Source organism: Neolamprologus multifasciatus, chromosome 17, assembly GCF_963576455.1.
Source record: "Neolamprologus multifasciatus chromosome 17, fNeoMul1.2, whole genome shotgun sequence".
Classification (NCBI taxonomy): domain Eukaryota; kingdom Metazoa; phylum Chordata; class Actinopteri; order Cichliformes; family Cichlidae; genus Neolamprologus; species Neolamprologus multifasciatus.
In genome coordinates this window covers 38450667-38519614 of record NC_140455.1, presented here as the reverse complement: position 1 = coordinate 38519614, position 68948 = coordinate 38450667, and the positions used below count along the sequence as shown (strand labels likewise).

At 43.2% G+C, this 68948-nt stretch overlaps 3 protein-coding genes across 9 annotated transcripts in view; all 3 read right to left on the bottom strand.

Moving 5' to 3' along the window:
* Window positions 1-6590, bottom strand: part of rabgap1l (RAB GTPase activating protein 1-like) — a 101140-nt gene extending 94550 nt beyond the window's left edge. Inside the window, exons 1-3 of one of the 2 annotated variants that reach the window (XM_085138429.1) lie at window positions 6420-6590; window positions 1598-1823; window positions 1124-1283 (exon numbers count right to left, since the gene is read on the bottom strand). In XM_085138429.1, coding sequence (XP_084994555.1) covers window positions 1124-1283; window positions 1598-1735 — 298 coding nt within the window. In that variant the 5' untranslated portion in view covers window positions 1736-1823; window positions 6420-6590. The remainder of the gene's footprint in view (window positions 1-1123; window positions 1284-1597; window positions 1824-6419) is intronic. The other variant, XM_085138430.1, reaches the window with a different exon arrangement.
* A 1671-nt stretch (window positions 6591-8261) lies between these two features.
* On the bottom strand, window positions 8262-36511 carry fam163ab (family with sequence similarity 163 member Ab). Of its 2 annotated transcripts, none has more exons than XM_085138460.1 (5): window positions 34309-36511; window positions 12918-12999; window positions 11863-11902; window positions 11239-11353; window positions 8262-10902 (listed from the first exon to the last, which is right to left on the bottom strand). In XM_085138460.1, the coding sequence occupies exons 4-5, from the start codon at window positions 11329-11331 to the stop codon at window positions 10504-10506; spliced, it is 492 nt and encodes a 163-aa protein (XP_084994586.1). In that variant the 5' UTR covers window positions 11332-11353; window positions 11863-11902; window positions 12918-12999; window positions 34309-36511; the 3' UTR covers window positions 8262-10503. The 2 variants fall into 2 exon arrangements, with proteins under 2 accessions (XP_084994586.1, XP_084994585.1); XM_085138459.1 differs by having other exon boundaries at window positions 8263-10902; window positions 11881-11902; window positions 34309-36508.
* A 26651-nt stretch (window positions 36512-63162) lies between these two features.
* tdrd5 (tudor domain containing 5) overlaps window positions 63163-68948 on the bottom strand; it is an 11022-nt gene continuing 5236 nt past the window's right edge. For all 5 annotated transcript variants that reach the window (XM_085137068.1, XM_085137065.1, XM_085137067.1 and 2 more), the window contains 6 exons: window positions 68644-68844; window positions 68428-68562; window positions 65398-65463; window positions 65207-65314; window positions 64921-65098; window positions 63163-63379 (listed from right to left, as the gene is read on the bottom strand). In XM_085137068.1, the coding sequence (XP_084993194.1) occupies window positions 63312-63379; window positions 64921-65098; window positions 65207-65314; window positions 65398-65463; window positions 68428-68562; window positions 68644-68844 (756 nt within the window). In that variant the 3' untranslated portion in view covers window positions 63163-63311. The remainder of the gene's footprint in view (window positions 63380-64920; window positions 65099-65206; window positions 65315-65397; window positions 65464-68427; window positions 68563-68643; window positions 68845-68948) is intronic.

Below are 68948 nucleotides of genomic sequence, written 5' to 3'. Positions count from 1 at the left end.
AGCTGCAGGTTAAAAACCAGCCTGACGTTGTGTTCCAACAACGACCTGGAAGTGTAAACACTGCTTCAGAGCAGTGTTTGCTGAACCAAAGTATCATTGGTCAAAGTATCAGAAGTGGCAACATCAGAAAGTTAAAAATATATATTTAGAATAATAATTTTAGCTTTCTAAATATATAAAACGTCCCCTAAGTCGATATCTCTGCTTTGATTTACTTCTATACTCATTGACCTCTCCTTAGAGCATATTTATTTTATATATATATATATATATATATATATATATATATATATATATATATATATATATATATATATATATATATATATATATATATATATATATATATATATATATATATATATATATATATATATATATATATATATTTATTTAAGGTTAATAAATATTCAAGAAAAACTTTCTTTACTGACTTATTTAAGTCAGTAAAGAAAGTTTTTCTTTCCTCCATGTACAAAGCAAACTGTCCTTGCTGATGCACACATGGTTAAAGCAACATCAGGGTTCAGAGAGCAGCGTTGCTAATCTGATATCATTAAAACTGGATGTGTGTGTTTACACATCTTTGTGGGGACCAAAAACTGGAGGTTTACCGTGCTCGTGGGGCCGACCGCCCTTATGGGGACAAAATTCTGGTAACACAAGTCTGAAGATATTTTTCAGACTCAAAATGTGTTTTTGTGTCAGGGTCAGTTAGGTTAGGGTTAGGGATTCATGTTTGATGGTTAGGGTAGGCAGCTATGAATACACACCTCTGTGTGTGTGTGTGTGTGTGTGCGCGCGTGTGTGTGTGTGTGTGTGTGTGTGTGTGCAGCACACAAATTAATGTTTTCAATGCAAGAATGTGGAAACATTACTTCTTTTGTGCTGCAGCGTTTACAGCGAACAAACACTGAGTGTGTTCACATCACTGCAATAAATAATAATCACTGTCCTACGATGTTATCAAGATAAGCAGAACATGACGCCCATCCATCCAGTAACAATGACATTTTTACCTTTCAGGAGAATACTGGAAATGTCCAAGTATCAGTGCTACTACAGTATATTAAACACTAACTTGATATCACTGCTTTGCGACTGGGAGAATGAAGAAACAGACCTGAATGTGTACCTGCAGGCTGGGTCTGTAGGACTCGGCTCTCTGGCTCCTTCTGCTTCTCCATCTTTTCCACATTGCTCTTCTCCACCTTCACTTCATCATCATCATCCAACACCTCCTCCATAGCTTTTTCCAGCTGTTCACTCCCATTCCAAGACATCTTAGTGAGAAAGAAGCAACACAAAAGGTGAAAGTTTAAAGAGGAACAAGGAGAGATGAAAGCAGGGTGGAGCAAAGGTGACAAACCAAACAAAGAGGTCTGTCTTTAACTGATGCAATCAGCTGACATCCACAGATTTACATACAAATGCAGGTGTAAACAGTCCCGATGCGTGGGGATAAAACTAATAAAACTGGTGATACCCAGGCACAACATAAAGCAGAAGGACAATGATGCTCAAACGTGCTCAGCTTTCAGGCAGCCAAAAACAGAAATCGGTTAAATATGAAATTGCATCCATATGCGGTTCCGACCTTGAGTCTTGGTTTCCCCTCAGAGCCCTGCGGCGAGCCTGCAGAGCTGGACTGCACCAGAACAAACTCCTCACTAGTGACGGTGGCCACGGACTCAGTGGAGCTGCTGACTTTGCCCAGTGAGGAGTTGTCATCCATGGCTAGCCGCTTTCCTGAGGGCCGGCCAGGAGAACAGGGTGAAGCTCTCCCCTTCCCTGCTGTGTGCCCAGCTCCAAAGGAAGGTATCCTGCATGCACAACGAACAGAGCAACAGACCATTCAGCTGCTCTTCTTACAGTTTGGTAAACAGCATTTAGACTTGCGATGCATTTAAACACAAAGCAACACGAAACCACAGTTTTGCAACCCAAAACATGAAGTTACAAGAACCTAATCCAAGCTCATCATCTTTGACTTAATCCTCGCCTAGTAGTTTGGAAAATGTGTAAACTTAACCTCAGATCTGCAGTTGCTAAATTCCTAAGATTGTTTGCATGGCCTTGGGGTGTTATTAAAATCTCTTAAATCTCTCATGTGCCATTTCACTGAGCGTCGCTGACGGGCCGGGCTGGCAGCTGAACGGGCTCGTTGGGCTTACGACAAACATGCTGAACTCGGGCATCTTTATCATTCAGCGCCTTTCTTTCTTCCTGCTGCACTACTCCTCTGTCATAACCAAAGAAATATGGACAGTCATCTCTAAACGACTTCCCTCACACCCTTTTATGGAGCAAACTTTAGAAGCTCTTTCATTTGGCTGTGATTCAGCAGAGTTGAGCTTTTCCTGCTAACTAAACAACAGATTACTCTGGCTGGTGATTACTTATTGTTAGGCTAGCATTCGTTTCTATCCAATGCCCTTTTTACTTTGTGGACACTTATGTTAACAACAAACACAGTCTGGACCTCTGTGCCAGCCCTGCATGTCACACCCTGCTCCTTCAATAGCTGAACTGGGAGTTGTTGAACAACACAAAGGAGCATGCTCCATGCAGAGCTCGTTGATATGCGGTTATATGCAAGCGCAGATAGTTTGTGCAACTGTTTACATAAAAGGTAACACCTTCATTAGCCGAGCTGAAAAGCAGCCGGTCACACTTGACTCCCAGAAAGGAAACTATTTTGGTAATCAGTGAATCATTTATCTGCAGATAAACAGCATAAAATTAATTACTTTAAATATGCAACTGAAACTTTTCTCTGTTTTGTGTAATTGTAATCTGCACGTGTTTGGATTTTAAACCCAACACCAATGCATCGTGTTAGATCTATTGTATCTAGCAGGGTTTTGCAGCATTTATGATGACACTGTGGGGCTCGGGGGCGAGGTGCAGGGCGGAGCCAAGCCTTCAAATTGGCAAATGCACATCGTCAAAGTAATGAAAGAGGTTATTCATTCACACAGAGCGAAACGATTACATGCACACAGGCACTCATTCACACTAACCCAGGCAAATTATATTCACACATGCATGTGCACACAGACACAAGCAAGCACTGGAAAAGCAACAGGGTCATGTGCTCCATTCAGACTTATTCAGTTACACAGACGACACTCCCATCGACCGGCTTACAGAAGAAGCTGCGATGAGACAAGTGAGACAGAGACAGCACTGAGAAAGTTTGTCATTTATAGCAAAAGCCTCCTTCGCTTGTGTTGCACTTACTCATGCTGAATCACTCTTAATCATCACTGTGCAAGTTCCACACAAACAGTCGGGTGTAGACAAAGCAGCACAGAATGTGTTTGTCAACAAAATCCCTTCTTTTAGAAATAAAACCAAACATTTAAGAAGCTTCTGACTGTTGACTAATTTATCAATCATGACCTAACTTTAGATCAGTAAGCCAGTTGGTCCTTTCAAACCTTACTTCCTGCACATTGTGCGTTTCTGCTCAGGCTGAACCGTCCCTTGCAGAAATCTGCACCCGGTCATTACCAGCCGGTTCAGCACTGTCCCAGATGATACCAACAACTGCCTGCATGGAAACTGTGAGCTGCCAGTGGGTTGGACAGACTGCGCCCACATGAGCTGGGCTCACCAGCCACAATGTGTCTGTAAGGGTGAGTGAGGGCGCTGCCCTGCTGCTCTGTGACCTGAGCCCACGTCCTGGAGGACGGTGGACACAAACACTCGTGACGCTTCATTTGAGCTTCGTCTAATCCCAGCTCTTCCATGTGTGGCATCTTTAGCTGCAGCTATCATTGCAACACGTCTCCATCGCATAACTTATTGTGTCTTAGACGACGTGGCCGACCCGCCGTCTGCTCCTTTGCCTCCTGTCATTGACAGAAAGATTAAGCGCGCTGAATAAACACTGCGCCACAGCAAACCTGTTAACCTGGTACTAAACATAATACATTAGGTTAGAGTTACTATTTTAAGAGCAGATAAGCAGTGCTTCCTTTACGTGCAGTCATTTGCCTGCATCTACATTTCAGCCAGTGCACCTGTAATCAAGCATATAAAACCTGCTAACTGGGTATGTGTTGGACAGGTGTCTCGTGTCTGACCAGGTAGCCTCTTTCTAGGATTTGGGTGTGGCGCTCACACTGACAAGTTCATTTCCCTGTATTCATGTTCCTGGTAAGGCCAGCAGGGCAAACTGATTGATTTCATTGATACAAGTAACCAGAGTCAGGTCTGACATCTGAACATGACTGAGACACGCAGACAAAGACAAAATTAGTTAAAGCAGCTCTGAAGTTTGCTGTGAATAAGCAGCGTTCTCACTCTTAGTGACACCTGACACCTGTCACTGAATCACTTCCCGTTAGCTCTGACACCACAGTTATTTTCATGCAACTTGTGACGTTTTTCTTTATAACACTTTCAAAATTATCTCAACCAGACGTTCAGGGTTTCACACTTCAGTGTATCTTTGAGACAACATGTGCTGAACACTGTACATCACAGCAGCACATCAAGTGTTCCAGTTATACAGGTTAGCTTTCAGCTCGCTGTGTTAAAACACTTTTTAAAGTAAGCCAAAGAAACACCCTTGGTTTGAAGCCAGGGACAAAGCCCAGCCTATCACCTGTTTATTCCAGTTTGCTGATACAGCCACAGCCTACGCCAGTGAAAGCAAACAGAAGCTTGTTGTTAAATACTACCTGTTTTTCTCCATGTCGATAAAGTTTTACAATCTTTTTATCACTGATTAATCTGACAGTTATCACGTTATACGTGTGTGCATCACAAAAGATTCTGTTACAGGTTGTCCTATTTAAGTCTTTTCCCCATAAAGACTCCTGATGACTCCACACATCCCACGTGGCAAATAAAACCCCCAAAATATTTTGTTAACTCCAACTGGGAATTACTCTGACTCTGAGGTCAATGTGCAGCTCCCCGGTACTCAGTAAAAGTGGCTTTATTGACGGGACGATAACTTTGTATTTGAGGAAACAACGCTTTTTACAGAAACACATGAAAAACGGACGTTTGTATCACAATAAAAATATGATGAAAGAGCCCGTCTCTTTCCTTAATCATCCATCCTCTTCTGCTGATCCAGTTCAGGGTTGTTGGGGAGGACGGAGCATATCCCAGCTGCCACAGGGAGAAAGACGGGGTCCACGCTGGACAGGTCACCAGTGTGTCGCAGGACTGAGAGGCAGACGACCACATTTAGACCTGTTCGCAATTTAGAATCACCGATCAACCGAACCCCACCGAGTCCCTGTCTTTGGACTGTGGGAGGAAGCCGGAGTACCTCGGCCCCGTGCAGACACAGGGAGATCATGCAAAGTGTACACAGAAAGGCAGCAGGTGGGTTAGAACCTGGTTCTGCTGTGAGGCTGACCCCCACGCTGCCTTTAATCAGGAAACACTGACACACCACTTCACTTGTTTTCCTCTCCAGCTGGCCACGAAACATGATATTCCTCTCATGTTGCCAACTAGAAAACAGCAGTATCATCGCTGTGTTCTCTCACACAGCAAACCATTATCATTTACATCTTTTAAAGCCCAGCTCCATCTCACACATGCAGCTGCGGTTTGTGGATAAAGTCCTGCACGTCTCCTGTACTGATGATGTCATCCTGTAGCTGATAGACAGGGGAACAGATGCTGTGACACTACGACAGCAGCTGGGACGAAGTGCAGACACGTTAGTTTGAACACTTAGCTAAAGCTTTCTAAACGACCTTTCTGAATAAGACACGTTCAGGTGTTGGCTCGGAGATCTTTGCACCGCCTTCACCTGACAGTGTTTGTGGTTTGACGCTCACAGAAATGTTTTCTCCCGTGTTAAGGGGAAATTTTGTCGTTAATTACTGCAGTAAACTGTTACTGCTCCTCTCACCGATGATGACTACAGGCCCGTATGGAGCACATCACCACCACCGCAGGCTAGCTCGGCATACTTGGCAGCTTTCTTCTTCAAACAGCAGTTTAACGACAGCTGAACGACATCGACATGGCATTACGCCAGAAACGCATCTCAGCTGCTGTCAAACACACATTAGTAAAGCGAACAGATTTCCTTCACTAGCTAACTGAGCGCAAACGACAGGCGGGCTAACTTATCCACAGAGCCACGAACACCACGCTGACACCAACACAAACTTGTCACCAGCACAACTCGACACAAGTAGCCAGTTGTCAAAAAGGTGAAGGCAGGGTTTACATCGCAGTACCTGTACGTGCCAGGCTACATATAACAGCTAAAGCTAAGTTTGGCTAACGCTAACCAGCTCGAAGTCCAACACACTCAGACCACTACTCGGAGGGAAAATGAGAGGGGGGGGAGAAGGAAAGCGCCGTTCGTGGAGTTTGTGAAGGTAAATGTGACAGTGCGATGATCACAAGTGTTGATAAGAGAGCTGTCAACTTACTTGTTTTGAGCCTCAGAGTTGCCTGCTGGAGTTGCAACGAAGATCGTGTGTGTTTGAGATGAATCACTCGGGAATCACTCGCTTTCCGGTTTGGAATTTTAGCGTTATCTCGCGCATGCGCCGTGCTCCTATAGTCTGGCTGTAGTAAACTGTGTATACGTCCTTCGTTCGTGTAAAATTGCCATATTACAAAAAATGAAAGCAAACTGTTTTTGTTAAACACGTGGTTACAATTGACTGAAACTGAGACTAAGTAAAGACTTTGTTCTGCAAACTGATGACTTTATCTTGTAATGGTTGTGTGCCTCATGACAATGATTACCCGGGGGTCAAACTTCATGTGGTCAGAGCGGCTCATGATTAAAAACGTTACTGAAAGCTTCATTTTCTTTTCTGCCCTTAAACCTTCAGCTGATTCTGTGCTGAGCATGCATGAATTAATATATGATTATTTGTTTTAAGCAGCGATTGACTAAAAACATGCAATAATACACAGAAATACAATAAGCTAAGGTAAAAACAAAGTTTCCACATAAAAGCGTTTCAATCACGGTGAGGTCTATAGGCTCTATGTTTTTGTATCCAGGTATGTTTTCACTGCATTCAGTGTGTTTGGGATCATAGTCATGCCCCAAAATGAAACTGCTGCCAATCAGATGCTTCTCAGAAAGTGTTGCATGGTAACGGTACTTTTCCGAGTCCATAATTCCATCATTTTTAAAAAAGATGTGAACACAACTGCCTGAAATGTAGAGCGTCCAGCATGTTTTACAGATGCTGTAGGCACTCACTGTTGTACCTCTCTCCTGACCTCCAGATATACTGACAACAAGTAGGATCGACTGAAGGGCCAGATGCATCTTTAAGGTCCTGTGTCAGGTCTTTTCAGGATTATTTCCTATTGACTTGACGTGACTTTTGGATACTGCTCATCTGCTGTAGCTTTCGTAGATTCAACTAAAGAAATGTGAACAAACTCTTTGCCAAGTCGTCTGTTCTGTGTAGATACAACCCTGGTTCTTCCCCTGAGTCCTGTGGTCAGCTACAATAACTACGTGAAAAAGCAGCCAGTGTCCAAAGAAAAATATTTTTTAAAAATTACAAGAAAGTCTGTCTCCTTTATCAGAGTCTCAGACTTAAATGAGCTGCTGGCACATCCTCACAGCCACAAATATTTCCCAAAATGTCGTGTTTGCTTCTTTTTTTTACTTTTCAAATATTGTATAACAAAACTGCAAACATGAATACAATATTTTTCCCTCACTCTTAACTGAAGCCTTTCATTGAACTACCAAATAAACACATCGGTCGTCTCTTTCACATGTGGCAGCACTTCTGCTGTGATTATGTTCGTATTTAATCAAATCAGTGCAGACATACGTGTGCACACGAGTCTGTGACTCTCACTGAGCTAACACAGCCGAGCCCTCGACATGTTTGTGCTCTCTGCTCATGTTGCCTTCATATTGAATCATTTTTGCCTTTTTAAAGAACTTATTTTAACATCACACTCAACAACCAACAAATCCTCCCTAACAAAAAAAGTCACTTGCATTCGATTTCTTCACGTCAACATACAGACCACAAGTACAGGTGACACCTGCCTTATATGAAAAGAAACTTTTGCATATATATTTAAGATTCAAGAGCTTTATTGTCAATACAGCAGCATGCACAGGATACAGAGAACTGAAAATCTGTTTCACCCTAAGCCCCCCATGGTGCATTTAAGTGTATAAAAATATCCCCAAGAGACATAAAACTAGAAAATACAAATAAATAATGTGCTACATTTTGGTAAAGTAAGGGATAAAAGCTACTAATGACTAACTATATAATACTATAATGATAACTATACAATATTAACTGTACGATAAACAAAGGCAGGACAGATGGTAAATGGTCTGTATTTATAAAGCGCTTTTCTAGTCCTTAAGGACCCCAAAGCGCTTTACACAACCTGTCACACACACATTCACACACACATCCACACACTGGTGATGGCAGCTACATTGTAGCCACAGCCACCCTGGGGCGCACTGACAGAGGCGAGGCTGCCAGACACAGGCGCCACCGGGCCCTCTGACCACCACCAGTAGGCAACGAGTGAAGTGTCTTGCACAAGGACACAACGACCGAGACTGTTGGAGCCGGGGCTCGAACCGGCAACCTTCCGATTACAAGGTGACCTCCCAACTCTTGAGCCACGATCGCCCCGAGGACAGAGACAATACAAAGTGTGCAGTAGTTTTGAAAACAAGGTTCAAATTATTGTCAGGATATTATAGACGAGACATGACAAAGACAAGCAAGATGTGCAAATGTAGCACAGTTTAGATGTGTGTTCAGTAACTAACTAATGTGTGTGTGTGGCAAGGTGTTTCTGCGCAGTGCACCAGGGGCATGTGGAAACGTTGTCGTACCATATGCACGAGGAGTGTGTGTGTGTGTTTGTGTGTAGTCTTGTGAATAACCACACAAAAAGTCCATTTAAGCAGTTACAAATCTTTTATTTGTCAAAAGTTAACACCATTAAATAACAGTTTTTGTATTCGTTTGTGTTTTAACCACATCTCTAAAAATCATTTTCTTTAATATTTGTCAAAGATTACTGGTTAAGTAAAGAGTAAAATAGATAGCAGGTAATACAATGTCTAAATAATTGAATAATGACAATAAAACGATCGTAGCGGCAGCAACATGTCCACGTCGTTCAGCTCACCCACTGAAACCTCTGCACACACGCTGTTAGTTCTTTATTTGCTCGTGTTAGTTCATCTGGAGAAAACCAATTCTTTCATGTGGTCTTCAGAAGGTTGGATATGCACAGCACAATAATGGCACTGCAGTTAAAACTGATTTAATTATGAAAAAGTAATTAAGAAGCTGGTAATAAAGTCTGATTATGCACGGCTGGAGGAGAGGTTCGAAAAGTGCATCTGATTTTGTTCCTAAATACTTGGATCTCTCCAACATTCCCACCCAACACAAATCCCAAAGCTTTCCTGCTTCTTCAGGCCTCCGACTCCTGCTGTACACACAGATATCAAAACAACAACAGCAAATATTATCGCAAGCAACAGCATCATGTAGAAAAGCAGCACTGTGAGATGACGTACGCACACCTTCTCACCACACAGGGAAAAACAACATGAATGTGGATATTTGCATCGTTATGAGCGCAGGAAGAGTGCGTAGACAAAATAGCACGAATCAGTAAATCCCTCTTTAAACACCCAGCGTGCATCCCCCCCCTCTGTCACCAACGTTTCCTGGTTACTATTTACATTTCAAACTTTTTGCATTTCTGTCAGTAAAGAGAATTTCATTCAGTTCATTTCAAGTCCCACTGCTGCATTCGGGGGCTCGGGCATCCTTTGTTCACGGGTTTCCACATCCGAGGGGAAGCTCGAGCTAAATGCTCACAGCGTGTCTATCTACACGTGCCTCACTGCTGGGCACAGCAATCCCAATATTACCCCCTTCACAATATCACCGATGACATGAAAATCGCCGAAAGGAGATGAAGAGCTGCGGTAGTTTGCATAGAGAGATCTCCAGTCGTCCAGCCTCAACGTTATCTGAACGCCTCCCAGGACTACACGGGGCATCGTTTCTTACGTTTCTTGCTACTTACCTCTTTATATTACTTCATGGCCGTCACTGGGAAGATATGTAGCATGAAAATAATCCCACAACTTATCCGTAATAGCCCTCGGTCGGTAAAGACACGGAAACAGTCGATAGTGAACGAGTGTAAGCGTTTAGCCACACCCTTAATTCAGGGTTTAGGGACTTTTATCTACTGTGAATCGCAGAATTATTACTTTCTGAGTGAGCATGAAAATGTACAATTTAAGAGTATAAAGGAAGAACTCTTTATAGTCAGTCTCATCTTCTCAGCGAATAAACGGGATAAAGGAATCTCCACAAACAGCCTTTGTTTTTGTTTCGTGGTTGTGTTAGTGGTGGTGCTGGTGTGTGTAAGGGAACACAGGGGAATCTGTGTGTGTAGAGGTCAAAGGTCAAGGAGGAATTTTCTTTTTTTTCTTTTTTTCGTTAGAGAGGAGGGGGGAGGGGGCGGTCACACTTCGGTGCTGATGGCGCGCGTGTTGGTGTAGAAGTCAGGAGGCCGACCTCGCTGCGTCTCCCTCAGCAGGGAGCCTCGGACCGCGGGCAACGGCATCGACAGCGCCTGGTTGTCATAGTGCGTGGGCATGTAGGTGATGCGCTCGCCACCGTTGCGCATTTCATCTGTAGTGCGGATGTAAAAGGGCGAGTCGTAGGGTGAGCAGGTGGGGCAGTAGCTGCGTCGCCCCCTGGTGGTTTTGGTGGGTTTGTAGGATTTGGGCGGCACCGGTGGCGACAGGGACAGCGGGGTGGCGATGGGTCCGTCCAGGCCTGAGACACTGCAGGCGTTGCAGGCGAAGTGTTGCTGAGAGATGGAGCCGCTGTCAGACCCATTCTTCTTGCAGCAGTAGTACTGCAGAGAGAGAAAAAGGCGTCGCTGTGGCTAAACTCAGGTTTCTGACAAATAAAAATACACTGAAGAAGCCACAGGGATGCTCCCAGTAATCATCTCCTTTCAGTACAACTTCAACTGTTTCCTGTGTGGATCTATTGTGTGGCTCGACAACACTGCGTCTGTTACAGAGTCCAAAAATCCTATTTTTCACAGACAAATGAATGCCTCATCTTCCTAGTCCTTTTTTGTGTCCTTTTATAAAGATATTGGCGCTAATTTCTATATTTCTGAAAGAAACCAACTCTGCTGAGAACCAGATAGGATGAACTGTACAGTAAAGTAGCATAAACATACCTGGAGTCTACAATAACACAGCACGGCTATGATACACAGAAGTATCACTGTGGCCAGTATTCCTCCGGTTATGACAACAGTTCCAGCTGTCATCCGACCAGCTCTCCATCAAACTCTGAGACAGGCACAGGAAATGCATTTAGAAAGAGCGTTCGCACTGCTGACCCGATATGAAGCGTGAAGTCATGTGTAAGGCTGTTCAACCTCTTTCAACAGTATAATAAACAGTGAGGTCTATCGTTTGTTGGGCAACGACACATTTGTGGATTCTCTACGTCTGTAATTCAAGTGTTCACCTTTAAATCAATTTATTTAATCAAAGTATGAACAAACAACTTTAAATTAGGATATTTACAACTACAAGTAAACGTAACGGACAATAACGTGCACAGACGTATAGAAATGAAGTCCTAAAATTAGTATATTCATCAACAAAGTCCAATGTTTTGAAGCTAAAATGTTTATTTTACTTTGTGCAACTTTGACATAACTTTGTGTAACTTTGTCCAGAAACTCAACGCCAAATGCACTGATCCAATTAGCTGAGACAGAGTGGGAGAATTTTATGTCAACAACATAAAATTATTTGCATTGTGGTAAACATGATATTACAATCACACGTACATGTGTTGATATACTCACGTTCAGCAAAGCTGCTTAACACCTGAAAGGAGACAAATAATAATATCAGACAGACGGTGAGACAGACAGACAGACAGATGGTGGGACAGACAGACAGATAGTGGGACAGACAGACAGACAGACGTGAGACAGACGTGAGACAGACAGACAGACGTGAGACAGACAGACAAACAGACAGACAGACAGACAGACAAACGGTGAGACAGACGGACAGACAGACCGACAGACGGTGAGACAGACGGACAGACAGACCGACAGACAGACGGTGAGACAGACAGACAGACAGACAGACGGTGAGACAGACGGTGAGACAGACAGACAGACGGACAGATGGTGGGACAGACAGACAGACAGACGGACAGACAGACAGACAGACGGTGAGACAGACGGACGGACAGACAGACAGACGGTGAGACAGACGGACAGACAGACGGACAGACGGTGAGACAGACGGACAGACAGACGGACAGACAGACCGACAGACAGACTGACAGACAGACGGTGAGACAGACAGACGGTGAGACAGACGGTGAGACAGACAGACAGACGGACAGACAGACAGATGGTGGGACAGACAGACGGACAGACAGACAGACAGACGGACAGACAGACAGACAGACAGACGGACAGATGGTGGGACAGACAGACAGACAGACGGACAGACAGACAGACAGACGGTGAGACAGACAGACAGACGGACAGACAGACAGATGGTGGGACAGACAGACAGACAGACAGACAGACAGACGGTGAGACAGACGGTGAGACAGACAGACAGACGGACAGACAGACAGATGGTGGGACAGACAGACGGACAGACAGACAGACGGACAGACAGACGGACAGATGGTGGGACAGACAGACAGACAGACGGACAGACAGACAGACAGACAGACAGTGAGACAGACAGACAGACAGACGGACAGACAGACAGACAGACGGTGAGACAGACGGACAGACAGACAGACAGACAGACAGACGGACAGACAGACGGACAGACAGACGGACAGACAGACGGACAGACAGGTCAAACTTACATCAGAAGAGTGTTTGAAATGGTTAAAATCAGGTCAAAGGTGAGGGCTCACTTTATCTCACAGGCCTGCTGTATGAACATCTCTGAGGAGACAGAGACAGAAATGTTAATTGTAGTAACTGTTTTCTTCCACAAGATGGTACCAAGAGCACAATAAAGCTCTCACAGGGGACAGTGGCCTGTTACAATTAACAGGCCCTAAGGAATGACTACAGTCACTGTGAGTGAAGAAGAAGAAGAAGAAATAATGTAAAGTGGCAAATACTCCTGCAAACAACAAAGATTATTTGTTTACTACTACACCAGATAAAAACGGTTCAATAAACTCAAATACATATGATCGCATTATAACTGTGTCCCCCTTTTTACCTTCTACTGATCAATAGTTCAGTTCTTCTCAGGCGAAATGTTCAGTTTCACTTTAAACAGCCGGGGAGACAAAATGAGAAGAGCACTGATGTTTGTACACATCAAAGTCTAAATCGTCACACACATCTTCTCTCTTATCCACACTGGAAAGCACACACGCGCACGCACACACACGGACAGCATTATGGGATAGCAGCAGTAAAAGTGATTTAGTAGCGAGGGCCTCGATTGGTCGGGGTTCGGGTCTGCAGCCTGAGGCAGGTCCAGGTGAAGTAAAATCTATGCCTGCTGATAAAAACATGTCCATCCTGCGAGACGGGTGGAGGCAGGAGATGTTGGTGAAGGGAGAGACAGGAATGCTTTAATGAATTTAAAAAGAATACAGATACTCGTGCTACGCTCGTGCATGACACCCAGAATGAATCCTGACAATTCTGCTGTTTGACACCCGAGCGGATTTATGTGTTTGTTTTTCCTGTAAATGTAATATGACAAATCATTCTTCTCAGCGCACTTTAACAGAGGTGCAGATAACAGTTAGCTCACTGGTGTCTCATTCATCACACTTGTTTTTGCATCACATGCTGCATATGCCAGAAGACTAATGCAGAGACTCAGATCTGAAAATCATTTAGGTCGTGTCTTCACCCTGGTCTCAGTGTTCCTAACAATAATAATAATAATAATAATAATAATAATAACAATAATAATAATAATAATAATAATAATAATAATAACAACAATGAGTATGTGTTAGTCCCTGTAGGGAAATTGCTCCTCTGCATTTAACCCATTCACCCAGTGAAGCAGTGGGCAGCCACCAGTGCAGCGCCCGGGGAGCAGTTTGTAGGGACGGTACCTTGCTCAGGGTACCTCAGGGTATCCGTTCAGTGGGTTCAAACCCCCCCGACCTTCCGATCATGGGGCAACCACTTTACCTACTGAGCTATCCCTGCCCCTGTTTCTCTGTACTGTCGTAATTAAGGTTAAAAAGCACAAAAAAGTGTAATCAGGTATGTTTAACCCTTTAAAGCCTGAATCATGAAATAATAACCAGAATACAGCGGTCACTCGCTATAATGCGGTTCATATTTCACAGCCTCGCTGTTTCGCTGATTTTTTTATATGTGCAATTTTGCATGCTTTTTTGCGTCCTGATTGGCTGTAGACCCCTGTCAATCAATCTCCTCCGTGCCGTGTCTCCTGTACAGCACAGAATGCGTTCAGCTTGTCAAATTTACATAAATCTTCCATCGCTAGCAGCGTGACTCTTTAGTGCTGCACTGTATGTTTGCAAGTTTTCTCCCCAACAAACACAACAATGCCGACGAAACGTTTTGCACCGTCAAAGGCTCCTGCAGTAGCACCGAGAAGGCAGAGGAAGATGTTAACCATCACACAAAAAGTTGGACTTCTGGACAGGCTAAAGGAAGGTAGAAGTTACCGTATTTTTTGGATTATAAGGCGCATTAAGCGAAATAAAACAGTCAGAGAAGTCAAACTTTACTCAATTCACTCTTCTTGCTTCCTCCACTTCTGTACCATTGATTCATTAATGATTCATTAATGATTCATTAATGTTGAATTCTCTGGCAGCTGCTCTGTTCCCGTGTTGTTGGCCTGAAAACAGGGTTTGAGCTTTGGCTTCATTCATAATCCTGGACTTATTTTTCTATGAAGGTTTGAACTTTGAGAGTTTAAACACGAGATAAAGTGTGAAAATGTTCGTGCCTGTCTGAGAAAAGTGTATAAAGTGTGTAGTGAGGAGTTTGACAGCCTTAAAACAAATATAATCATTGTAAAAAACAGAGCTGTCACCTATCACGGGTTATTTTTAGAACATAACTCCCGCGATACATGAAGGGCCGCTGTATTTTTTTGTGGCGTTAAAGACTGGCGTTTACCTCCGCCAGTCTTTAAATGGTTTAAATTCAATATTTATTTGCGTTTGCGAGTTTTAATTTGCTATATCTGACATTTTTCTTTTCCAATTTATATCTTTAAAATGTTTTGGGCAATTTATTTAAAAAAAAATTGCACTGATGATGTAGAAGTCTCACAAACTCAAAAAACATTGACAACAACAAAACTTCATGTAACGAATATGATGCAGGAGTGGTTGTGGCTGCTTTTGACAACAGGTGGGTGTTCTTGTATCTCAGCTCAGCAATTATTGTCCTCAATTAAAGAGGAAATTCAGGCTTTTCAGTCTACAGGACAACGGCTTTCTGAGCAGACCTTTGTAAACACTCTCCAGGTGAGTGCCCGGCAGAACCAGGCTCAGGGAGGGGCGGGGCCATCTGCTGCGACCGGTTGGGGTGAGAGAAGGAAGACAGGATAAAGACATGTGGAAGAGAGCCAGAGGGGAAATGTGCACTCTTGGTACATTTACATTAGATTTTTTAAATTTTTCTTAAAGAAGAGTAAAATTAAGGCTACCCCAAACGGAGTGATGTCCCTGGGTCTACAGCCATGCTTTATGCACAGCCACACAAGCCAGTAATTAGCTGATGATTAGTTGGCCAATTTAATCTTTAAAACAATTTAAGTAACTGGCCTATGATAATAAATTCCAAGAAAGAAATGAACATTTTTACAACTCGTCCACACATCCTCAGAATTTTAAATCATTTCCTCTCCCAGCTGTCATAGGACAAGAGGCAGGGAACATGGCGGACAGGTCACCAGTCTGTGACAGGCCAACGCTTACGGCAAAGACACATTTGTGGCCGCTGGATAAACTGCCTCAGATCTCGGTGCCATGTCTGGCAGTACTGTTGGACTGTTGTCTGACTGACAGCAAAAGCAATGTAACGGTCTTTTGCATTTGATGCTTTGTTGAGCTGTGTTGTCCAGATTTTGCTCTTTTGCACCATCTGGTGGTGAACTGTGTAGGGTACAGCTGGGTGCAATTTGGGTCTCCACCCAGCTACTTTTTTGCAAGCGCACATGGTGTCTGCATGCTGCAGCTCGCACTTAGCTCCACACATGGAGAAAGTAACGTTCAAAGTTAGATAAAGAGAAGAAATAAGTGAGAAAAAAGATGGAGAATAAGATAATAAGGCCATGACGGACTATTTAGCCCCTCTGGATGTCAGCTCACGAGGTTTGTGTACTTTAAATGTTTTATTTTCTGTGATTAAGGACTTTTGATTGATTGACACCAAGAGTACATTTTGATGTGATGTTTTTGTGTTATTGTTTTCATCCGTGAGCAGTTCTCAGACCATAAAAACCCTGTTTTATAACTCTACATTGTGCCTATGTCAATCCTTGAGGCTGCTTCAAGCAATCCTGTGTGGAGTTTTCAAAAAGTTTAAACGTTAGAACGTTTAGAAATACACAATTAAACAACTCAGGAATATTTAAATAGAAATCCTTTTTTCCTACGATCCCTGAATGATCACTTCTCCCAAGTAACAGACACAAAAAGGTCAAGTTTATTTCTATAGCACGTTACCAAAAGGCCATGCTGCACAAAGTGCTTAACAATGTAAAAAATGCCACTAAACTAAATAGAATGCACAACAATGATGCAGTAAAATAAATAAATAAATAAAACGAGTCAAAAAAAACAACAACAACGGCTGTTAAAAGCAAAATATCCAACCCTGACCCCGTGGCGTGAGGAGATAGTGGACCCAAATGGAGCGCGGAGGCGAGAACGGTGATAACAAAAGGCAAGTTTTAATGTAAGGCGAGAACAGAAAGCAGGAATTATAAATACAAACAGAAAATCATCATTCAAAGAGTTTAACTTAAACCAAAAAACACAAACAGTGCTGTGACAAAAAAAAAAAGGCCACACATACTAGAAAAAAGAAAAACACAATAGCTCCACAGGTGCGCTGCTCGAGTGATAATATACACGGGCTAGGGCTGGGTCATATCATACCGTTCATGGTAATACCGGTGTGATGTTGGGCAACGATAAGAAAATGAAATATGGCGATAGAATATGGGTAAAACGCGCATGCGCAGTGCCTTTGTTTACGTACGCACATGGCGGCGACGCAGAATGAGAAGAGCGAAAGTGGATCGTTGAATGAAACGATGAACCTGAACTGGTTTGTCAAAATGCTGCAGCTTCACTGGTGTGGAACTGGTTTAGCTTTCGTCCATCAGATACACAACAAAGCACTATTTTTGGTAGCGCATGCTAGCGGGCCGTCGTTATTACCGTGTTGTTTGGAAAATACGGCGCACTTAAAATCATCCTTTGATTTTCCTGAAAGTCGACAGAGCCCCTTATAATCCCGTGTGCCTTATGTATGAACTCTGGTTGTGTTTACTGACCTCGAGACGATTTTATGTGCACGGCGCTCGAAAATCTGTCAAATGTTTCAGTACGACTTTGCTAAGCTACGAAGCCGCACCACTTGATGGATTGTCGGAGCATTACGGCTATCGTAGGCGGAGCCTCGGAGTGATACGTACTGTGCTTCAACATAATATTACCATATTGTGTGTGTATAACCTCTTTTTAAGTTGTGTGGATATTATACATGGTTATGCTGAGGATATGTCGGCCAGTTTCCACTGGAAATGTCTTTTGGTTAAACTGTCAGCAACGAATTTGCATTTGCACTGTTACATTTTTATATTTATTTTAATGCACTTAAAACAGCTGCTTGTTTAAGAGAAAATACATTGATGTTTGTTTGTTTTTTCACTAATAAAGTTGAGGAGTTGTAAAGTATTTTGTCTCACATCAATTATATCATCAATTATATCGTTATCGCAAATTTTCAAATATATATTGTGGTAAATATTTTTGGCCGTATTGCCCTGCTCTGGCACCGGTGCTAAGAACGTTCATCCATTCCTTCATTAAACCACAAAGACTTGGAAATGGCGTCCGAGGCTGTGATCTGAACCGCTACACTGGACCCGAGCTCATAAACCATGTTTCTGTCAGAAAGTACCCCAGCCCTCAATTATGTGTGCGGACTAAACTGGATGGCAGCTGACAGATTCCTCTCAACATTCATCATAACTCTCTTCCCCGTGAGCAGCCTCAGGCTCGGCACACCAAACTATTTTTCATAATTAATGCCAGCACGGTGACTTGTGCTGCGAGGAGGAAATGGAAATGGAGTCACTGCTGTCACCACATCATCCTTTACTCAGACGCAGGCACGAAATAACAGACTTGTTTTTCTGTTTACGTGTTGCTCTGCAAGCACTTTAAGACAAACTTCACATTCATTTGAGGTTCGTTTATTTGACAAACTGTCTGCATCAGCGGCGCACACAACACGCCCACTTAGACACACAGATCCCGTACACGCTGCATGAACACGCGTGTACAAGCAGAAAGGAAGTTGGATCAGATTAGAGTGACCCTCAAAACCCCCACAATGGCTGAAGAGCCCTGCACGCCGATAACGCTCTCCTACACGGACGCAGTGACACAAACACACACATTCAAACAGCCAAACATGCTTGAGCATTAGTGAACACGACAGAACATCCTCATAAAACATTCATTAGAAGTGACAGCAGAGTTTTCATAGCACTTAGCAGCAGTCGGTGTACAAAGAGGAGCAGCGTTTCATTTATGAACAGCACTGAGCCTCAGGACTCGTAACAAGTATCCAGTTTGGCTCGACACTGCAGTTTAATCGCTACATCTAAGGCCGAGCAGCTGGGATGGTTTGCAGTAATGTGCGTGGATACATTATTATAGCAGCTGAGGTCTCAGATTTAAGCACAGTGTTTAGTTTCTACACATGGAGCTCCTGTCATGCACTTCACTCCCAGACGGGAAAAAGGAAAGTGAAGCAAAGCATCACCAGGGTGTTTTTTATATTACCATTATTCTTACTTACACATAAGGTCTGCCTTCACAGCGCTTTGACAGTATGATGGTCTGTGTGTACCCAATGACATCATTGAACTATTGCTAATGAACTTCATTAGTTCTTCCAGTTGTTTCTCATAATCATACTTAACTTTCCAGCCTTTTGTTGCTCCCATCTCAACTTTTTTGATTTTTATTGCTGCCATTCAGTTCAAAATGAATATTATCCATTAAATAAGGGAACACTTTGATGTTCTGTTGTGAATAAAATTCGGTTCTTTCAGATTTGGCCTGGTAGTTAGTAACAGGCCGCATTAAGCTACGTTCCACATAATTGATTTCATATTATGACATACGCTACATGCATATGAGGCGCTTTGTTCCACCTCGTGTTAGACGACACGTATAATATGCAAAGATGACAGTGCAGAGCGCCGTGGTACTCGCTGATGCTTAAGAGGTTTTACACCTGCGATCATTGGCATTTTATTTTTATTGCTTTTCTTTGTCCCTGTTCAGGAAGGCGTTTCCTTTATAGGACAAAGATCCTTCATATTGTAAAACTACAGGTTTCCCCAGTTAGTGGTTTTGGCAAATCAGAGTAATGCACACTCCTCCCAGGCCAGCTCTGTCTTTGATGGAGTGCTCACTTTGGATTCTTGGCCATCAGTCATCAGGAGCGTATGAAGGACCTTGACTGCCCCCAGAAGATTTTTGCAAGATTGATTTTTTGGATCTTAAATTGTTCAGACCACCAGTAACTCACTGTCACTCTATGCTCCTTCAAAGACACTACAAACCCGCACTGGACTTAAATGGCATAGCTTTGAGTCCTGCAACATTAAGGATTTTTTACAGTTTGTAATGACAAATATGTGTTTTTGTCGACATATATTTCTTTAAATTGACTTCTGAAGATATGATCAAATTACCATTGTCAGATGAAAGACAATAAATCGCCCCTTTATACATAAAACACATCAAATCCCCCAAAAACTCTGCAGACAACGAGCGCCCAAACATACACCTCACACCCTACATTCTTTTAAATTTGTGACTTCGCATACGAAGTTCTAGTTTCAGAATATTCTGTAGCTTTGTGGTGGAGAGAAAACAAGTCACCCATCCAAACAGGATTCACGGTCACAGTTGAAATGTAATTTGTCTAATCCTGTTATCTGGCATTCCGAAAGCTTTCCCATATCAGCTTCCCCTCCCCATCATCTGTGTTGTGGCCAGGCGTGGGTGTCTGTGTGTGTTTGCATGCGTGTGTAAATGTGCGTTTGTTTGCATGCGTGGGTCTGAAGTAAACACAAGTGTGTGGGTTGGTTTATAAAACGTGGAACGCCTTTTTCTTCAAGATTATTCCTCGTAAAAGCGGAATAACGGGCAAAGTGAATCTGCAAAAGCTCCAAATGAAATCTGAAGATCAGCGTTTGGATTATTGGATTTTTGTTAATGTTGTGAGTTCAAAAGAGCAGCTTGTGCATAGTTTGATGCTGTTCACTGTTTACAGTCCTGCTCTGAAGTAAAAGTGTTGATAAATGTCGGCAAACAGTCACTTTATAAAAATGAAACGAAGAATAAAAACACACCTGTGTGAATGAGCACTGTCCTTGGTGCTGAAGTTACTGGAAGCAAAACCTGGATTATTTGTTGTTTTAAACCAGGGGGGCCAGTGTCCCTGCAGATTTTAGATCTCACCCTGGGTCAACACACCTGAATCACATGATCAGTTCATTACCAGGCCTCTGGAGAACTTCAGGACATGTCGAGAAGGTAATTTATCCATTTAAATCAGCTGTGATGGATCAAGGACACATCTAAAACCTGCAGGGACACCGGCCCTCGTGGACTGGGATTGGGGATCCCTGTTTTAAACCATGAAGCCCGGTGGATTCAGAGTCCCGTTGAGTTGAAACTCAGACTTTGTTAACCTCGAAATTAGAAGGAAAACATCAGGATTTCTTTTCCTGCTGCTCCTGCACCAGTTTGGCTGTGACGCCCCTTTTATACAGTTGATACCAAAGCACTTACAGTACAGTGTTTACCTTTATAAAATGAAATCATCATTTAAAAAGTGTATTGGTACAAACAGTAAATACTTCATAGATGTGTGCTCTGTTACATTCAACATGAATGTGTTTATAATCCTCAGTGTAAGCACAGAGTTTAAAACTAGTGTTTGAATCGACAGAGTGTGTGTCTGTGTTCTGACAGCATTTGGAGTATGTGCACACACTGAGATACGATCGTTTAAAGCTGCTGAGCAACATTTTAAAACGTACAGTGTCTGTAAATTTAACGTTTGAACCTTGACATCTTTTTCACTGCAAATGAGCAAAATCAGCTCATGAAAACATTTGGTGAAAAAAAAATCAGTTTTACTGGGTTTTATTAATATTACAGGTCTGTAAGTAACTGTGTCTCGTTAGTTTGAACCAGATCTGTATTTTTATTTGCTCTGAGATGCTTTTGTTCACTGTCAGGTCAGTAATGACCAGTGTTGGTCAAGTTACTTGAAAAAAGTAATCAGTAACTAATTACTGATTACTTCCCCAAAAAAGTAATCCCGTTACTTTACTGATTACTTATTTTCAAAAGTAATTAATTACTTAGTTACTTAGTTACTTTTTAAAAACACGATTTACAACCTGAATAGGTGATAAAGTGATAGATCTTTCAGCCCAATTCTACTTTTTCTGCATAATCCATCATACAAAATGTAATCAAATGGAAAAGTCTCTTTTTAAAACTTGTTTTATTAGTTTTAATCTCTTAACTTTATGCATCAAGCAAACATTTAATTATCTGCAACATTCTCTGACTGGAAGAAATTTGTTTAACATTTAAACCTATTTTCTGCACATTCCAGCACATAAAATAAAATATTTTTGTGTGTTTACACTAAGTCTTTCAAATAGATGCAAGTAAAACACAGCAGAAAATAAATAAAGTCAAAGACTAGCGGTCCTGTTGCTCTATTTTCACCTGTAAAGCAGGAGTGGGGTAGGCGGAGGGTTACCCTGGTGCAGGTGTGCCGCGGTCAGTGGAAGAATCCGCGAGTTTCTCTGTGAGTTTCCCATTACGTCGTAGCTACTCGGTGCTTGTTTGGAAGTTTAGGGGTTTTTTTGCTGTAAAAAGAAGTTTTCTTCCCACGCACAACGGACACTAATGTTTTTGTCACTTTTTATGGAATCAAACTCAAAGTAAGGTCAGTACTTCCACGCTTTAAACGCTGCACGCTCATACTCTCTCTGCACTCGATATATGATCCATTGTTGATCTGCACACAACTGTTGTCACGAACGTCGCACTCGCTTACGTCACTGTCATGAGACATTCTCGCAAAAAATCACGGTTTTAGTAACGCAGTAACGCAGCGTTCCTACGGGAAAGTAACGTAATCTAATTACCGTTTTTGCAATAGTAATCCCTTACTTTACTCGTTACTTGAAAAAAGTAATCGGATTACAGCCCATCTCTGGTAATGACAAACAAATCAAATGTATGATTGGGCAGGTTTCCAGCTTTATCTGTTAAGGAAAATTCAGTCTAGGTTAAATCTAAGTAAGTGTGTGTGTGTGTGTGTGTGTGTGTGTGTGTGTTTACATTCGTGGTTCATGGTTCAGGTTTTTATCTGGTGTGAAACATGGCCCACATGTTTGTGTTTATTTGGTTTGAAAAAGAAAGATTTTAGTCGAGCGTATCATTTTGATCCGTCATAAAACACTAACTCAGGCAGCACGGTGGTACACTGGATATAAAAAGAGGTTTCTCGGTTCGAACCTCCTCCACACCCTTTGTGTATCGAGTTTGTTGATCCGGACGTTGAGTTTTCAGGGAAACCCGTGTTCAAAAGAAGTTTCCCCCTTTTTAACTTAATGTCACTAATACTAAACTCTGTGTATGTAAGTATTTTAGCAGTTTACAGCTACACGTTGCAGAGGTGACAGCCTTCCAGCTGATAATGACTTCATTTCCAGGTGACCTTGAAAGCGTTGTTCATACAGTGAGGAACCTACCGGAGTTCAACCAACCATTCCCGTCTTCTCTCTTAAGCTGCCGCAGCAGTTATGGACCAATAGGCAGAGATTGATGACAGTGGACATTTTAGTTCAATTACTTGATTTTGCTCGAGGTCATTTGGAGCAAAGAATGCAATGAATGTGAAGAACCACTCTCCAGAATGATCCCGTTGGCCCTATAAACCCACATGATCAATAAAGACAGTAAAACGACTTCGTTCCTGTGAAGATGGAGAGAGATAGGACAATAGAGAGTTGGAACAGTTTGAATTTTTTTCCCCCGTCCAATCTGGACCACGTTCTGATGCCCTATACGCTTCTGGCAGATTTATAACTAGTGTACATTATGCTGTTATGCAGCCCTCCGGGCTACTGTACTCGAGCCTGCCAGCTCCTGATTCAGCCTTTCTGCACACTTGGTGTGACTCAAGATGTGGTGAATACCTTTACTCACATTGCAAGTGAAAGATTTATTACGCGCAGACTATGTGTAATTTCTATACATACATCAAATTCAATTTCCTCCCTCTTCATAGAGAATACCAGCAGTGCTGTGCTGGTTATGGCACTACCAGCTGACCGACGATCTCTGCCCTTTAACTGCTATTACAACCACAGCTGCTGTGCTGATAGTAATATTCCTATGACTGATAGCTCCAATAGGGCTGCTAATATTACTGCTTGATGGCTAATACTGTCCATGAGAGACAAGAATTACCATTGTCTCTTATATGATCGTTGCTTGTGCGGTCACACTAAACACGAGGAACGCGATGGTTAAATGTTTTCCCAAAATCTATTTTTTCAAATCAAGTCAGGGGCCAAGCAGTCAGTGTCTGTGAGGGCTTTCTAGTGAGTCAATTAAAAACCGCAATGGGCACAAAGCCTGCCACAGAGAGCCCATAAACTACTGTAGAAGGTTTTGCTCAAACACACTGCATTTAATAAACAGTGATGATCACATCTCACGAGAAGCCGTCCAAAACAACTGGCAGATACTCTCATACTGATAATAAATGTTTGTGACATCTCTCTCAACTATACAAAAGCTTCTGGAGTGCCTGTGGGCAAGGCACTGGATATTTCAACTCTGGCAGTGGCAGGTTACCTTTACACCCAGGTTTAAAACATATAGCAGGAAGTTTAACCTCATGATAAACATTCCCAACATTTAAACACCACAGTGAGCTGAATGAAAACGAGCTGTTGTACCTTTAACGCACATATTGTTCCAATAAAAGATTTATGTAACTTATATCATTTTCCAGTATAACGTCACCAGATAACAGGACATCAGCTTATTTCTCTTTTAAACTTGTCTCCATATGTTTTCTTGTAACTGCTTCAACACTCCTCATACCAAGGCTCCCGGCCTGTGGCTAAGCTCTGGACAGCTTTAGCTTTAGCTGCTTTCTTTCTGTTAGCGTCTTTAAAAAAAATTCATGTTCACCTGGATGATAATGGCTTAACTGTCTGATTACACATGTTGTCATAAATGTTTTTGCGGCAATTCCTCCAAATTTTACTTTGCTGAACTTTCTATCTGCCTCACTGACGATAAGAATTGGCCACAGACACATGCTAGCAACCTGCAGCTAAGTGACATGCTAGCAACCTGCAGCTAGGTGACATGCTAGCAACCTGCAGCTAGGTGACATGCTAGCAACCTGCAGCTAGGTGACATGCTAGCAACCTGCAGCTAGGTGACATGCTAGCAACCTGCAGCTAAGTGACATGCTAGCAACCTGCAGCTAAGTGACATCCTAGCAACCTGCAGCTAAGTGACATGCTAGCAACCTGCAGCTAAGTGACATGTTAGCAACCTGCAGCTAAGTGACATGCTAGCAACCTGCAGCTAAGTGACATGTTAGCAACCTGCAGCTAAGTGACATGCTAGCAACCTGCAGCTAAGTCACATGTTAGCAACCTGCAGCTAGCATGTGACTTTTATACAGTCACTAGTTTTCACGACTCTTTGCCCGAACCATCGTTGTGCTTTGATGAAACAGACCATCTCATAACTGGACATAGGTGAGCCTGACCGCATCGAGCACAGAAAATCGGTCGGTTCTGGTCTCTGCTGCCTGATCATATTATCTAATACTCAGCTTCATTGACCTGCCATTATTATATCAAGTAGTAGGTAAATATGGATGTTGCCAATAAGATAACTTAACAGAGCCTTCATTGATGTCATTACTACCTATTCTTTAATGTTAAACGGATGTCATTAATTAGCTCAGTTGTGCTTTTGTACATGTACTAAATGAAGCAATGAGATGTCTTCCAAATCACATTAAGATTCTTAACAAGCTGAAGCACTGAATTGCTGCATCTAACCTTAGGGGAAGACCTCTACCCACAGAGCTACTGACTAACACACACTTCAAAGCTGAAGACTTGAATTGATTTTTTTGCTAATTTATATCCTGTTCTGACAGATTCACAGTGAAGAACTTGAGCAAGAAAAGGAGTTGACATTAACATGCATGCAGCTTTGAGTTGAGGTTTACAGGGATTTCATTATAGCTGCTCAGCTCCTCCTCTGCTGTCCTGCGATATGCCAGCCTCCCTGCACATTTGGCAGCAGTGCAGCATCGCTGAATACACGTCCAGTATAGGGCAGTGAGCAGCCAGGGAAGCTGTAATTACTGTACCACTATTCTGCTGGTCAGCACAGTAGCCTCATAAAAGGAAATGAAATGTTCCAGCTTTAATCTTAGAGGGAGTAATGTACCACGAATATTGCATTAGCATACAGTCGCAAGGAAAAGTTGCAACAGATGCTCGAACAGATTGAGATCTGGAGAATTTGGAGGTCGGGTCAAAACTACAAACAGCGTCATGTTTGTCGAACCGTTCCTGAGCAGTTTATTTGTAGTGTGCCGGGATGCATTATCCTGTTTAACAAGCCCACTGTAATTAGGGAATACCAACGCCACGAAGAAGGTAGGCGACTATTTTTACACAGCTTCCTTTCAACCCATAGTTTAACCTGCCTCCATGTCTTCTCCAGTTAAATGTGCCCCACTGTACATGTGTTACAAAAGAAAGTATGATTCATATGATCAGGCTAATAGTTTGTGATGCCTTTACCTAAACGGTGTCTGCACCTGGACATTTTTTGGTTGAAATAAGAAGAAATGTAAATGCTTCACTCCAGCACAAACAAACACTTTGAAAGGCCTGGAGCAGTACTGCTCAAGAGCATTTAAACCTGCACGGTGCTGTAAGGCTGGACCATGAATACACAATAAGGCTTCACAAAGTATATCTGAACATATTATATTCTTTTGATGTCGTAACCTTTGTGCAAACAAAAACAGAATCCGAGCAAATACTTTCTTTTAAATTCTATTCAGAGGATTCTAATACAAGCTCTGCTGTCCCTTTAATCAACAGCTGTACACGTCTGGCTGCAGAGCTCCACCCACCGTGGGTGCCTGACCAATCACATTAGGGCCCCGTCCACCTTTGGGCTCCGCCTCCAAACAGGCATGGCGTCAACAAAATGAAATTCTTTGCTCGTATTACGTTTCAGCTCACGCAAACATTATGACATAAAAATCATTCCATAGTGTATGTCTTGAATTTATCTAATAAGACTAATTAGGATTCCAGGTAAGACTTCTTTTCAAAATAACACTTCTGATTAAATTTGCCCAAATTTAGAAGAAAGTGTTTACCTTTCAACCTCAAAATCATTCACTTTAACAGAGATAAACTATCAGTGATGCCTTCGTAGTTTTTATTTGGCTTGTGCTAAGTTCAGAGTTCTCATTTCCTTACTGTCCTGTCATTGTAGACTCAAAATCTAAGCGTGTCAGGCTACAAACCAGGCTAAACACTTTTATGGAAATGGCCATCAATCAGTCTATGAGCACCGTGCAAAGCCTGTGCCAACCTTCACTCCCTACAGTGCATTTCCCACTACTGTCAAAACAAACCCCAGTGAGAAAAATCCCTGGGTAAGTATGACTGTCAGTGCATTGATCAAAGCTATTTCAACACGTAGCCGTGAGACAAACTGAATGCATGACCTTCAGCTTGCAGGACGGTAACTGAATCCACTGTGCCATCCTGCCAACAGTCAGGCAGACTGAAGAGGAAATGCTTCCAGGACAAACAACCACTCAGCTCTCCTCTGGTCAGTTAGCAGCGGCTCTCCGCTAATTGTTTTTGAGAGGGTCGCTCATGAGTTTGTCTCAAATGCATCAGGAAGCAAAGACACATCAATAATCAAAGTATCTTTATGCAGACACAAAATTCCAATCTGCAACAAAAGGTTTGCCTCCAATCATCGCAGCATTGAGCTGTTTTCATCCCATCCATGCATGGTGAGGCTCGAGAAACAGAGAAGCAGCTTGTGACTGACTCTTATTGTAGGCAGGAAGAAAGAGAGGAAAGAGAAAAGAGACCTCGCAGAAATCCAACAACTTTATCACCCAGTTCATCTTAAGAACGTCAGTCTCTTCACGTGCATCAGTTTATTGAGATTAAAAGGTTTACAGACTTTGAAATAATGTGTTTTATTTGACATGGATTCATTTAAAGATTCATTTTGTGCAGCTCACCGTGCTTTAGCCATGTCACACGTTTTATTCATATTCAATATATATTTTACTGCAAATTCTCTGTGTTCATATTGATACTATCTGCATCTGGTAAGCTGACCTTTCTCATCTTTACTAACCAATGCATACATGCATGCTGAACTCTGGGCTGTGCCACAGCTCGGTGTGAGTGAGAGAAGCAGGAAAAACTGCTTACTGCAAGTATAAATGTTGGATGTGAGCTTGAAGCGGTGCTTGCGTAAGAGAACGGCTGCAGAATCAAAACTGATGCTGGGGAGCGGGCGGGCAGTGATGACTAAAAGATGTAATTTCAGGAAAGACGTGTTTTAAATAATAACAGTTCGAGTTGACTGTAAGATAAAGAGTTTCCTCTGCGGAGAACAGCTTAAGTCTTAAAACAGGAGGGACGGAGCTGAAGTCAGCAGTCAGTCATGGGCCACTTCATGAGTGGAAGCCTTGTTTTATTAGACGGGAGGATAGAGGCGCCTAGGGTAGGTGGTCTTATTGCCACGTTAACCTTTTTTCCTTTTACTTTTTAAGGACTGTGATCATAAAGAACTCCTAAAATCTGTCCCAGGCTTTCAGAGGAAACGTCCACTTAAAACTAACAAAAGGTCACATTTTGTGCGTTTGTGTTCCACAAATCCCGTGTGTGTACTAAACGTTTGTGAGCGTTCAGACGAGTGTATTTGTGTGCATTTGTTTCTCTAACTGAAGCATGAACTACAGATGAACTGCAGACAGCATTGGGGGAAAAAACAAGAAACCGGCCTTTCTCACATGTAGCACACAGCAGGAGATAATCCACTTCAGACACATTCTCAATGCTGGAAATATATTTAGTTTAGGTGCGGGTGTCTGGTGCAAGAGGTGGTGAATTCACTGGATTATTGCGCTGTTCTTAAATAGACATTACACAGAGTTTGCACAAGAAAGTTAAAAGACTGTTAAACCCTAAAACAAAGGGCCATCGTTGACCCTGTGGTTTAGAAAGAAGCACAAAGGACTTTGGGGAAAAATCCAAATACTGTTTGATCCGTATTAGAATTATTATTCTTTTCCCTGATTGCCAAGACTTTGGACCGTGTGGTGGATGCAGTGGAGGAGGGCAGTTGTGACAGAAGAGGATGCTACACGTAGCTGATTATTTGTGTGACGAGCCCCAAACGGAGCAACATAAATGGCCTGTATTTGTAAAGCGCTTTACTAGCCCCTAAGGACCCCAAACCAGTCATCCACCCATCCACACACTGGTGATGGCAGCTACATTGTAGCCACAGCCACCCTGGGGCGCACTGACAGAGGCGAGGCTGCCAGACACTGGCGCCATCGGGCCCTCTGACCACCACCAGTAGGCAACGGGTGAAGTGTCTTCACCCGTTGAAGTGTGAAGGTTGCCGGCTCGAACCGGCGACCTTCCGATTACAAGGTGACCTCCCAACTCTTGAGCCACGATCGCCCCATAAAGAACAAGAAGGTCGCACAGGGTTGGATGACGTGCACCTCACAGGGTTATTTATAGAAGAGCCACCTCCACAGGACAAGACTCGGCTGTCCATCTGCATCTAAAGGTCAAAGGTCGCTCTTTGAGGATGCCAATGTTCACATTTTGGACAGAGAAGACGGATGGTTTGAAAGAGGAGTGAAAGAAGCATCTATGTCCACTGTGAACGACCACTTTTGAACAGAGGGCGGGGCTTATGACACCAACTCTCTGCCATCTATAATCCAGTTTTGAGATCCTTCCCAGACGCCTTAACACCCACCTCAGGAGAGCCTTCACAATGAGTTCACCCAAACCTTGGCTGACTGTGACCTGCACCCGTGTTCACACCTTGGCTCGTGTGATTAGGTAGAGGATCAATAGGGGGTCCATGACCCTCTTGGGGCGACACTCCCATTGGGCTTAAAATCTGGGACTCTCCACCAGTTGCTCTTAGAACTGAAGAAGCTTCTTGGATGAAACTTCCAAGCTCCTCCGACTACGATGACCTGGAGGACTGAGAACCTTCACAGACTCACAGGGTTGAACATTTCAGTTCTCATGTGCATCTTTGGAAGATCCTTAAAAGTTCAAGTCCATCAATGAATGTGTGAAAACAAATGGTGCATAAATCTAAATGCCAAAGAGCTTCGTTCCCCTGTCTTCCTGTGCAGGAGAGTCAGTCTGGTGTCATCTAGAAGTTGTATGCATGTGTCTTTGTGTGTGTGTGTTTTTGATGAGTCACCACAGATGAAGCAGCCAGCAGCGGTAGAGCTACATTAGCAGATAACAGCATCTCTCTTCCAGAGACCACCGGCTTTGCCAACAGCCCTTCTTCTCATTCGGTTTGTCGTAACCCAGAGTACCTGCGCTTCAGGGCAACCCCGTGCTACGGCGTTTGGAAGTTAGCGTCACGAATGACCATCTAAAGCTGAATAACAGAAAGTAGATCTAAAAAAAAAGTGTGTTTGAGAGGACAGGAGCATGAGGATGCCCACTTCCCTTAATGTCAGCATGCTGTGTGTGAGCTATAATAGGATAGGAAAAAATACAAAATAAAAATATCTATCAAGTTCTATAGTTTAACGATGTACCAGGAACCAAATATTCCAACATATCACTGTTAATCGTGTATCTGGCACTCAGGTGGAGGTGGGCAGCTTACAAATACATGAAGGAGTTTCTTTATGATTTTTTTGGCACATTTATAAGCTGAAAGTAGCTTTCAGCTCCAGATCGTGCTAGAAACCAGCCATCACTGTTCAAATCCAGCTGGCAGCTAATAAAGAGGTGAAAACAAGCTGGTCTGACTGCGGTTAGATGCTAGAACTTAGCGTCCTGCTCGTGCTGCACTGCAGCTCGGACGCGGCTCGCCTTTCACGTGTGACTACAGTACGCTCAACTCTCAACTTTTATGGCAAGAAACATCAATACAGCAGCCAAAAAGACCTTAAGGGGCGATGAATAATTCACGCAAGGCTCCTGAAACACTGAAACACTTTCCTCTTCCCCGTGTCGTCTGAGAATCTCTCCACCAACCTCCAACAAACACACACACAGCCACGGCAACTCAGACGCACTCTTTCATGCATGTTGTCCCAGAAAATACACTCAGTGCAGTGTTAGCAGGAGGATGCAAGGACTTTACAACCAAAGGGAGGCTGAGTACAGCACTGTGCCACAAGGAAGCAAGACAGTCAGACTCTCTGACACAGGCCTTCCCTGAGGCAACGATGACTGCGCTTTGATTTCAAAAAATACTCATTTGAATTCAAAACACCACAGGGCAGTTTGAGACTGTCATCGTTTGGATGAGACACACTTATAATACACATTATGTCACACGCGGCGCCTACCGGGCTTCAGATGTTCATCTTGTGGGGACATGATGCAAGATTGTGGGTCAAAATTCAACCACTAGATCATTGGATGATTTATTTTTCTGCAGACTTTTAATGCATCTGCTTTGGCTGCATGGTTGCAAATTGCAGGAACCATTATTAAGATGCTTGTACAAAAACATAAGTGTTTGTGTCAGGACAAGGATACAGGTTTACAGTATCCAGTGTGGTGCTTCTGTCCCACCAACAGGTTAAATTGGCCAGCACAAGGTTAAATATTCCCAGCATTCCCGTATCCGCAGCAGAAACAGGAGAAATCACATTCATCGGGAGGATTCGTTGGGTTTTATAAGGCAAACTGTTTCCTAACTTCACTGAGGATGATCAAATATTTAGTCACATAGCCAGAGCAGGCAGTTACACAGCAGCTTGGTACTGACAAATCAAATGTTGCTAGCAGCCAGTTGTCATTTCCCACAGTGTTTTGAAGTGTAGGCGCAGCGCACCGCCGCACAGCCTTCGTGTTAAATACATTTTGTCTGTTGCTGCTGCGTTAGCTGTGACAGCGCTGACTGCAGACTCCTCTGGGAAATCAGCCCATTTCCTGTTGTATCACAGCCACTGGAGGTGAAGGAATTAAGACGTTTGTGTGTGTGTGGAAGCGGGAGGATGTAGAGAAGCTGCTCTACAGATATTTCATCAAGCTGTGTTTTCCAGCCAGTCTCCATGAGAAATGGGTCACACGAGGTTTTAATGTGGTGGAAATTAACGAACGAACATAAACGTCGAGGCGAAGGTTTTGTTTGGATGTTTGACGTGAACGTATCCGCTCATGGATAAAACACCGCCTATAGCAAAGGCTACAGTCAACACTGGACGTCAGTGCAGCAGCACAGGACAAGAGCTGAACACCATCACGTAGCAGCTTCCCAACAAAGTCACTGGTCAGTGAAAGCAGACGTGTAAAACATGAGGCCCGAGGCCCGGAATCAGACCGCCAAAGACACCAATCTGGCCCACTGGATGGCTTTGGAAAATGTGAAGAAGAGCTTTTAACTGTATCTCCTACTGATAAAGACCTCCCCATGGCTGCTCATCCACCAATGCAAATAAGTAACAGATACACCATTAAATGACAGAAGAAACTGTTTTTTTTCATTGTCTACTTTATGATTTATCAGTGGGTTCAAAATAAAAACAAGCAAAAAGAAAAAAAATGTCTCACTTGAAAAAAATGATCTACTTTAGAATAATATATATTTATATTAATATATTATTGCACTAACTGAAGTTTTTCTCTAAATTTACACATTTATTTCTTACTATTTCAGCCCAAAGCAGCATTTCTTTCTCATGTGAAAACTGCTGATGTTGTGCTTTATTTGGGTCTTTATATTAAACGTATTCACGCAGATGGAAACAGAGATTTCACTGGTCCGGCCCGCCTCAGATCGAAGCCATCAAAGGGCCCAAAGTGTAAAATGAGTTTGACACCTCTGATTTAGGCGTTTTGAACATGTCAACTTTAATCTAAAGAAAAGACGGTTAAATATATTTCTTCTTTCTCGGACAGCAAAGTAACTGCTGCATGTGCAAATGAGGCAGCAGCACAAACACGTTGCACATGTTGGTCGCACACAGTGTCACTACATATACGCTACTGTATATGAACAGTGTTTCCACAGAAATACTGTGTAAACGACTGACGTAGCCACCAAAACACCACCTGGTGCTTAGTAAAGAGCTTTTGCGATGCATAAAACTGAGCGTTTTGAAACCGGATACGACAGGCGAAGCACATATTTGACTGTGAAGTCAACGCCATGTGTTAAGGCGTTGAGGTTAAAAGTTGGCTGAGATGGCGCCGCCCTAGTGGCAGCCTGCTGTAGCAGCTCCCGATCGCCGTAATGTTCTTTTTTAATCTTTTATACTTATACCTATATCTTTATATTTATCTGTTTATCTTAATATGCACCTATCAATGTCTCTGTTTCTACACTCATTTTATATGAGTGCTTGATGTTTGTTGTATGTTTGCTGCTAGGGCAACTAAATTTCCCTCTGAGATTGATAAAGTTTCTCTGGTAAAAAGTTGCCTGCATAGTCCCCATTATTCACTCTAATAGTGACCATAGTTTAAACGTCCACATGACCTGAAGATAGAGGTCATAAAGTCGCAGGAAAATCTTTACTGAGGAGCAGTCGAGTCAAGCACATTATCGTGTAGATTTGTCTACAACTGGATGTTTTTCTCACAGAAGTCGCCCCCTGTTGAGCGATGAAAAGAATGCAGGTCCTTGGTGTCACTTTCAGACTGAAGCAGCATCCGTCGTTCATACAGTCTGTGTTGTGAGGAGGATTATGTTTTTGCATGCGTGTATATGCAAGCGAAAGAAGGCTAATAAACTAATAAACGACACTACATAACAGAGCCATAACCAGCTTCGTCATCCTGCAGCCTCCATGAGCAACAGCGAGCACCATCAGTTCTCCAAATTCTTCAGGTTCTGATCACGCGAACACAAAAAAACAACCTAGAGTGCAGAAACTCAGAAACCAAAACAAAGCGAGCACGTTTTTTCTTTGAAACTTTGCTTTGGTAGCAGCACTCCGAGGATCGACTTCCTTTTGGAAACAGCCTCAAGTGGCCATTTAAGTAAGAGCAGTTATTTGTGATGGATAAATATTTTTCTTCTTTCAGTCCAAAATTCTGCGTCGTATTTTGCAACTTGATTGTACAATGTGACCATTAAATGGTTGCATCTGTGTCATGTTTTGCATGTGGTACAGTGAAGGACTTTGGGCTGATCTCTCTCCAGGGGCCAAACTGAACTTCAGATCCCAGCAGTGACTCTCAGGAACCTTACCTCGTTTCCACCATCTGTTCAAAAACACTAACCCCAAGCAGCAAAGTAGCCGTCACTGCCTTCATCTACACATCTCTGTTTAATTAATTTCATTTAATGAATTGCCAGCAGGCGATCACAGTAGAATCAAAATGGCAACACCTCCAGCTGAGCTTCTCCACCCTCACTTTATCTCCACTGCCCACATTTCACGATGCATAAAAGTGAAAAAATAGCCTCAATTAGACCTTCTCTGCCAGGTAATGTGACATTTTCATAAACCTAACAGAATAGTGACCCTTCTGAACCCCAATCATTCTAATCACAAACTAAAACCTCTGATTAAAAACAAATAAATAATAAATAAATTGATTTTAAATAAATCATATTTTTGTTGAAAACGTCTTGCTTTGTGCTTACAAACAGTTTCAATTTCAACCACACATACCTGATCTAATTACATGGTCCGCTCGTCAATCTTGGGCCAATCTTGTGGAAACTGACCATGAAAAATCCACCAGCATCCTTATCGCAGCAAGAGGAAGACAGAGAAACGCTGCACATGGGACTGCGGCGGAACTTCTCCGAGGATGAGCCGGAGTCCAGAGCGCGTACAGCCGCCAGGGAAACTAAACACCAGCGGTGTGGAAACCCCAGATTAGAGGTCAAATGCACGGCTGTGAACACAGCCAGAACCGGAGGACACTGAAAAATGGAGCATGCTGACGGCGCGGCAAACAAACCGATAAGGACGAGGACAACTCCGAGATGAGCGCTTTTTACGCGCATGTAGTGTGTGAAAACGCGTTCACCTCCATTCACAGCGGCGTTATTCTCGGGACTCCAAGAGAGAAAAAAAAGCGGCAGGAAGCTTGAAATCACGGAATTTAAACCGGACACATCCAACAAGTGCGGGACGCGAAGGCGAAATGACGCTGCTGGGCGGACTGGGGAGCGATGGGAGGAGAGGAGTCGCCCCACATCACGCAGAACCTCCCTTAAAAAGAAGGCGTGATGTAGTGGGCCTACATTTCAGAGCGATGCCAAAATATATTTATATATGAGCCGGAATATTCCGCTTAACTCGATGCCAGTAAAAATGAAGTGCGATGTTTCTGAACTCTGTTTAATCACCGCATAACTTACAGAGTGCGCCATATTCAACATATTAGTACTGTATCATATTACTGTATGAGTATCACAGTACTGTATGATGGCAGTAGAATTCAACATGCTGATATAGTAGAAGAAAGAAAGTTAAATGATAAATATAATAACACCAAAAATAGCATTTAGTCATCATTATATAGATGAGGACATATCAGCCATGCTCATCACCCATAAACTCCTTTAGACTCAACAACACAACCTGGATGTTACCCTGAACGCTGGTTCAGAATGTTCCCATTAGAAAGCAAAGGCTGGGTAATGCTACAGTAGAGCCCCCATACACAGACCATTGAGCCACAGTAATTGATTTGCCCTCAATCACTGTTCCTTTAATCTACTTACTGTTGCAGCCAAGTCAACGCCAATATTGACGGAGAGGGAAGGCCTGGCTGACTAAAAAGGGATGTGCAACAAAATTGAGACACACAGATTAATGCAAGTGAATCCAAGAAGAGCAGGGCAGCGGAAGCTGGGCGGTCTCGCTCCAGGCTCTCAAACTACAGAGGACAAAAACTGCCAAAATCACAAAGCAATAAATGATTAAAATGCATAAAAAATAAAGGCAAGGCAAGTTTATTTGTATAGCACAATTCAACAGCAAGGTGATCCAAAGTGCTTCACAGAGACATTAAAAACAGAAACAAATAAAAAGCAGGATTTAAAATGGGAAAAAAAAGTAAGTTTTAAAATTTAAGCTTAAAAGTAAAACGGATTTGGTGCTTTATTCAAATGCAGCTGAGAACAGGTGAGTCTTCAACCTGGATTTAAATAAACTGAGTGTTTCAGCTGATCTGAGGCTTAATAAATAATAAATACAGTTTGCATTAAAAAGGTTATGTAATATAATATGATTCTTCTTTTTAGCTTTTAGCTTTGTTTTACTTGTTGACCTCTAAGAAGCTTGGACCTGTTTATTTTTCATCAATACAATTTATTGACGTATTATTTGACTGTATGACTTCCAGCTAAGCTAAGGGACAAGTCCATACATCACCAAATGGCTGACCTCGGTCCGGATCCGGACCAACTGCTGGATCTGTCCGGACCGGTAATCAGTGCCAGAAAAAAATTCCCCATGATACATAAACTCAGAGCTCTGTTTTATCAGTACGGCGTAAAACAGAGGGCGCAGGTAAACCAGTCCTTACGGTAATCGCCTACTGTTTATGGAGTTGGGCAGAAAAGTCAATCAGACATATAGCGTACTGCAGACACAACATAGAGAGGAGCAGACACGGCGTGCTCGACGGTGAGCGAGTGGACGGATCAGTGTGGGCTCATTCCTCCAAACCTTTATGCCTCACATGCTGTGAAACAGTGGAGCTAATCTAAAGCGGGAATGTTAAGCGTCTCTATGAAACCAAACACAAGTTTGTTGGAAAGACGTATCCACCAACACACACATTCATATGTGCACCAACCACGTTCAGACCCAGATTCAAGCTCCTCACGCAGCAGTCACATGATCATTTATCCCACTGAGGGATAGTGGGCGCTCGTTTTAAAAAGGGCCCGTTTTTCCAGATGTGATTTGTTTCTTGAAAAGCTGGCCTCAAATTCCTCTTTAATTGTTTGAAGAAACAATTAGGAAAGGAAAGAAGAAAATATGAGGAGAAACGAGACACTTTTTTGGAATAAGCACTTTTGATTGTATTATTATGAAGAAGAATATGTTTATTATTTGTAATGAAGGCCTGTAGTTCACTCGGTTAGCCATATGTGTCTTAATGTGAACAAAAAATAAATATCACTGTGATGAAGTGGAAATACACAACGATGATTTGATTGACATGGGATGAAATAGACGTGAGATCTGGATCTTGTTGTGAACGAAATCTTAGTAATCAAACCATCTGGGATTTTAATTTGTTACCCCTGAACTAGTCCTTCTTCTAAGTGTAGACAGCTACATCAGTGCTGTGGGAACAGAATCAGTATAGAAAAGCATCCATCCATCCCCCATCCATCCATCCATCCATCCATCCATCCTCCCATCCATCCATCCATCCTCCCATCCATCCATCATCCATCCATCCATCCATCCATCCATCCATCCCCATCCTCGTATCCATCCACCCTCCCATCCATCCATCATCCATCCATCCATCCATCCTCCCATCCCCCCATCCATCCATCCATCCATCCATCCATCCTCCCATCCATCCATCATCCTCCCATCCACCATCCATCCATCCATCCTCCCATCCTCCCATCCATCCATCATCCTCCCATCCACCATCCATCCATCCATCCTCCCATCCTCCCATCCATCCATCATCCTCCCATCCCCCATCCATCCATCCATCCATCCATCCATCCATCCCCCATCCATCCATCCATCCATCCTCTCATCCATCCATCCTCCCATCCTCCAATCCATCCATCATCCTCCCATCCCCCATCCATCCATCCATCCTCCCATCCATCCATCCATCCTCCTATCCATCCACCCTCCCATCCATCCATCATCCATCCATCCATTCATCCTCCCATCCCCCCATCCATCCATCCATCCATCCATCCTCCCATCCTCCCATCCATCCATCATCCTCCCATCCCCCATCCATCCATCCATCCCCCATCCATCCATCCATCCATCCATCCCCCCATCCATCCCCCATCCATCCATCCATCCATCCATCCATCCATCCATCCTCTCATCCATCCATCCTCCCATCCTCCAATCCATCCATCCACCCTCCCATCCATCCATCATCCATCCATCCATCCATCCTCCCATCCCCCCATCCATCCATCCATCCATCCATCCATCCTCCCATCCATCCTTCCTCCCATCCATCCATTCATCCCCCATCCTCCTATCCATCCATCCTCCCATCCATCCATCATCCATCCATCCATCCATCCATCCATCCATCCTCCCATCCATCCATCATCCTTCCATCCCCCATCCATCCATCCATCCATCCTCCCATCCTCCCATCCATCCATCATCCTCCCATCCCCCATCCATCCATCCATCCCCATCCATCCTCCCATCCATCCATCCATCCATCCTCCCATCCTCCCATCCATCCATCATCCTCCCATCCCCCATCCATCCATTCATCCATCCCCCATCCATCCATCCATCCATCCTTCCATCCATCCATCCATCCCCCATCCTCCTATCCATCCATCCTCCCATCCATCCATCCATCCATCCTCCCATCCTCCCATCCATCCATCCTGCCATCCATCCATCCATCCCCCATCCATCCATCATCCTGCCATCCCCCATCCTCTCATCCATCCATACTCCATCCATCCATCATCCTCCCATCCCCCATCCATCCATCCCCCATCCATCCATCATCCTGCCATCCCCCATCCTCTCATCCATCCATACTCCATCCATCCATCATCCTCCCATCCCCCATCCATCCATCCCCCATCCATCCATCATCCTCCCATCCCCCATCCATCCATCCCCCATCTATCCATCATCCTGCCATCCCCCATCCATCCATCCATCCATCCATCCATCCTCCCATCCTCCCATCCATCCATCATCCTCCCATCCCCCATCCATCCATCCATGCCCCATCCATCCTCCCATCCATCCATCCTCCCATCCTCCCATCCATCCATCATCCTCCCATCCCCCATCCATCCATTCATCCATCCCCCATCCATCCATCCATCCATCCATCCTTCCATCCATCCATCGTCCCATCCATCCATCCATCCCCCATCCTCCTATCCATCCATCCTCCCATCCATCCATCCCCCATCCATCCATCCATCCATCCATCCTCCCATCCTCCCATCCATCCATCCTGCCATCCATCCATCCATCCCCCATCCATCCATCATCCTGCCATCCCCCATCCTCTCATCCATCCATACTCCATCCATCCATCATCCTCCCATCCCCATCCATCCATCCCCCATCCATCCATCATCCTGCCATCCCCCATCCTCTCATCCATCCATACTCCATCCATCCATCATCCTCCCATCCCCCATCCATCCATCCCCCATCCATCCATCATCCTCCCATCCCCCATCCATCCATCCCCCATCCATCCATCATCCTGCCATCCCCCATCCATCCATCCATCCATCCATCCATCCATCCTCCCATCCTCCCATCCTCCCATCCATCCATCATCCTCCCATCCCCATCCATCCATCCATCCATCCATCCTCCCATTCTCCCATCCCCCATCCATCCATCCATCCTCCCATCCATCCATCCATCCATCCATCCTCCCATCCATCCATTCATCCCCCATCCTCCTATCCATCCATCCTCCCATCCATCCATCATCCATCCATCCATCCATCCTCCCATCCTCCCGTCCATCCATCATCCTCCCATCCCCCATCCATCCATCCATCCATCCATCCTCCCATCCTCCCATCCATCCATCATCCTCCCATCCCCCATCCATCCATCCATCCATCCATCCCCCATCCATCCTCCCATCCATCCATCCATCCATCCACCCATCCATCCATCCATCCATCCTCCCATCCTCCCATCCATCCATCATCCTCCCATCCCCCATCCATCCATCTATCCATCCCCCATCCATCCATCCATCTATCCTCCCATCCTTCCATCCATCCATCCATCAATCCTCCCATCCATCCATCCATCCCCCATCCTCCTATCCATCCATCCTCCCATCCATCCATCCCCCATCCATCCATCCATCCTCCCATCCTCCCATCCATCCATCCATCCATCCATCCTCCCATCCATCCATCATCCTCCCATCCTCCATCCATCCATCCATCCTCCCATCCATCCATCATCCTCCCACCCCCCATCCATCCATCCATTCATCCATCCATCCCCCATCCATCCATCCATCCATCCTCTCATCCATCCATCCTCCATCCATCCATCCATTCTCTCATCCATCCATCCTCCCATCCATCCATCATCCCCCATCCTCCCATCCATCCATCCATCCCCCATCCTGCCATCCATCCATCCATCCCCCATCCATCCATCATCCTGCCATCCCCCATCCTCTCATCCATCCATACTCCATCCATCCATCCATCCTCTCATCCATCCATCCATCCGTACTCCTCCCATCCATCCGTACTCCTCCCATCCATCCTCTCATCCATCCATCCATCCTCTCATCCATCCATCCATCCATCCTCTCATCCATCCATCCTCCCATCCATCCATACTCCTCCCATCCATCCATCCATCCATCCATCCATCCTCCATCCATCCTCTCATCCATCCATCCTCCATCCATCCATCCCCCATCCATCCATCCATCCATCCATCCATCCATCCATCATCCTCCCATCCCCATCCTCTCATCCATCCATACTCCATCCATCCATCCATCCATCCTCCCATCCATCCATCCATCCCCCATCCTCCCATCCATCCCCCATCCTCCCATCCATCCATACATCCTCTCATCCATCCATCCATCCCCCATCCTCCCATCCATCCATCCATCCTCCCATCCATCCATCCCCCATCCTCCCATCCATCCCCCATCCTCCCATCCATCCCCCATCCTCCCATCCATCTATCCATCCTCTCATCCATCCTCCCATCCATCCATCCATCCATCCCCATCCTCCCATCCATCCTCCCATCCATCCCCCATCCTCCCATCCATCCATCCATCCTCCCATCCTCCCATCCATCCATCCATCCATCCATCCTCTCATCCATCCTCCCATCCATCCAACCTCTCATCCATCCCTCATCCTTCCATCCCCATCCTCCCATCCATCCATCCTCTCATCCATCTATTCATCATCCATCCATCCATCCATCCATCCTTTATTATCCATCCTGATTATCCATCCTGATTATAGTTGCAATAATGCTTTATTGCAACTATAATCACTCAATTTTACAAGCTGACACCTGTTGCAAGACTTGTGTTGAGTATATATTATTTCTGAACATCTCATAGTCCCCTGTCTTCTCATCTTTGGCTACTCACCTCACTTACACAGTAAGACGTGGCTGACGGGGTACTTTGGGGTTGTGAACTGTGAAGATGAAAACAAGCAGATCCTTTTAGTGAAAATACCACTGGTACAAAGTCAGTGTCTACTAAAAACATTCAGGGAACAAAAGGAATTCAAGACAATAAAAGAAAGAGTTTGATATCTTAGAAGATTTAGAGGATTGAGAGACCAGTAACACCTTACTACCACTCTCATGTCTGTATGCTAGACATGAATCTGCAGAGAACACGTCCAGCTTTGCTTCAAATAAAGACCTACAACCAAAGTAAACATCGATCCTGACTTTACCCAAAGGCAAAAGAACAATGACCCACCACATCTTATTCTCATTAATTATCTTACTAGTTTGGGTTTTTTTGCAAACACAAAAGTGTAAACACAAGTTATTGTTTTTCAGAACTTCTGTGTCAAACCATTACTTGACTCGAACAGTGACGAACAAGTGTAGAGTATTCATAGTAATCTGTTTCTTTAATCCACCACTATGACAAAAACTGAAATGTCTTTAATCAAGATATTAATCCATAAGAGCCCAGACCCATTTTACAGGAAAACTATGGGAGAGTCAAAGTTGAAACTGTGTGGCCGTGGCTGTATGGATTAAAGATGCTCATTCAGTAAAACTAGAGTCGCCTCAAGGATACGGTTCAAAACCTTTAGTCACTGCTTTAAATGTTCTCTGGAAAGAAATACATACCTGTTCAGACTTGGGAGAGCGGGGGACCTTACCAACTACCACAAAAACAAGGACATGGGTTTAGACCGCTCCTGTAAATGCACGCCACACCAGTCTGTGCAAAAACTGTGTATCTGAAATGTAAAAGAGAAAGAGAGCATCCAGAGCAAGCTAGAGCTGTTTGATTTAACTGACAGTATCGACTCTGGGGGAGGTGCAGACACAAGATTTGAGTTTCACATTGCCGGATCAGTCAGCAGTGACCTTCCCTCATTACATCCAGGACGTTACTCCGTATTACAGTATTATATTTTAGTCAGAGAAGGGGACTAGATGATAGAACAGGCAGAAGGGTCTGAGAGAGGGCAGACAATGTAACACACATGTACTGCTGTGCCAAAAAGGGGGGAAAGTTGTGTATGTGTAGACATGTGCTGGTTGACATGATTAACCCTAACCTGAAAATCTAGCTAGCAGTTTCTGAAGCATATATATCCTATTTTGGTGACTGATATAAATATGAGTTACAGCAGATGAGTTAAACAATAGCTTGTTGCAGTTAATCAAGCAGTCAGTCAGACAAGATATCATCACAGTTTGAGCCAGAGCTTTATAACTCACGTCTGACCTGCGCCGTCTGATGGACTGATGGGTTATGGGAAGTGCACTGTAGAAACACAATGCAATGGATACTGGGCAGCAAAGCTGGGCACTGACGAGGTAAAATCAAAATAAAACCAAGTAAGAGCTAAAGCAGCCATCACCTGGCTAGGTGTTTGGGTGTGTGTGCAGCATCTCTATAGCAACCTGGCTCACAGTGTGCCGTGAGAGTGGAGACCATAGAAAAGCGTGCCACGAAGCTCCCACTGCACACGAGGTTTGGAACACATCAGCATCTGGCATCTCCGCCGTGAAGCTTCATGTGCTCTGCTGCTTCAAGGGTGAAATAGTGTGGTCTCCAAACCCTTCCAGTGTGTAATAATACCCCAGCTGATGGTTTAGTGTCTAGGAAAAACTGACTGTTACATTAACTTCAGTGTAAATGTTTGTAAAGGCACCCTGCATGGGGTGGAAGACAAAATGTGTGGACTAATAGTTTTGTCCACATCATCTAAATTTGCATGTCAAAGTTTTCTATATGAAAAGACTTTTTAAGAAAAAGGTCACAAAGTTCTCCTTCCACTGCTAAAATCTCTAAAAAGGTGCATTTTAGCAGAGTCTCTGTGAAGGTTCTCAGTCATCCAGCTCATCGTAGTCTAAGGAGCTTGGAAAGAAAAGCGTCTGGACTTCTTTAAGTTGCTTGAAGATGTTTCACCTCTCATCTGAGAAGCTTCTTCAGTTCTAAGGTCAAATGGTGGAGAGTCCCAGATTTAAGCCCCGTGTGAGTGATCCCCCCCCAGGCTCCATTTTTCAGAAACACCAGATCTCTTACCACTCTTATGCAGACGATACACAGTTCTACCTTTCTCTAAAACCAGGTGCTGATAATACGCTGCAGAAAGTCTCAGAGTGTCTTAGCGACATACATTGCTGGATGTCTCTGAACCTTCTCAAACTAAATCATGACAAAACCGACATTATAATCTTCGGTAAGCAGGACTCTGTTAGTCTCATAAGAAACAATCTGGGCCCATTATCAGCTCGTGTACTTCCCCATGTAAAAAATCTTGGTTTCATTTTTGATTCCACTCTCAAGCTGGACAAGCAAATTAATTCAGTTGTTCGTGGCAGTTTTTTCCAAATCAGGAGCGTTTCTAAACTCAAAAATATCCTGTCATCTAAAGACGTGGAAACTGTTATCCATGCTTTCATATCGTCACGTCTTGACTATTGTAACTCTCTCTATTTAGGCATCTGTCACTCAAGCCTGTCACGCCTGCAACTTGTTCAAAATGCAGCCGCAAGGCTCCTGACGGGGACTAGAAAGAGAGAGAATATTACCCCGGTACTCGCATCTCTACATTGGCTACCAGTTAAACACAGAATTGATTTTAAGGTTTTATTATTTGTTTTTAAAGCTCTCCATGGTTTGGCTCCAGGTTACATTTCAGATCTTCTTAGCCTGCACTTACCCACTCGATCTCTGCGCTCCTCCAGTCAGATGGTTTTATCAGCTCCCAGCTCAAATCTAGAGGTGACAGCTTGCCGCCCCGAGACTCTGGAATAGTCTCCCCCCTTCATAAAATTCTCTTCATCCTTGGAAGTCTTTAAATCGAATCTCAAGACCTACTTATTTTCCAAGGCTTTCGGATCTCTTTGATATTACATGTCTTACAATTTTAAAAAACAAAAGTTTTCTTTCTATTTTAATTCTTTTATTATATTATCCCTCTGTTCAGCACTTTGGCCGACACTTGATGTCTTTTAAATGTGCTATATAAATAAAGATGACTTGACTTGACCTCAGAAAATCAGATGATAGGGTGGGGCTAGGTTTCACAGCGGGTTCACCTGAAACCTTGGTTGATTGTGACCCACACCTGTTTTCACACCTTGGCTCATGTGATTAGGTGGAGGATGATTAGGGGGTTCATGACGCTCTTGGGGGGAAACTCCCACAGGGCTTAACGTCTTCAAGCAACTTAAAGAAGTCCAGACGCTTTTGTTTCCAAGCTGTTGAAGAGTTAACTAATTGATTTGTTAGTAAATGAATTTAGTGCAAATTAAAGTTTAATTACTTTGGAATAATGTGTTGAATTAAATGCAGGCCCTGCATATCGAGATGATAATATCATCTAACTGACTGAAGCACAGTGAATGCTTTGACGCTGCTTTGCTGCCACTGGGACCGGAGAGCTCGCATGAAAAGTGAATTCCCAAATTAATTTATGTCAGAGTGGCTGATCACCAGCTAGACATCAAAGTAAATCTGCTAAAGAACAAAGAGAAGCTGCTCTGCAAATGCAGCGCGACGCGAATGCTTAATTCACATGTTCAAGAACTGGACAGAAGGCTTGAATTCGTCTATATTTGTAGACAAAAATCAAAATGACCAGAGTTTTCAGACAACAGTTACTGCATTTCAGTTTCCTCTGTCCGTGCATACATGAACAAAACGGATCCCAGAGGCAGACAGAAGGAACACGCAGGACAGAAACGGCGCGAGAAAAGAGACGAGACCAGGTTAGAAGTAGAAGTACAACATGGGCAGAAGACAGAGGAGGAGAAATGGAAAGAAGAGAGGAGGCGACAAGAAGAGGAGAGCCCTGTGGGCGATGATAGATCATGACTAAGCATTACACTGTTGGCTGTAAGTGAAGCCATTCATCAGGTGACCTGCAGCGCCGCCTGCTCTTCATCCAGTGCCGATTTTCCAAAGTTAACATCAGTATCTATTTACACTAAAGTGCAGATGAAACAAATCACAGGAAATAAACAGCGTATACAGTACAAGATCAGTACCTAGCATTAATACAAGAAGTACAATCGTACTGAAGCACTTCACAGACCTGTTTGCTACACTTGTGTCCATAAAATTACTTTTATTTCGGAAACTTCGATTCTTATCTAATCTGCTCGTTATCCCAAACATCCTAGCTGCTCTACAGTGAACAGACCGTGACATCAGCCATATTATTGGTCAGATAACAAACAAACAAAACCCAAAGAAAGAAACAAAAAAAGCAACATTTTACAACTTCAACCTAAAGCGCTCTGTCTATGCAAGATAGCATGGGTGCTGTGTAGGAGTAAAGTCAGCTTCAGTCCACTTCTGTCAGGCCACAGAGTCTTCTGAACTCTTGACCTCGCTCATGAATCCACTTATTTGAGACCCATTTGCTTCCTACTAGGACAGGACAGGCTGCATGTCTGGTCCTATAGTTCCTTCTCTCACCCCAACCAATCACAGCAGATGGCCCCGCCCCTCCCTGAGCCTGGTTCTGCTGGAGGTTTCTTCCTGTTAAAAGGGAGTTTTTCCTTCCCACTGTCGCCAAAGTGCTGCTCATAGGGGGTCATATGATTGTTGGGTTTCTCTGTATCTATGAAGCGCCTTGAGGCGACTTTTGTTGTGATTTGGCGCTATATAAATAAAATTGAATTGAATTGAATTGAATTAGATAATAAGATTAGAGCTGCTCAAATACAGTGAAAGTGCTCTTGCTGCGTGCTTTGACTGACAGGTGACAGGTGTGGTTTGGGCTGCATCCCTCACGATGTGGACATCACCCAGTGGTTGTAGATTCTGCGTTACATGTTTGTGTGGCACCATGTTGGTTTTTCACACCTCATGTGACTTATATATTGGCTAGCACTTACCTAGCTTGCTTAGCCAGTTGCATTAATAAAATGTACAGGTGCAGCTCAAGGACACAGGTATTGGCTGATTAGTTCTGAGAAATGACCTGATAAAACACTAAAATCTCACTCATCAAAAGTGTGAACTGCAGCCTCAGTTTCCCGTTCTCAGTTGACAGGAGTGGCACCCACTGAGGTCTTTGTTGCTGTAGCTAATCTGCTTCAAGGTTGGACGTGCTGTGCATTCAGAGATGCTCTACTGCATGTAACATGTGGTTATTTGAGTTACTGTTACCTGCTTATGAGCTCAAAGCAGTCTCCTCTGACCTCAGTGAGGCATCTTCACCCAGAGAAACACCTCTCACTGGATAGTTTCTCTTTTTTGGACCACTTCCTGTAAAACCAAGAAATGCTCCTGTGGGAAAATCCCAGCAGATCAGCAGTTTCTGAAATTCTCAGACCAGCTGCTCTGGCACCAACAGTCATGCTATGCTCAACTAAACCACCTCTCTCCCCCTTATGACGCTCAGCTTTCAGCAGGTTTGATCGTGTCTAGGTTCTTGAATGCACTGAGTTGCTGTCATGTGATACTTGCATTACCAAGTACCTGAAAATGTGACTCTAACAAGGTGACAGATGAGTCTATATGGTTATGTGCCCTGACAGGTGCATTAAAACCTGGATGACCAGGAGGCAACATCTCTGACTGTGAGGAGGAACATTACAGATGGGTTTATGGTCTTGACTTCTTGTTTGAGATCCAATATAACAAATGTGCTGCAGTTCAGGGTGAAACAGACATCCAGCTTAAAGGTGGACAAACTGGATGTTTTCCCTGTTGTATAAACCCAGTCTTCATGGCCCAGCATGTTGTGTTCATATCAGAACAGAGGACGTTGTCTTTGCTGTGACTGTGAAACTTCTGTGCCAACTAAGAAAGCAGCATTAGCCCATCACAGTTAATTGTTGTGATCAAGTTGTCCAACAGTGTTGGTCAAGTTACTTGAAAAAAGTAATTAGTTACTAATTACTGATTATGTCACCAAAAAAGTAATCCCATTACTTTACTGATTACTTATTTTCGAAAGCAATTAGTTACTTAATTTTCAAAAACATGACACACAACCTGAATACATAATGAATCTATTTTTTTGCAGAATCCATCAAATGAAAAAGTTTCTTTTTAAAACGTATTTTATTCATTTTAATCTTTTAACTTTATGCATCAAGCAAAATTAAATTATATGCAACAGTCTTTCAATATCTCCTGCATATTCCAGCATATAAAATAAAATAATCTTTTGTGTTTACACTCTTTCAAACAGATGCAAGTAAAACCAGTGTTGGGGAGTAACGGAATACATGTACCGCCGTTACGTATTTAAAATACAAAATATGAGTAACTGTATTCCGTTACAGTTACCGTTTAAAAAGGTGGTATTTAGAATACAGTTACTTTGTTGAAATAAATGGATTACACGGCGGTACTTCCCTGTTTCATATTAATCAGGACTGTTTGGGTTTTGTGTGACAGCGTTACGGTTGCCATGGTTACAGGGTGACGCTCTCTCTCTGCGTGTTTCCTGGGTGAGAGAGGCCTTTTTGTTGTTGTTGTGCTAAGCTAACAGGCAGAATGCTACCGGTATAGCTCTAAAGAATGTAGCATCATGGGCAGTGTAGTCCGTGCTGCAGGGAGAATGGACTGCCGTACACGTTATGTGTCTGTGAGCGAGGGAGGGAGAAAAAGGAAAAGTACGAGCTGTCATCGAGCAGAAACGGGAGCTGGAAGCATGTAAATATAATAATAACCACTGCAGCCAAGAAGAGAGCCTGACGAGCCCAGCTGTAAGTAAGCTATTAAGACTCGACTGTACACCGTGTTCGTGTTTTCCTCTGAAACAATAAGTTCCGTTGGAGCAGCCTTTCAACGCCTCTCTCTGTCTCTGCTAGCAAAGTTGACCCAGACAACAAAGTAAAGCTAGTTTTCAGCTACGAGCCGACACAGAACCCACCATATTAGCCAGAGGTCCCTTTACTACGGTTCGGAGCCGCGGACCTTCAGTAACAGTAATAAATCACAGCAATAGTACATTCATGTAGTTGTAAACAGCATGATAATATATTAAGTAATCCAAAGTATTCAGAATACGTTACTCTCATTGAGTAACGTAATGGAATACGTTACAGAATACATTTTGGGGCATGTAATCTGTAATCTGTAATGGAATACATTTTAAAAGTAACCTTCCCAACACTGAGTAAAACACAGCAAAAATAACTCAAATCAAAGACTCAGCAGCTCTTAAATCTATTGTCAGCTGTTTAGCAGGAGTGGGGCGGGTGGAGGTTTGTCCACAGCGACATGTCAGTGGGGGGATCCGGGGGTTTCTCTGTGAATGTCACGTTCCCGTGGCAGCGTGCTCGCAGCTCGCTCAGATTTCAAGTTTAATTTTTAGCTGTAGAAAGAAGTTTTCTTCCCACGCAGAGTGAACAGTGGACGCTAATGTTTTTCTCACTTTGACAGAATCAAACTCAAAGTAATGTGATTACTTCCACACTAAACGCTGCATGGTCTCTCTGCACGCCATATTATCCATTGTTGATCTGCACAAGTCTGTCGCTGCCACGAACGCCGCACGCTCGTACGTCACTGTCATCAGACGCTCACAAACAACATCACGGTTTAGTAACGCAGTAACGCAGCGTGCTTATGGGAAAGTAACAGTAATCTAATTACTTTTTTGCAATAGTAATCCCTCACATTACTCATTACTTGAAAAAGTAATCGGATTACAGTAACATGTTGTAATGCGTTACTGCGCATCTCTGACGTCCAAGCCGCTGTTATTTTAAAGCTGGCGTGCTGTAGGTGAAGCTATAATAAACGAGCTTCGGATGATGAGGAGGATCCGCCCCCTCACATCCAGCTTCATCCTTCGAGCTATTCCCGCTGCTCCGTTCTCACTGTCACTTCCACTTTCCCACGCTGTCAGATTCCCCTCGTTCAATTTCATCATGTCTGCTGTGGTTTAATGAGCCCCCGTTCTTTAAAAATTCATTGCCTTTGTGTCTTTCTGCCGTTCAGACCTTCTTCCCTAAAGCCGCCCGCAGCACACATTCACCTCCACCTCACCGACCGCGGTCAGGTCTTTCCCTGCGAGTCACAAACAGCTGCTAACGCCGCTCCAAAACCACCGTCGTTTACACGCCAGGGTCCTGTCCTCATTCCTGTCATCAGCTGGGACTCTGCTCTAATGTTTGATCAGAGTGTAATCACCAGAGTATTTCATTACTTAGCCTTAAATCTGCAAATATTATTCTTTCCTCTGATTCGAGATTCTTACTGTCCGTCTGGAAAAAGCTACATACGATAGCTTAATGCAACAAACGCCTATTGCAGCTGTTTAAGACAGAATACGGGTGAACTGTTCATCCCAGATATGTTGAACAGCTGACGGGCTTTTGTTGTACAAATCCAGGCTAAAGCACCAAAGGGACTTTCGGTAGAATGAGCAGAGAGGGGGTTAGCTATAGAGATTTACAGTACTTACTGAAGGACAAACTCACATAGCATCTTCTACCTTGTGGATATATTGCCACACTATCTTTTATGAAATGTCAGGTTTTCTGTTTGTTTTTTCCAAGTTAGTGAGTAACCGTTGCTTCAGGTGGTAAAAAAAAAAGGTAAATCATAAAAAACAGAAGAGGAAATGAGGAAAATACGACCTGGAAAACAAGACAAGCAGCAGACAGTGAGAGATGTCTATGAGGGCAAACAATACGCGGTGATGGTGCATATTGTGTCTGTTGTCGCTGAGCGTGGCAGCTTGATGCATTGCACTGCTGGGCCAAATACAATTCTGCGAATGCGACCGGTCTGCCATATCTGCATATCAATTATTTGTGGCTGCCATAAATACAGTTTAATGGAACTGTCAGCGTGTGCCATTGCATATTAACTGAGCCTGGAGCTCAGCTGCAGCTGGTTGCTGCTGGCAAACAATCCTGGACACATCTGCATCCAGGTGGAGAACAGCAGGAAGTGCGGCTCTGACTTGAATATAGATAATGAGGAGGGGCTGAAAAGATTGGTTTTCTTAATAATTATCAGAATTTTATTATGAACAACTGCATATGAACTTGAGTGACAGCCCAATCTTAACCTCCTAGGACCTGCGTCCACGTATGTGGACATCACATTTTATACTAAATACTAAATCTTGCTCTGCAATGGCCTGATATCCACTTACCAGGACATTATACTGCAACTGTTCTATCAAAATTTTAAATGAATATTCTCATATGTGGCTCTCATTTTCCTTACGAACAAAAATTAGGTAAAAAAAATAAATAAATCTGGTAATTCTTTGTTTTTACATTCAGGTCCCAATCAGCCCAAACATCAAAGAGAAATTAAAAATGCCTGATGTGGAAGAGTTTGGGTCTTAGGAGGTTAATCCGTAGGGTTTAACTCTTTACAGCCATAACAGCTTCAACAGTTGTGTGAAGGGTTTCCACAAAGTTTAGGAGTGTTTATGGGAATTTTTCCATTTTTCCAGAAGCGCATTTATGAGGTCGTGCGGCTATCCTAAATGGGCGTTCTTAAAGTCAGCAAAGAGGCACAGAAAAGCAGATCAGACACCAGTGAGGGAGGATAAGAAGGACAGACGCAACAACATTGTCATCCCCTATGTAGCCGGTGTATCAGAGAAACTCAGGAGAGTTTTCTCCAAGCATGACATCCCGGTGTACTTCAGACCCAGCAACACGCTCAGACACAAACTGGTTCACCCGAAAGACAAAACGCCAAAACACAGACTTAACAATGTGGTGTTTGCTGTACAGCAGCGAGGAATGCCCAGACCTCTACATCGGAGAGACCAAACAGCCACTTCACAAGCGCATGACACAACACAGAAGAGCCACCTCCACAGGACAAGACTCAGCTGTCCATCTGCATCTTAAGGTCAAAGGTCACTCTTTCGAGGATGCCAATGTTCACATTTTGGACAGAGAGGACAGATGGTTTGAAAGAGGAGTGAAAGAAGCATCTATGTCCACTGTGAGCGACCATCTTTGAACAGAGGCGGGGCTTACAACACCAACTCTCTGCCATCTATAATCCAGTTTTGAGTTCCCTTCCCAGACGCCTTAACGCCCACTCGCATCCTGGGACATCTGACCTCAGGGAATCACATGATAAGGTGGGGCCAGGTTTCACAATGAACTCACCCTAAACTCTGGCTGATTGGGACCCACACCCAGTTTCACACCTTGGCTCAGGCGATTAGAGGATCATCAGGGGTCCTTTTGTCCCTCTGTGGGGGGAAACTCCCACTAGGGTTATATCTGGGACTCTCCACCATTTGACCCTCGAACTGAAGAAGCTTCTCGGATGAAGGTGAAACGTCTTCAAGCAACTTAAAGAAGTCCAGACGCTTTTCTTTGCAAGCTCCTTTGACCATTTATGAGGTCACACACTGATGTTGGACGAGAAGGCGTAGATCGCAGGCTTCGCTCTAATTCATTGCAAAGGTGCTCAATCAGGTTGGGGTTAGGACTCTGTGCAGGCCAGTCAAGTTCTTCCACACCAAACTTGGTCCTCCATGTCTTTATGGACCTTGTGCACAGTCATGTTTGAACAGGAAGGGGCCATTCCCAAACTGATCCCATCGAGCTGGGAGCATGAAATTGTCAAAATATCACAGAAAGCTGAAGCATCAAGAGTTCCTTCACTGGAACTAAAGGGCCAAGCTGCTGAAAAACAAGCGAGCCATTCTTTCACGTGCAGGAAAAAGAGAGGCGACGCAGTATTAGCCTCCTCCGTCCCTCTGCTCTTCCTATTTCCCCCTGGATGTCTTTAAGGTTTCCATTTCTTTTTCACAGAGCCATAAATTGTACGTCTCTGACATCGGAGAGGTCAGGGCTGATCGTTTAAAAAAAGGTGTATGATTGTGTGCTTCTGTAAATAAAAGTATTGTATAAAACAAAAGATAAACTGTGAGGAAACTGATTTTAAAGCCATAACTAGACTGCCATACAGAGTACTAAATATTCAACACATCCATATTCCAGCGTACACCACATTAGCAGATTTGACCATAACATGAAGATAAGGAGAGGAGCTTTTGAAACTAGTAGGAAGAGACGTGCTGAGAAAGAGCAAAACAGCTGTGATGTTCGCTTTGAGAGTGTGGACAAGAACATATGATCAAGTGTCAAGAGAGCAACTGTGGAGCTGCAGGAGTCTGAGGAGGAGGTGCAGGGCATGTATGAGGACAATGAGACAGGTGTGTGGTCTGCTGCCACAATCTGTAGTGAGAGTAGGCGGCAGGTTGGAGGAGAGGCTGAAGAGGTGGAGGTATGCTCTGGAGAGCAGAGGAATGAGACAGGTGGAGAGGTGGAGGTAGTGAAGGAGGATGAGTCAACGAGGCACAGCGCACAAGAGAGGTGGAGAAGAGTGCGGGCAGACAGGAGGCTACCAGCAAGAGGGAAGTTTGTGAGATGGTAGTGAAACCGAGTGAGACGGAGGCCGATGATCTGCTCTGGCGACCCCTAAAGGGAGCAGTCGAAAGAAAAGTAGTAATAATAATAATAATAATACATTTTATTTGAAATTTCAAAACACTCAAGGTCGCTGTACACTTAAAAGCAACATAAAAGCAATAAGTTTACAGAATCATAAAAGCATAAGACATAAACAAATAAAATAGCAGAGTGGAGAGGTTATGTGGGATAAGCTATTTTGAACAAGTGGGTTTTGAGTTTGGACTTAAAGAGAGAGAAGAAAGAGATGTTTCTTAAATCAGGAGGTCGGGAATTCCAGAGTCGTGGAGCAGAGCAGCTGGAAGCCCGGCTCCCCATGGTGGCAAGACGGGGGGAAGGGACGGAGAGTGAAAGGGAAGAAGAAGATCTGAGACAACGAGATGGGGCGGTGATCTTAACCAGGTCAGAGAGATATGGAGGAGAGAGATGATGAATAGCCTTAAATGTGTACAAGAGTATTTTGAAATTGATGCGATATTTGACCAATGAAGCTGCTGCAGGACAGGAGTGATGTGGTGGACAGAAGGGGTCCTGGAGATGATACGAGCAGCAGAGTTCTGGACGCGTTGGAGCTTGTGGATGGATTTTTGATAAGACCAAAAAGAAGTGAATTACAGTAATCAGTCCAGTAAGTAACAAGGCTGTGGACAAGAATGGCAGTGGCATGCGGGGAGAGAAAAGGACGGAGACGATTAATGTTGCGCAATTGAAAATATGCAGACCGAGTAACCTTATTAATGTGTGAATTGAAAGATAAAGTACTATCGAGGATGACACCCAAACTTTTCACAGAGGAAGAAACGAAGACCGGTGAGTTATCGATAGTAACAGAGAAACTGTTGGTTCTGGATAATGTTGATTTAGTGCCGACCAAGAGGAGCTCGGATTTATTACTGTTGAGTTTGAGAAAATTAGAAGAGAACCATGAATTTAGTTCAGCTAAGCAGAGGGTGAGGGAGGATGGGGGAAGAGCAGAATCAGGTTTAGTGGACAGATAAAGCTGGGTGTCATCGGCATAACAGTGAAAATGGATATTGTATTTACGGAAAATGTGTCCAAGCGGAAGAAGGTAGATAATGAAAAGAAGGGGCCCAGGACAGATCCCTGGGGCACGCCAGTGGTCAGAGGAAAGGGCTGAGAAGTGAAGGATTTGAGTTGAATGAACTGAGTGCGATCAGACAGGTACGATTTAAACCAGGCTAGTGGAGTATGGGAGAGACCGATGGAGGCTAGCCTACTGAGAAGAATGGAGTGAGAAATAGTGTAGAAAGCAGCGCTCAGATGGAGGAGAATAAGAATGGAAAGTAAACCGGAGTCAGTTGCCATAAGAAGATCATTGGTTGGTGCACAGTGTTATTAGATTTAACAGCTTCAGAATATATGAAAAAAAATTTGTTGGGCACAATTCACAGCCAGCCAGAGAAAGGGCGTTTCTACTATTAGAACTTCCCTGGTTTTACTAATGTTATTACTTTTTAAAGATGATTTTCTGTGTTTAACCAATCGACATACTTAAACCTGGACCAATCACAGTACACCTACTTGCCTCACAGCTTCTCTTATGTTAAAAAAGTTCCAAATGCAGTTGTAGCTCAAAAAGAAAGTCCCTAAAAATGGAGCACTGCTTTATAATGTTACCTGATTCCTGCACCAGAATTATTCCAAAAACACCCATATAAAGCTTAATTCTTGGGATTAGCAGGAGATTGATGGTTCTCCCCTGTATTCCTCCAGCTGTCCTAAAATTAATACGAGTGATAAGAATTTTGGCACAGGAATTAAAATAGAGGCGCTCCTCTTCTGGAAAATATCCTTCATTTACACACTGAATGCACTGTACATGCACACAGGAGCTGCTCACTAATCTACACGCTTGCATACATTAAAATGCAGCACCGCTCACCATATAACAGAGTAAGAGACCTGAGAACATAGAAAATACTAGTCAGGTGGTTGGCTGAGATAAGCTTGTGGTCTTTTTGATTTGGCAGTAAATCAACTGACTGCAGGTGGCAACAATGCACAGAGGTCAGCACCGAGGCCTCACAGTCAACTGGGGCCTTTTTGCAGCCACTGAGTTGACCGCGAACTTGCAGGTCCTGCAGGTTTTAGATCTCACCCTGGGCCGACACACCTGAATCAAATGATTAGTTCATTACCAGGCCTCTGGAGAACTTCAAGACATGTTGAGGAGGTCATTTAGACATTTAGATCAGTTGTGTTGGATCAAGGACACATCTAAAACCTGCAGGACACCGGCCCTCGAGGCCTTGGATTGCCTACCCCTGGTCTATGGTGAATGTGATGTTAAACGCCCATGTAGAAAGGACGGCACTGCGACACCAGACTTGCTCCTACTCTGGGTTCCCTCTTTATTCTGGTACAAAGACAACAGCACGTAGTCATCATCAACAGTGTGTTCTTAGTTAACAAAAGACTAATAGTCGTCATTGTCTGTTAACAAGGACTACAACAGTTACAGTCTCATTAGTGTTAGAGCTGGGTGGAGCCAGACAGCGCCCACTAGCTATCTAGTATTAGCTTAGCATGGTAACCAAAAATGCTACTGGTGAATAAAGTTGGTATTAATGCACCAAAATGCCTGTAACTTTCAGTGTACATGCTAGTACTGCTTACAATAAAAATTCTTGCTTTTATGTTGCTTTTATTCTTCAATGTACAGCGACCTTGAGTGTTTTGAAAGGCGCTTTCAAATAAAATGTATTATTATTATTATTATTATTATTATTATTAATATAAATTCCTACAATACAACGCTGTCAGAGTCTTTCTTTAAAAGTTCTAGCTGAAACCAAATGTGCGATCATATAGTAGCAGTATTTTTATTTTTTCCATCCTTGTGCTAACTGAGGTGAGAGCTGTTATTTCTACTTTTTTCTTAACCAACAACAACAATAAAATAAAATAAAAAAACATAAATTTTTCTCATATAATACAAACACCATTGTTTATCGTTTTTGTACAACAACATCAAGTAAAAATGCGTAACAGCACCTACCTGTACAAAGATAACAGCACGCAGTCGTCATCGTGTTACAAAACTGCAACGTTCAGGTCTGTTAACAAGGACTACAACAGTTACAGTCTCATTAATATCCGATTATTAAGTGATGACGTGACGAATCCTACTTCCGGGCCTAAAGTAGTCTGCGTTTAATATGGCTTTTGTGTTGTTAACATGTTTAATGTTTTGTATTTTCTTCTATTTAATCTCAAAAAGCTCCTAAAAACAGTCAGTAATCCCCGTTGACCTCCCTCGGCTTTTATTACCGCTAATCATTTATTTAAGATCAGTTTTAAAACCTTACGATGTAACTACAGCCCAGCCCATGCAGCAGTATATAAATGACTAACCTCGTATTGTGGATGGATTATCTCAGTTGTTCTCCTGGCTGAAGTTTGGTCCGTTTACAGCATCCTGCCATGCGATTACATTTGTTCCTGACCACCGAGAACACTCACGTTAACTTTTATCGAGTGGAAAAAAAGTTAGCTTGTTTATATTATGCTAACATAGCTGTGTCGCTAGCGGTCACTAGCACATCATTATATACCAGCTAGCCAAACTTCAGTAACCCTACAAACGTCACTGCTGTTTAGTTTTCTGTCTTAATTTATGTTGGAAGTGATAACAGAGCTGTACGTTTGAATTTGTTTCCAAAACCCTGCAGTCAGGACATGCTATATTGTATTTAGATGGAAGCTAGCGAGCTAACTTTCTGCTAACTTCTAACTCCGCTAAATGTCATAAATTCCATTTTCATGGATGCCTGGATGTTAAACTCAGTTGTTACACCTGGTAGAGCAGAACGCTGATCATTTTATTAAAGATGAAAGACTTTAGACAGTTTTTCAACTCTCAGTAATGCCATAGTGATCGTTTGATATATGGACCTGCAGCAGAGTTTAGGCCCAGACACGGCTAGTGACGTCAGACTTAACGATCAGATTAGAGCTGGGTGGAGCCAGTGTTGCCAACTCCTCAGTAAGGAAAATCGCTATTGGTTGTCCTAAAAGTCGCTAGAAGTCGCTAAATGACGTCATCACCTAATTTGCATAATTGGTCATGCTAATGTAATTGTAACCTACGCTGCTGGAGAGAGAAATAACATCGTGGACGAGACATAAAGTGAGTAAAAAACGTCCTAAATGCATTTAGAATTTATTTAGAACTACAAATTAAATTTCTTTTAGCAATTATTGTTTTTTGTAATGTCACAATTCCAACCCTGCTCCTTTACCCAGGCTTGGACCGGCAAAAGTGACCCGAAATAGGCACTCTGGTGGAGTTACTTTGTGTGTGTGTGTGTTTATAAGTAGTTTTAAACGTGATCCACAAAACAGCATAAGAGTAAAAGAAGAACTCAGTTCAGTTCAGTTCATTTTTATTTCAAACATTTCAAACATGAGCCTTCACAATCATTACAATATATTATTCCATTATTTGTTTGAAAAGGAGTAGGTAGAAGTATTTACTTATTTGTCCCTACCCCCTCATGTTTTAACTCTCATTCATAAATTTTCTTAAATTAAAACAAACAACATATGAAACAAAACTAAAGCAAAACAAAACAAAACATACATAAATCAAAAACAAGAAATTAGCAATCCCCACCAGGGTATAGTTTCTTTCATATGAAAAAAAACAGAAGGTTTATATTTGCAGATGCACAAATTATGGAAAAACAAAACAAAACAAAACAAAACAAAACAAAAAAAACCCCCAAAAAAGAACCACAACACCATTACCAGCAACATTACCGTCCTGGGTTAACCCCGTTTTCTTCATTGTTATACTTATTTAAAATCAGGTTTTTATATTTTACTTTAAACTGTTTTATGTTTTTACTTTCTTTTATTTCTTCTGTTAGACTGTTCCATAATTTAACTCCTGCAATTGAGATAGACATCGTTCTTAAAGTTGTTCTAGCACTTTGTATTTTTAAATTCCATTTCCCTCTTAAGTTATACCCACCTTCTCTTTCTATGAACAATTTACAGATTTCTTTTGGAAGCAATTTATTTCTTACTTGAACTGACTGCGTTACAGCACCCGCTGCTTGTTGAGAGTAAAAGCCATATGCGCTTTCACGTCTTTTTTTAGCGACTTTTCTTAGCAAAAAAGTCACTAGGGGGTCTGAAAACTCGCTAAATATAGCGACAAAGTCGCTAAGTTGCTAACACTGGGTGGAGCCAGACAGCGCCCCAATAGCTATCTAGTATTAGCTTAGCATGCTACCAAAAATGCTACTGGTGAATAAAGTTGGTATCAATGCACCAAAATGCCTGTAACTTTCAGTGTACATGCTAGTACTGCTTACAATAAAAATACATATTAACAGGTACCTCTGTGAGAGTGTTTTTACTAATGAGCATTATTTTCCTTTGCTGAGACAGCTACTGCGCAGCTATCTGGAACCTTAATGCAGTTGCAGTATTTGTCCACAAGGTGACTCAAACTATTCACAAAGCACGTTAATTTCGAGGAATTTCATTGTTAAGCTCTTTTTGAACTCACAAATATGAATAAACTGAAGCAACATTGTCAAGAAGAATATGGCAAAATTCCTCCACAACTGATAAACACTGGTAAAGTCACACAGGAAATGAGCACACCTTGTTTTTTGTTGAAGCAAGGAAAGCATAACATGCAGGAAACAGTCATGGATGGGCCCCCGCTGGTCTGTTTTCTGCTTCGGCCTTCCAACTCTCCCTGAGTCTAGGTTGCAGACCTCAGTCTCATCCTCAACCAGCACTCAAGGACCAGCTCCAACAACCAGTCTCTGCCAGACCGTTTGTTTCATTAGAGTGGTAATCAGGCTCCTTCAAGACTCCCCAGCAAGATTAGCCTCACATATCTGTGTGGCTGAAGTGTGGCTCACTCTTCCTGTTCCCTTTAAGCAGGTCCAGAGGTCACTGCATCTGCTCCTCTGAATGGCCAACCTCCTTTGACTCCATTTACAGGTGAAAACAAGTGAGACAAACAAGTAAGCCTCGTCACCTTGACTCACCTCTCTCAGTAACCCCTGCTTACATCTCGCCTACATGCTCATTGTTATTCAGTAAATCAGTCAAACTTTGAATTTTGTCTGCCTCGGGCCTTGCTCCAGAGCATCGGCGTAACTTTGTGCTGAACATTGGGGAGGGGGGGCTAAATTCCCAGATGATGAAACGTGCAACTACTTTGCTGGTAATACCTGAAATGAGTAAAGAAAATCAACAGCCTATTTATGCAAGATAATTCATAATTTTATTGGGGGAGGGGTTATATTGGTTGGGTCTGCAAATTACGCCCCTGCTTCAGAGTCTGCTTTGCTTTATTTTTCCAGTAAATAATGACATGATGTTAAATAATGTCATGTATTGTTGTTCATCTGATGCCTGGTAAGGATTAGATCATTTTTATTATGACCTGTTAAATAAAACAAAACTGACACAGAATCTTTTCTTTTATAAAAACCATGATTGTAAATCTCACATATTAGAAAAATAAAGGAGAAAATCATTTTTCTTTCCATGGAGAGGCTCAGTCTATGAAACTGGTCAAACTCTGGATGTAAAATGTGGAGACAGACATCTAAATTATCAACAACTTTGCCTTTGCTTGGTGTAATTACCGAACCGAAAGCCTGTGAAACAAAACAGTTTTCTTCAGCCGGTCTGGTTTGGGGGTTTTGCCTGTAAATCGAAGCCATCAGATCTTCATGTTCATTCAGCACAGGGATGCTGTGCTGCTGTCGGCTGCTAATTCAGCTGCAACCACATTACTCTCCTCCCTAATAAGGTTTACTGAGGGTCTGTCTTCCCAAGCTGCACCCTCCTCCACCCTCACAAACATCATAATGGAGCCTGACACACGCATGTGCCTTTGCTTTTTGCAGTGTGCTCTTGTTAATGAGTGTTGTGCGTGCGATTATGTGTGTACAGAAAGATTTCAGAGAGTCAAGGCAAATGTTTGTTTGAAATGTGTCATCAAATGCTGAGCTTCATGCAGAAAGCTGGATCGTGTTAGCAACGTTAAACTGGAGCTAATGTCTACAAAACCTGTATCATGGTTAACGGAGGTTCCACATCTGTGTTATTAAAGCAGAAAAGACTTGTGTGTGTGTTTAAATTATGTAGGTTAATAATTTCTCCTGATTTTGTTTGACTGAGATGAGCCCCTCTCATTAGGAGCCTTTTACAAGGATAATTTGGTAAGCCAGTAAAGGTCAGGAAGCCCAGCAGGATGCAGACAGTGATCAAGAACTCTACGCTCTGCGTTGACCTTCATACGTCTGGCCGCGTTTTGGCAGGCAAGCTCCAGCTTCTCCCCTCGGCTTCAGAAGGATACATGTGGTTCATTATTAGCTCATTTCCTGCTCTTGCTGAAAATCAAGTTCTGTGCAGTTAGCCAAGATGCAATTAATTTTATTGACACTATTGTCTTTGATCAGTGCAATGCCCTCACTTATAAGGATCGTTAATGTTAGAGATGATTTATCATCATTGCCCCTGTGCTAATCTTTTAGTCCTCAGTCATTTCTATGCATTGCTAAACACAGGTTTTGGGTGCTCTGCATTCAGAGTCATATAAAAAGCTGCACACAGGCACAGTCCAGATCCAAGGTTCCAAGTCGAGCTTCAACTTGCAACAAGAAGAAATGGGAGTGAGGCAAAACATTTTTTGAGCAATGTATTGAAAACAACGTTTAAACTGAAACAGGCTGTTTTACAGCTGATCAAAGGTTTAGGACCACTTTCCTTTAAAAGGCCAAATCTGTGCAAAAATGTGGATTCTTTGACATTTTCTGTCAGGCAGTCCCACTGTCATGATGCTCTGATGGCAAAGGAAAACAAAGCTTCCCTTGTTGAACGTGGTCGGGTTGTTGAACTGCATAAACAGGATCTCTCACAGCACGCCATCGCTGCTGAGGTGGGACGCAGTAAGACGGTCGTTTGATATTTCCTAAATGATCCTGAGGGTTATGGAACAAAAACTCAAGTGGAAGACCCAAAAAATGTCCCCAGCACTGAGCCGGAAGATCCAACTGGCTGTCCGTCGAGACACTGGACGATTCTCGACCCACATTAAGGCCATTACTGGTGCCGACTGCAGCCCCATAACCATCAGACGCCATCTGAGGCTGAAAGGCTTCAAGAACAAAGAAACGTCTCGTCTCCTTGAACGCCACAGAACTGACCGTTTGGACTTTGCTACAGAGCACCAAACATGGGACACTGAAAGGTGGAAGAAAGTTTTATTCTCTGAGGAGAACAAAAGTAACCTCGATGGTCCTGATGGTTTCCAACGTTACCAGCATGACAAGCAGATCCCACCTGAGGTGTTTTCTATGCGCCACAGGGGTGGGGGCTAAGGTCAAACTCTGGGACTCGCCACCATTTGACCTTAAAACTGAAGAAGCTTCTCGGATGAGAGGCTAAACGTCTTCAAGCAACTTAAAGAAGTCCAGACGCTTTTCTTTCCAAGCTCCTTAGGCTACAGTACACAATGCATGCAGGACAAGAGACTTCTTATAACCTCACTATTTTGGACCATCCTGCATGTTCCCCTGATATAAATCCAAGTGAGAACCTTTGGGGATGGACGACAAGGGAAGTTTACAGAAATGCACAACAGTTCCAGGCAGTAGATGTCCTTCATGCGGCCGTCTTCACCACTTGGAGAAATGTTCCCTCTCACCTCATGGAAACGCTGGCATCAAGCATCAATGTTTGAAGTGATCAACAATAACGGTGGAGCGACTCATCACTGAGTTCATGTTTAGAACTTATGTTTTGGGGGGTTTACGGGTGGGGGTTTTTTTTGGAGGTGTGGTCCTAAACTTTTGATCAGCTGTAAAACAACCTGTTTCAGTTTAAGTGTTATTTTCAATAAATTTCTCAAAAAATGTTTTGTCTGACTTGGAAGTAGACATATTGGATGCTTTGTGGGCCAATGGGTTGAAGAAGATTAAAGAATGCTCTGTTAATGCCAGACTACAACTTATACAGTTCAAGGTCCTTCATCGTTTGCATTTTTCTAAAACAAAGCTATGCAGCATTTTTCAGTCTATTTCGTCTTTGTGTGACAGATGCAAAGCAATGGATGGAACCCTTGGTCACCTTTTCTGGTCTTGCCCCACACTCAGGAGTTTACGTGAGATGAAGCTTGTTTGTATATTGAAGAGGTTCGTTATCGTTTGGCTGACACCCATTTTAAGTTTGTCAAAATCTGGGGCCCTTTTCTCAATCATATTAATGGGAATTTAACATAAACTTTAACCCATTTGACTGCACTTTGTGTTTGTGTGAAACTGCACCTCTGCCGGACCCTGATTCCTTCCTGGACATGTTTCCCACATCTTCTAGTCTTGGTGAACTCTCTGTTGCCCTGTCTAACCTCACACAGAAGATCGTCTTTTTTGGACATTGGTGTTTCTTTTTAACTTTTGATTTGTACTGGCTAACTGGTGTATTTTTATTTATTTATTTATTTTTTTCCTTTCCTGTTTGGGGTCTTTTTTTGTTGTGTTTGGTTTCTGTTTTTCCTTTTTTTTTTTCCTGTGCTTAAATGTTATTGTTTTTTAATCTTATGTCCTTTGTCTGGTGTGACATTATGTAACTTTGAACTTAAAATCTTATAAACATTTAAAAAAAAAAATGTTTTGTCTCACTCCCATTTCTTCTTGTTACACGTTGAAGCTCGACTTTGAACCTTGTTAAGATTCAACCGTGCAAAATAGGATTTTGGGGCCATTTCTTAAGTGGTCTTAAACTTTTGATTGGGACTGTTTGCATCTGTCTATATGACTCTGAATGCAGCAGCACCCAAAACCTGTGTTTTGTAATGAATAAGTGATCCTCATGAGTGAGGGCATTGCACTGAACTTGATTGATGACAAAACCAGTAAAGAGAAAAGCAGTGCAGGTGCAGAACTACAAGTCAAACAACACTGAAAAAACCGACAAGAGACATTTATGAACTAGTTTAGTGAGCTAACGTTTGCAAACTATTAAAAAAGTTCAGCCTCAGCAGACGTGGATCCTTCAGTGAATCCAACGAGAAAACAAGCTCCGTCTTAGCAGCTTAAAAATACCAAACAGCACCGTCTGAAACATCCAGTCTCTAAGGTGAATTGCATCCACTTTTATTTTGCTTCCTTCATAGCTGTAACAATCTCCACGATCATCATCTCGTCCAGCTCCAAGACATCTTAAAATATCCCCTACTTAACAAAACAAAGTGAAAATGTCACAGTTTGTGCTGTGGCAGGATGAAGGAGCCAAATGCAGGACTCAAACACAGAACAGTAAACTCAAAGCGGCAGCTTTATTCGCTGGGAAAAATAATCCGTAAAATAAACTCACAAAAATCTAAATAAAACTTGAACATGGAAACTGGAAACGAAGAACTAAACACTGGGAGACGAGAAAACACACAGCAAACAGGGAAGGACACGACAATGGACGGAGGAAAACGCAGGACTTAAATACACAGAGGGATAACGTGGGAATCGGACATGGCTGAGAGCAATCACGCATAACGAGATGTGGAGGAAGCAACACTAAGGACGTGAGACTATCAAAGTAAAACAGGAAGCAGGAGACGGGGAGTTGACAAGGAGAAATAAAGAACATTAAACCAAAAACACAAACGCTGGGTCGCCTGAACAACAAGGGTCAAATGAACAGAGTTCTCTAAAAATATTAAAGCAGTCCAAGCAATAACATTTATTTTTCCAAATAAAATTCCATCAGTCATGACATGTTTTTGTCTTTGTTCACAGTATTTAAAAAGCTTCAACTATGTAAGAAAAAAACAGCAACATGTGTTTACTGGCTGTGACGCTCTCAGCCTATCTGGACCCAAACAGAGGAAACGTGACGCCAGATTTCCGAGGGAACCGATGAGAAATGGGTCCATCTGGAAAACAAAGTCCGAGACCATTTCAGTGAATCATACGTTCTACACTTTAAGATAGAAAAACTCTTTAAAAAGGGAGAATTTCAATAAACAGGGCACGTCATCAGTAAGTCGCCCAACTTCAGTGTGACGTGTTTTTAGGATGCACTCAAACGCACCATCTAGCCTGTCGAGCTTTTTCTGCATGTTTGTAGATGTAGATAAATCCACCACTGTATTTATTCCTCCCCCCACTGCACGAGCGCCGGCGTGGTGGAGCGGCGGCGTATCGATGTCAGGGCAAACGCACAGAGAGCAGCTTGTTGGGTCAAATAGCTCTGGTAACAGGTCTAATTGAATCTATGTCAGGTTTTCACTGCAGCTACATCCACCATAGCAAGCAGCAGGGTGGAAATCAATACCCCCTCGCTCCATCCATGAACACACTAATTTCATTGAAGGCCATCCTGTGTGTGTGTGTGTGTGTGTGTGTGTGTGTGTGTGTGTGTGTGTAAGGGAGATGGAGTGAATGAGGTACATATGTAGGTTAATGAAGGTCACTGTTTAATCTCATTACAAGACGTGTGCAGGTGCAGGAGAGACGAGGCTTTTTTTGTGCAAATCAGGACCTTTGTTCCATAATGTTACTTTATAATGAGAACAAAATGTTAACTAATGCCGGGCTCACACTGTGCGATTTTTTCAGTCGCACCATTCAGCTCCTGCTCAAACTGCACGATTGACTCGCAGAGGTTAGAAGTTCGTAGGTCACGATGCTCTGATGTGACCCGAGTGCTCACACTGTGCGTCCATAAAATGAAGGTTATAACAGAAATTCTGTCGCTCGCTCTCCCTCTGTGTCTGTCACTCACACAGACAAACCACCACCATCAACTTTGCTAAATTGCTAATGAAAAACATGATCAGCTGTGATTGAGCAGCAACGTCTATCCAACTATTTTCACGGTTGTTGTGGTCGTGATAATTTGGTGAGGCCACATCGAAAAGGCTCGGATGAGCTTTCCAAAGTTCTACAAGTGCCTCCGTCGCTTGTGTCCAGATCACACGCTGCACCGCCGTGCTGCGCCGTCTTTTTCGCTGACATTTGTGTTTGCGCGTGCGCAGTGTGAGAAGCTGCGGCGACACCCTCACGACCAAGCGATTGATGATCGGGAGCTGGTCGTGAGGTGTTAACCGCTTCTCGTTACCCCGCGTATACTACACGATGCACAATGAAGGCCAAAATCGGGCCGATCGCCAAAACGGTCGCACGACTCAAAAATCGGCTCAAAATGGGCCAAAAATCGCAGAGTGTGAGGCCGGCATTATTGTTTCCAAAGACAAGTTCTTGCCACAAATGCAGCAGAACTATAATTCATTATGAGTAATGGGTGATGATGTAATCTAGCATTGACTGAAGTTCAGAATCACAAACAAAGCTTGAATCTCATCTCTACAGAAGTTATTTATATAAATGTGACGCAGTTACTCGGATCCAAGACTGCATTCGTTTGGTCACATGACTTATGTGCATATTGTGGGGTCAGTGTGTGCATCTGTACCCAGAGTACCATCCAGAATTTGACCCAGGGCAGCAGTGTGGAGGCTCAGGGTGCTGAGGATCAGAGGAGGTCTGGTCATGGAGGGGGCAGAAGCCTTAGGCTGGTGCAGCACCTCCTCTGGTCTCATGGAAGTGGGGTTAATGACGGGTGGAGCTGGTGGAGCAGTCGGACTCTGTGTCTGGGGAAAAAATTACATTTTCATTAACAGACTAAAAAACAACTCCCCCCCCGCAAAAAAATAAAATAAAATGCAATCGGTATATCGAATATTCTTCAGATGACTCACCGCGAGGTCAGCTGTGGTCATCTTGGTCTGAATGAGATCTGGAGGTGTCAGGGGGAAGGTGACGGTTTGGTCTTTCAGCAGAGCGTTGAACGGGTTTTTCTCCTTAGCCTGAACGAGTTGTAACAGGAAACAACAACCATCAGTCTTTTAACCTCAGTGGACAGATGAGGGTCAGAGCCAGGTGCTCATACCTGGATGTGAGGCACAACCTCGCTCTCCCAGATATACTCCAGGGTGGGCATTTCATCATCTTCAACCTGGTGCATCAAGACAAAGTACGTAGACCATAAATGTTCATTTACAGACACATTTGTAATTGAAAATAAAATCTATAACTGGAATTCAATTCAGTTTTATTCATACAATCACAACAACAGACTCAAGGGGCTTTGGTAAATGGCCTGTATTTGTATAGCGCTTTTACTAGTCCCCCCTAGGGACCCCAAAGCGCTTTACACACCCAGTCATCCACCCATTCACACACTGGTGGAGGCAGCTACAGTTGTAGCCACAGCTGCCCTGGGGCAGACTGACAGAAGCGAGGCTGCCATATCGCACCATCAGCCCTTCTGGCCAACACCAGTAGAAAGGTAGGTGAAGTGTCTTGCCCAAGGACACAACGACCAAGACTGTCCGAGCCGGGGCTCGAACCGGCAACCTTCCGATTACAAGGCGAACTCCCAACTCTTGCCCCATGAGCACTTTGGCGACAGTGGGAAGGAAAAACTCCCTTTTAACAGGAAGAAACCTCAGACAGAACCAGGCTCAGGGAGGGGCGGGGCCATCTGCTGCGACCGAGCTGTAATAACCGTACAGCTTACTGAATACGACTGTAGTGGAGGAAGGCCACAGAACGATCACCCTGCAGGAAAAAGAGGACCTACGTAACACTCCAAACAACACAGTTTCAATTTCTTAGGTTAGCTTCAACGCCGCTACCTGGTCTGTGTAACACTTCCGATCTCAGATTTTAGGAAAAGAGAACCTCTGAGCATCTCTTCACTTTGTAAACATCAACATCTGAGCAAGAATGCCTGCTCTCAGCCAAAGCCAAACAGGGAGCTCAGTGTGAGGATTGCTTCGATGAGCCACCTCATTAGTCCTGTAAAACTAGCTGGTTAATAAATGATGGGAAGAACGCCACACCTTTAACTTCAGTGTCTCTAATGTCACTAGCATATGAAAAATGTGTGTATAACATATAAAATATACAAAAATACCAGTCAAATGCTATTGACACGCTGTAACGCTGTCAAATCTTCTTCCCAGTATGTTCAGTTTAACAACTTGCTGCTCATTAACATAAGAGAATGACAATCTTGTAATACAATATCCATTAAACACTCACCGATTGGCTGCAGCCTTATTTATAGTGCAACAACAAGCCGTGACCTTCCAACAGCCCAGCTATACATTAAGCAGCGTTGACTGCAACTCTCCCTTCAGCGAGATGACATGTGTGTTTGAGCCAAGTGTGTACACCGAGTGTTTGTGTGTGTGTGTGTGTGTGTGTGCGCGCGCTGCAGCGGGCCTGCAGCAGTGGCAGTATGGCTGCAAAGATAAGCACTATGGACAGTGGAGAGTTAAAGCTTTACATGAATGTGAGAAATGAATGCAATGAGAGGCAAAGACTGCACTCGCAGATAACAGACAACAACAGCGTAAAGCTGCAAATCTATTTAAAAAAAACATTTAAATGACAATCCTGGGAGTATTTTGTTCTTTAACCCTTTAAGACCTACCATGGAACCAAGTCCGCCAGAGCTTATATTATATGTTTACATGCTGTGGAGCCATTTTTGGGAGCATTTCAAGTTGATATACATCAATACAACCATTACAGCCTACAATTTAATAATATGTCTGCATTAAGTGCATAGTAATTACATAAATTGCAAAAAAGTGCAATAAACTACCAAAAAATGTAAAATCGTTTTTGTTTTTTTAACATATATTTCTAGTTACAGAAATTTAAGAGGCTTATCCCTCAAAACTGTAAATACAAAAAAGTTGCACAAAATAGTTTCCCACCACAGGAAATTTATTTTGAGTGTCTTCATAGTTTTATTTTTGAAATACACCAATTTTTATACACTGCAGGAAAAACAAAAATAAATATTATAATGCAAATTTGCAAAAAAGCCGCATCTGCATCAAAATAAACTATTTCCAGCAGTGCAATATGAGTCCTAAGCATCCCAGAAACCACACAGAAAGTCATAAAGTCAAACATAACTTTTAAAAACACCAGTATAGGCTCATGAGGCCCTGATGGTAAAAAACTACATTTCCGCAAAATGACGTCACTTACGGTTTCGGGCAGGTCATGGAGGACATGCGATAGTTCGCGCTGATGGACGTAGGAAGTGTTACGAACAGCTGATCGGATCAGCAAAGCGTGTTTCTGGAATATTATGTTTTTGTTGCTGCAAGTGCTTTTTATGCAGTTTTTGCAAAACTATATGTGGAAGGAAACTGTGACCGAGGACAAGCTGATGGCATAAGATGTAAGTACAACTCCTCCGGTTTCATATGCAAAAAAAATTATTGCGCTAGCTCACGTGGTTGCAGAGCTACCGGGATTTAAAAATAGTTACGCAAAACGGAGCGTGCTGCTCTGACCGGTTTTAAAGGGTTAAGGACGCTGTACAAAGAGCAGCAGTCGTTTGGTGCTGAGCTTGAGTATCAGCGTTTAACGCTCTTTGGACGGGAAGTGCTCAGGAGGAAGAAATGAATCTTAATTAAGCTAATGAAGTTAGAAAGCTGAAGATGTTCCCAACTGATTAAAATTGAACACCTATAAATAACACAAATGTTAGACGTGGGTGCAAAACTCAACCTTATCCAACAGTCTGAAACGTTATTCTCTGCATAGCCGTGAACTTCTAATGCACCGCTCTGCGTTTTCTTTATCAGTTTACAATGAAGATCTATATTTATACAAAGAGAAAACACACTACATGAAGGCATCAACCACGTATGCAGATGAGGTGGTGTTGGAGGCTATCCCAGCTGAGGCCCAACATCAGCTAAATGCAGCTGTATACATGCGGATATACAACCATAATCTTTCTAACAGTTTTAAACTAATAAAAACATTTTTTAAAAACCCAATAATATTACCCACAAACATAAAATGACCTTTTGCCAAATCTAACAACGTCCCACGGGGCAAGAGCACTATAGCCCTGCACTATGTTTCTATGAGACCAGTGTGCTACCTTCAGTTTGTCCATTATGGACTCTTCAGAAGTGTCTCCTGGCTCTGGGGATGAAATCATTTCCTCCCTCACCTCTGGCAGGTCAGCCACCCCCTCTCCCAGGTAGAGACTCACTGGTGTGACCTGACAGCTATCCTGTTAAAAGAACGATAAACTGCTGATAAGATAACGATAAAATTATGATACCAAACCAGTGTTTGTGTGGGTGCCGCTCACTGCTGCAGAGGCTGCAGGGCTGCAGGGCGTCCCGTGGCCTTGGCTCAGCAGGACAGTGTGGATGTAGATGTCATCATCAGTATGTGTGTCACACAGGTAGAGCTGCAGCACGTCTCCACTGTAACAATCCAGAGCGCCCACCAGGGTGCGATCACTGCACAGTTTCTGGAAGTCGGCTGTTGCCTCAGGAGTCCAGCTGCCCTGCAGGAGACCGACCGCGACACTCATTTATGAATCCAAACCATAAGAGCTCTGAAAGCCAAAACATTCAATTAAACCATCACAAGATTGCTGAGACGCTGGCA

Bases quoted from the DNA above. Each gene is read 5' to 3' on its own strand.
- fam163ab (XM_085138460.1), bottom strand. From the start codon at position 11,331: ATGACAGCTGGAACTGTTGTCATAACCGGAGGAATACTGGCCACAGTG. The intron at 10,903-11,238 runs GTATGTTTATGC...CTCTCTCTGCAG, and splicing joins TGTGTTATTGTAGACTCCAG to TACTACTGCTGCAAGAAGAA.